We start from the raw sequence: 64,034 nt of genomic DNA, 5'->3' as shown, positions 1-64,034 counted from the left end.
TGCCACATCAATGTTACACTGAATTAGTTAGTTATTGTTATTAAATGTTATATTCCAATGTTATTTAATGTTATTGGTTATATTCCATTCCAATGTTATATTCCAATTAATATTTTTCATGAATTAAAAACAACAATTGAAAACCTTGTGGTCCTGAATGGCCTTTTTTAAGACTGCTGAGATTTAGTGCAATTGTACATAATGGATTGTATGGAAAAGGAACAACACAGAAAGAACACAGAAAATGAATGTGCACGTGAGTTAAAAAGAGGGACTTTACATGAAATCTCCCCATAGTGCGGATATTAATGGTGGCATGTGCAACACCATTTATCCCCCATATTTAATTTAAATAATTCAAATAAGACAACTAGATTTAGCTGTTAGGTATTACTTACTAAATCATTTCTAAATAAAAACGGATTAAATGGATTTTAACACACTTGTGTGAAACCCGATGCCATAATCTTCTGTCGTAGTACCGGGGTAACTGGCACCCCCCATGAAATAACAAAAACATTTATTTCCCTTTGTAGTTTATTCGCCTAAGCATGATCTTCATCCACATTTTTTCCCCTCCAAAATGTGCTTTTTTTGTGTCAGCAATTATACATTGTTCTTAGGGGGGCTAGTTAGCCCCTAGTACCCTAAATTGCTGCCAAAGGCAAGCCATGAAAAAAATTATAAAAGTGTACTGCAGTTGAACTGCAGTTATTCTCTACAGGATGCATGAGGTTGTAGGTAACAAGAACATTTCCCAGTACATAGACATATCTGTTAGGTGCAGAAAGCTTAAGTGATTGGTAATCTAACTACACTGTTCAATTTATAATAGCTATTACAGTGAAATAATACCATGCTATTGTTTGAGGAGAGTGCACAGTTATGAACTTGAAAATGTATCAATAAACCAATTAGGCACATTTGGGCAGACTTGACACAACATTTTGAACAGATCTAATCTAATGGTTCATTGGATCAGTCTAAAACTTTGCAAATACACTGCTGCCATCTAGTGACCAAAATTGAAATCGCGCCTAACCTGAAATAATGCATTGTGACGTTTCTCTTGCATTTCAAAGATAATGGAACAACAAAAAGAAAACGCATATTTTTTTCTTTGTATTATCTTTTACCAGATCTAATGTGTTATATTCTCCTACATGAATTTCACATTTCTGCAAACTTCAACGTGTTTCCTTTCAAATGGTATCAATAATATGCATATCCTTGCTTCAGGGCCCGAGTTACAGACAGTTATATTTTGGTATGTCATTTTAGGCGAAAATTGAAAAAAGTTACACTGCAAAATTACTGTAGTAAAAAAAACGGTTATTTTGGACGTGGTGTTTTCTGCAGTTATACTACACTAGTCAGACTGCAATATTTTTTCTTAAGGGTACAATACAGGTACTTGTGCAACCTTCACAACCACTAATACCTCACCACACCTTCCGCGTCATTAATCCGCGCAGAGGGAGTGTTGTTAGAAATACAATATTGGCAGCATATCGGAGAAACAGTAGATAAATGTACCTAAAATAGAGAAAGCACGTCCTCTGTTGGTAATAGAACTACAGCACTGCCAGCTTGTCAGCTGTTTTGTCCCTCAAACTCTTCCGTCAGTTGCGTTGTCAAGGGGATCAAAACACAGGCGATGTCCACGGTACAACAAAATGAGATGACCGTTCTCCTAGAAGCGGGATATCATGCTGGCAGCACAATGGTGCATTCCTTTTCAAAATAAGAGTCGCGTTTGGAACCACCTTCGGAAAAATAAATGGCTAATTTTATGTACTTTTATTTTTTATATTGTATTATTTATACCAGCATTTCTTTAGGAGGGTTACACACCAATACTGGTATGTTAAAATCTATTGTGTAGGCTATATTTAAAGAAATACAATTTTAATAAAATGAATACCCATTATGTACAAAAGTATGTGGACACCCATTCAAATGAGTGGATTTGGCTATTTCAACCACACTTGTTGCTGACAGGTGTATAAAATCGAGCACACCGCCATGAAATCTCCATAGACAAACATTGTCAGTAGAACAGCCTTACTGAAGAGCTCCGTGTCTTTCAATGTGGCACAGTCATAGGATGCCACCTTTCCCTTCTAGAGCTGCCCCGGTCAACTGTAAATGCTGTTATTACATCTAGGAGCAATAAAGGCTCGTCCACGAAGTGATAGGCCACACAAGCTCACAGAACCGGACCGCAGTGTGCTGAAATGGGTAACGCGTAAAAATCGCCTGTCCTCGGTTGCAGCACTCACTACCGAGTTCCAAACTGCCCCTGGAAGCAATGTCAGCACAATAACTGTTAATCTGGAGCTTCATGAAATGGGCTTCCATGGCTGAGCAGCCGCAAACAAACCTAAGATCACCATGCGCAATGCCAAGCGTCGGCTGGAGTGGGGTAAAACTCGCTGCCATTGGACTCTGGAGCAGTGGAAACAGTAGTCTGACGGACAAATCTGGGTTTGGCAGAAGCCAGGAGAATGCTACCTGCCCGGATGCATAGTGCCAAATGCAAAGTTTGGTGAAGGAGGAATAATGGTCTAGGGTTGTTTTTCATGGTTGGGGCTAGGCCGCTTACTTCCAGTGAAGGGAAACCTTAACGTTACAGCATGCAATGCCATTATAAACGATTATGTGCTTCCAGCTTTGTGGCAACAGTTTGGGGAAGGCCCTTCCCCATTTCAGCATGACAATGCCCCCATGCACAAAGCTAGGTCCATGCAGCAATGGCTCGTCGAAATCGATTCTATGTGTAAAAAGTAAAAGTGAGGTTGGAAATATTCAGTCGGGTCTGTCGAATCTATATATGCTGTTTTTTTGTTGGGGGACTGAGGTCTAATTACCCAGCAGAACTTTCTACTCCACCCAGTCCATTCACTGCAATGCAAGACACTATAGGCCTGTTAATTACATATTGGCTTATAGAGAAACTATTCTATGTGCCGAGGCAAAATTGGGGTTGGGAATACTCAGTCGGGTCTGTATCATCTATATATTGTGCTATTTCATGGGGGATTGAGGTCTGGAAACCCAGCAGCACTTTCTACTCCACCCACACTCCATTCACTTGCGATGCAATAAGCCTACACTAGACTCGGTGCTATGTAGAAACTAAAATGGTTCTTCGGCTGTCCCCATAGGAGAAACCTTTTGAAGAACCATCTTTGGTTCCAGGTAGAACCCTTTTGGTTGCAGGTAGAACCCATTCTACAGAGGGTTCTACTTGGAAGCCAAAATAGTTTGACCTGGAACCAAAAAGGGTTATCTTATGGGGATCACCGTAGAACCCCTTTGGAACCCTTTAACATATTGGCTTATAGAGAAAAAACGATTCTACATGCCGAGGTAAAAGTGCAATTGGGAATACTCAGTAGGGTCTGTGGAATCTAAATATGGTGTTATTTGTTGTGGGAGTGCTGTGTAAATACCCAGCAGCACTTCCTACTATGCAATTTATAGGCCTATAGTGTATTACAGTAGTGGATGCAGTATAAAGTGCAGCTGGGTATTTATACCACAGTCCCCCAAGAAATAACACCTTATACAGTACCAGTCAACGTTTGGACACAGCTACTCATTCACATTTTTTTTGTGTGACTATTTTCTACAGTGTAGAATAATAGTGAAACATCAAACCTATGAAATAACACATATGGAATCATGTAGTAACCAAAAAAGTGTTAAACAAATCCAAATGTATTTGAGATTTGAGATTCTTCAAAGAAGCCACCCTTTGCCTTGATGACAGCTTTGCACACTCTTGCAATTCTCTCAACCAGCTTCATGAGAACTGCTTTTCCAACAGTCTTGAAGGAGTTCCCACACATGCTGAGCCCTTATTGGCTGCTTTTCCTTCACTCTGCAGTCCAACTCATCCCAAACCATCTCAATTGGGTTGTCTCAGAGGGGAACAAGGGGGGAGTGACACCTAATAGGGTTTTTATAAATAAGCATCAACCAGTGGGTCTTGCGACGGGTATACAGAGATGACCAGTTTATAGAGGAGTATAGAGTAATCTCTCATATTAAATACATTTTAATTTGTTTAACACTTTTTTGGTTTCTACATGACTCCATATGTGTTATTTCATAGTATGTATTCACTATTATTATTCTATTTTCTTCTGTAGAAAATAGTAAAAATATAGAAAAACCCTTGAATGAGTAGATGTGTCCAAACTTTAGCCTGGTACTGTATATATTCTACAGACCCTAATGATTAATCCCAACGCCACGTTTACTTCGACACATGGAGTATTTGTTTCTCTATAAGCAAATATGTCATGTATGTGCCTATAATATATGCCTATAGTATGCCTATATTGCAGTGAATGTAGTCAGTGGAATAGAAAGTGCTGCTGGGTATTCTACAGGCCCTACTGAGTGTACCCAACCCAACTATTCCTCTGCACATACAATTGTTTTTTCTCTACAGCCCAATATTGTGAACAGTCTAAACATTGTATTGTTCGATAGTGGTGTTCATTTTTTGTAAGGGAAGCATAATTGTTTCCATCAATTCCTTATCCTTATACGCACAATAAAAATGGAAATTAGTTCAAATGTAATATCTTTTCATTGAGTTATTCACATTTGCAATGTTTTGAAATGCGGGCTTTTATTTTGAAGGTTTCAACCTTTCCATGCGAAGTGACGTCATCATTTGTGCTGCTGGCCTTGCGCAATTGTTGCCAAAATGACTCTTCCGCCGACCCAGGCACAGTGACAGCCAGGCAGGGGCACATCTGCCGCACGACAGTCTTGTCCCGATGATCGGACGATATTCACTTGCTATCAATGCATTTGAAAGGTAACTCGATACAATCTGTAGATTAAATGGCGAAATTCGATTCTGTGGATGACACAAAAGACAACTGATGTGTTACTGTTCGCTAGGTGCAAGCTAGCGGTGTGAGGCAGTCAAGCCAGCAATGTCCACTGGTGTTAGCTAGCCTGCTAGCCCTGCAATTTACTCTACTCAGTGATTGAATAATGATAGCCAGCTATCGCAACCTAAGCAAATATTTGCTTTCCGGGGATGAAACAAAGTGTCTAGCTAGCTAACGTTAGCTATATCTCGTGGGAAGATTTTGCCCAAACCTCACATACAATAGCCTAGTTTAAAGCCTTACTTGGCTAGCTACTAGGCAACTTAACGATGACAGCTGACATGGGCTCTGTCCATGGGCGGTTTCACTGAATCATCTGTAGTCTAGCTGAACTGTCGGCACCGTTGCAACGTTAGGCAAGCTGGTCCACGAGTGGTTACACTGTAGCTAGCGTGTGCCTGGACAGCTATGCAAATTTCTGTTTGTCACTGGCTCACACATTATTTTCGGGCTGTGCGTTATTGCCGAGCCCTGCCTTGTGGTATTGATTCGTATAATGAGTGATCATTATGTAAAAGTGAAGGTTCAACTCGAACAAATGAAATCATCCGGCGAGGGTGTGGAGAAGGAGGAGGCAGATATGATCGAGGATGAGGTGCTGGTGGCATCCCCGCCCGCATCTGTCTCCCCAATCCCGGCTAGTTGTACCCCCGCAGCCCAGAGGGAACCACCCAAGACCACTGTCACTTGCAGGAATCAGAGTAAAAGTAGGAGCAAACTAGGCAAAGATGAGAAGAACACGGGCACCAAGCAGGATTCAGTCCCTGCACTGCAAGGGACAATAGTAGCTTCCAATGCCAATTCTGGGAAACCTGTGAATCGAAAAGACAATGAGCAGCAGACGCTTCAAATCAAAGGGACTGGGAAGATGCTGCAGGGGAAGACGGAAACAAATGGGAACGCTGTTCCCATCCACCTGCCAGAAGACATCAAAGTAGGCCCACACAACAAAGAGGACGCCAACAAAGTTGCGAAGAGGAGGAAGCCAGTCACCGTGGACACGTTCAAAGCCAAAACCTCTTTGGAGGCACTGAAGCTCAGCATCAGGCAGCTCAAATGGAAAGAGGTAAGTCCTTGTTTCATTGATTCATATTTATTGACAAAATGTAGGCCATAGATAGTCAACATGGCCTCTGTGCTTAAGTTAGGGAGTTCAGAAGGCTATGGGCCGGTCCTTGCCATTCCGCCGCCCTCGTTGAGACCAAAAAATGTGGCCCCTGCAAAACTAGTATAGTCCCAGTGAGCTAAATGACATTGAAAACAAGTCTAAAATACGTATTTTTCAGATGTTGAAGTTGCGTTCAATTTAGGTTCTGAATGAAAGGTGAAAAGACGTATTTTCAGTACGTTTAGTACATATTTTCCAGGACGTTGAGAAGGCATCTTCCGGAAGTTGAATAATACTTATTTTCCGGAAGTTGAAACTAGGTCATTTTTAGGTTCTGAATGAAAGTTGAAAAGATGTCATTTATAGACGTCTATGTTTTGGGCCAAATCAAGGCTGGTCCAGACCTGACCAAATCTGAACCAAATATAGACATCTATAATTGGTTCAGATTTGGTCCGGACCAAAAACCAATATCTGTGGGTGTGGAAATCAAGGCTGGTCCGGACTGCACCAAAAAAAGCATCCAGTCGGCGTCGGCCTGTGCTTACTGAGGTGTAGCCTACAGTGTTAGCTGAAATTGAATTTGATGAATGCCCATCTACGTGGTAAGCCTACCGTTTGTAATACACCAAAAAGGACATCTGGACAAGACCAACAAAAAAACAAACATCCAAAAGACATTGTCTCGTGTTTACTGGGGTGTAGTTTACCATGTCAGCCCTCAATGGAATTGTATGAATGACCATCACAGGAGGTTGGTGGCACCTTTTTAATTGGGGAGGACGGGCTTGTGGTAATGGCTGGAGCGGAATGAGTGGAATGGTATCAAGGGGATTTTGACACCTTTCTATCCATATTTAGGCTCCTTTTGGAGGATGGATTGTTGACATACAGTAGCAGTCAAATCCAACCGCACCCTGGAGAGGCACGCTGGGAATGGACACGCAACATATTTTGACTAAGTGGCCACTGCTTATCACAGGGCGACATCAACACTCAACCTAAAAAAAAAAACGTTATGCCACTGGATGAAGCAAATTGTCCTTGTTTTGGGGGCAGAATTATGTGAGGTTTTATGTGTTGTTGTTGGGCAGTCATATACCCTGACGAAGACAGCTTGGCTGTCGAAATGTTTTGCATCTGAGCTCCTAGAGTGTGTGGCTCTCCTTTTATTTTCAGGTTGTTGGGCAGTTTACCTCAGAAAAGGCCGCCCGCGTCAATCTGCCGCCGTAGACGGCCGCCTAATCCTGCCTAATGAGCGGGCCGGCCGTGAGTGGCCTACATCTATCAGGGGTGCACGACTCCAGTTTCCTGTAGGACTGACGCTTATTCCGCTTGCGTAATAATACAAAACAGCATAAATTACTACAACAACTATATAAAGGAACAACAATGTTATAACCGGTATAGCAGCTACCACTATACAACCCATTAATCTTTGTTGCATCAACAGTTTTAATCTGTTCGTAGTCTTTTGTCCCTCAAGGGCTTGATAAAGAATAGCATAGAAGGCCTTCAATGTTAGTGTTGATTGACAGTGTCCTACAACACATTGATGAGGTCACACGGCCTCTGTTAACCCTTTCACACCGGCCTGACCGCTCCAAGTCCCGTATACGGTTACACAGCCTGCACCTGGGTATGTGCCGTCTGAAAGTTGTGCTTAATGGCAAGCAATGTCTTTTAATACATTTATGAGATGGCTAATTGATACGGGTCTCCTCACGTCGCCAGGCGAGCTCCATCTGTTCGGCCCTACAGGCATCGAATGTGACGCAATTAATACCCGCCTTCAGCCATTATCAACGGTGTGGTTCATTATACATGAGACCCAGAGGAGTTTGTGAGAGGTAAACAACTCTCTTTACTCTCACCACGAATGACCGTCATGCGTAGAAACGTAATCCTTTCCAAGTCCGCCTCAGCGCATCTGATCTGGTTTCAAAACTTTTGTAGACGGAGGCCCTATACATTACCCTTTGTTCTGACAGATACACCTTTAACATAGTCAAGGGCGTAACTGATCCCCTGTCAGTCTGAAAAGAGGTTGGAGGCATGCAGTGCTGAGGTGTAGTGAGTGATTTCTCACAAATAGAACAGAACAATATCATTTTATTCATATTTAGGGTCCTTTCGGAGGAAGGATTGTTGACATACAGGACCAGTCAAATGTTTAGACACCTACTCATTCAAGGGTTTTTCTCTTTTTTTTATTACTATTTTCTACGTTGTAGAATAATAGTGAAGACATCAAACCTATGGAATAACACATATGGAATCATGTAGTAACCAAAAATGTGTTACACAAATCAAAATATACTTTATATTTGAGATTCTTCAAAGTAGCCACCCTTTGCCTTTGACAGCTTTGCACTCTCTTGGCATTCTCTCAACCAGCTTCAATGCTTTTCCAACAGTCTTGAAGGAGTTCCCACATACGCTGAGCACTTGTTGGCTGCTTTTCCTTCACTCTGCTGTCCAACTCATCCCAAACCATCTCAATTGGGTTGAGGTCGAATGATTGTGGAGGCCAGGTCATCTGATGCAGCACTCCATCACTCTCCTTCTTGGTCAAATATCCCTTACACAGCCTGGAGGTGTCCTGTCATTGTCCTGTTGAAAAACAAATGATAGTCCCACTAAGTGCAAAACCAGATAGGATGGCGTATTGCTGCAGAATGCTGTGGTAGCTATGCTGGTTAACTGTCCCTTGAATTCTAAATAAATCACAGACAGTGTCACTAGTAAAGCACCATCACACCTGCTCCTCCATGCTTCACGGTGGGAACCACACATGCAGAGATCATCCGTTCACCTACTCTCTGCGTCTCACAAAGACATGGCGGTTGGGACCAAAAATCTCAAATTTGAACTCATCAGACCAAAGGACAGATTTGTACCGGTCTAATGTCCATTGCTTATAGTTCTTGGCCCAAGCAAGTCTCTTATTATTGATGTCCTTTAGTAGTGGTTTCTTTGCAGCAATTCAACCACGAATTCCTGATTCACGTAGTCTCCTCTGAACAGTTGATGTTGAGATGTGTCTGGTACTTTAACTCTGAAGCATTTATTTTGGTTGCAATTTCTAAGGCTGGTGACTAATGAACGTATCCTCTGCAGCAGAGGTAACTCTGGGGTTTCCTTTCCTGTGGCGGTCCTCATGAGAGCCAGTTTCATCATAGCACTTGATTGTTTTTGCGACTGCACTTGAAGAAACGTTCAAAGTTCTTGACCTTCATGTCTTTTAAAGTAATGGTGGACTGTTTCTCTTTGCTTGTTTGAGTTGTTCGTGCCATAAGATGGACTTGGTCTTTTACCAAAAAAGTATATCTTCTGTATACCACCCCTACCTTGTCACAACACAACTGATTGGCTCAAACCATTTAAGAAGGATATAAATTCCACATATTAACTTTTAACAAGGCACACCTGTTAATTGAAATGCATTCCAGGTGACTACCTCATGAAGCTGGTTGAGAGAATGCCAAGAGTGTTCAAAGCTGTCTTCAAGGCAAAGTTGTGGCTACTTTGAAGAATCTCAAGTATAAAATATATTTTGATTTGTTTAACACTTTTTTTGTTGTTGGTTACTACATGATTCCATATGTGTACAAATAAAGAAAATCCTTGAATGAGTAGGTGTGTCCAAACTTTCGACTGGTACTGTATATGTGATATTTGTATCTTTTAAGCATAATTTACATAATTCATTTTAAATTTGGAATATTTGTGACATGGCCTTTGGCCTTACCCAGGCCTCCTTTGAAACTCTCTTTCATCTGTCGTTGCTTAAGTTGGTGTCATATGAAACTTGCTCTGTAATATGATTTGGTATTTTCAATAACAATTTTCTTACATTCATTTATGAATATTGAAAAATATAAATTATACACTGCTCAAAAAAATAAAGGGAACACTTAAACAACCAATGTAACTCCCAAGTCAATCACACTTCTGTGAAATCAAACTGTCCACTTAGGAAGCAACACTGTCACTTTTGAATGCTGGCGGTGCTTTCACTCTAGTGGTAGCATGAGACGGAGTCTACAACCCACACAAGTGGCTCAGGTAGTGCAGCTCATCCAGGATGGCACATCAATGCGAGCTGTGGCAAGAAGGTTTGCTGTGTCTGTCAGCGTAGTGTCCAGGGCATGTAGGCGCTACCAGGAGACAGGCCAGTACATCAGGAGACGTGGAGGAGGCCGTAGGAGGGCAACAACCCAGCAGCAGGACCGCTACCTCCGCCTTTGTGCAAGGAGGAGCACTGCCAGAGCCCTGCAAAATGACCTCCAGCAGGCCACAAATGTGCATGTGTCTGCTCAAACGGTCAGAAGCAGACTCTGTGAGGGTGGTATGAGGGCCCGACGTCCACAGGTGGGGGTTGTGCTTACAGCCCAACACCGTGCAGGACGTTTGGCATTTGCCAGAGAACACCAAGATTGGCAAATTCGCCACTGGCGCCCTGTGCTCTTCACAGATGAAAGCAGGTTCACACTGAGCACACGTGACAGAGTCTGCAGACGCCGTGGAGAATGTTCTGCTGCCTGCAACATCCTCCAGCATGACCGGTTTGGCGGTGGGTCAGTCATGGTGTGTGGTGGCATTTCTTTGGGGGGCCGCACAGCCCTCCATTTGCTCGCCAGAGGTAGCCTGACTGCCATTAGGTACCGAGATGAGATCCTCAGACCCTTGTGAGACCATATGCTGGTGCGGTTGGCCCTGGGTTCCTCCTAATGCAAGACAATGCTAGACCTCATGTGGCTGGAGTGTGTCAGCAGTTCCTGCAAGAGGAAGGCATTGATGCTATGGACTGGCCCGCCCGTTCCCCAGACCTGAATCCAATTGAGCACATCTGGGACATCATGTCTCGCTCCATCCACCAACGCCACGTTGAACCACAGACTGTCCAGGAGTTGCGGATGCTTTAGTCCAGGTCTGGGAGGAGATCCCTCAGGAGACCATCCACCACCTCATCAGGAGCATGCCCAGGCGTTGTAGGGAGGTCATACAGGCACGTGGAGGCCACACACACTACTGAGCCTCATTTTGACTTGTTTTAAGGACATTACATCAAAGTTGGATCAGCCTGTAGTGTGGTTTTCCACTTTAATTTTGAGTGTGACTCCAAATCCAGACCTCCATGGGTTGATAAATTTGATTTCCATTGATAATTTTTGTGTGATTTTGTTGTCAGCACATTCAACTATAAAGAAAAAAGTATTTAATAAGAATATTTCATTAATTCAGATCTAGGATGTGTTATTTTAGTGTTCCCTTGATTTTTTTGAGCAGTGTATATATATTTTCATGATAGAGGCTTTGGTAAGGCCAACATGTCATAAATTTATTTCTCAATTATGTTTTAAGATATGTGTCAATAATCCTCCCTCCAAAAGACCGTTCTATGGATTACATTTTGTGAAAATCCCCCAAATCATGGTATATTTTTTTTATTTTAGTTTCGTAAGGAATCACACTAGTTTAGGTAGGAAAGTATATTAAGGCCCACCTACCTTTCAGTGGCAGGAGAATATTCAGCTTAACATGTTTTGAGTGACACTTTGACCTTTTAGTAGACTAAAGCCAGGTGAATGGAGAGGAGGAACTTGGAACGATTTGATTATCTAATGTCATTTATTATCTGAGTAGGTCTTTGAAGATTTTGACCCATATGTGAACTCGAAGAGCGGTTCCTCCCTCCATATTCAATTACAATAATTACATTACAATAATGACATCTAATTCCCCCATTCCTTCCTACGGCAGGAAGCCGGTCTAGTTAGTTGATTCCAGAGCCATTTACTGTATGGCTCTGGTTCTCAACTCCGCTTTTCACTGATAACCAGTAAGGGACATGCGGTTTTGAGTTTTGCCAGTAGCCTAACATGACATTGGATATGCTTGCGGTGCATTGCCTCGACGTATACTGAAACGATGTGGGCTAGGCCCAAAAGACGAGATGCACAGTGGGAGAATCGCACAGTCTTCCCGCTAAGCCTAACTGTATTGATTGACGGCAGAGAGAAAGTGACCCATCTCTCCTCTCATTTCCTACACTACTCCCGCACTCTACGGTTGTTATTGATCCATGCTCCACTGCAGATGATCCACCCTTACTGTCATCTGTCGTTAGACATTACCCTCAGTCGTTAGACATTACCCTCAGTCGCTCACTACACCCACTCGCTGCTATCCATTTCCTGAGTTAAAAAAAAACAACAAAAATTATTTTTAGGATGAGGACCGACACTAGTGTTATTCCCCAGGCGTAGGCTAGTCTTGTGTAGAGTAGCTTCAGCCTGCATGAGAGAAACTGTCCAAAGCCTGGCTCTGCTATGGAGGAACAAGCCCTCTGTATCATTGACGGTCACCAAGGGCATTTTGTTTGTTAGATTATAGCACTATAATAGGCCCTGGGCAGGGTCCTAATCATGGTTTGCTCACTGAGTTAGTGTAGCCTATAAGGCTTGGCCATAATGTGTCAGTGAACTAGGCCTAACATTCTGGCTGCTGTCTAACCGGGTGGTTTTGTTGGCACAGCACTTTTGAAGCCCCAGAGGCATCTCTGCCTGCTGACTTTTCAGCATATGGCCTTCTCTTAACGGTAGGAAATGATTAGAGAGTAATCTCTGATAATCCAATATGATTATATTCCCCTCAGGGAGCTGCACAGGAAAGAGTCAGATTGAGAGGGAGAAAGAGAGAGAGTCAAACGTCACTTGAAATAGGGAGGATAATGTCTGTTTTAATTTGGATCTGACAGATTATCTTTCTGTTTTCTACTACTTGCCAAGTGAGGTTGAGAATTTTTTTTTTTAAAGACAGTAGGCTGTCCTACTTTTCTGGATTAAAATATTTTTTGTTGTTGCCTAATCTACTGTCTTTCTGTGGAACCAAAAAGGGTTGTCCAGGAACCAAAAAAGGGTTGTCCAGGAACCAAAAAAGGGTTGTCCAGGAACCAAAAAAGGGTTGTCCAGGAACCAAAAAAGGGTTGTCCAGGAACCAAAAAAGGGTTGTCCAGGAACCAAAAAAGGGTTGTCCAGGAACCAAAAAAGGGTTGTCCTGGAACCAAAAAAGGGTTGTCCAGGAACCAAAAAAGGGTTGTCCTGGAACCAAAAAAGGGTTGTCCTGGAACCAAAAAAGGGTTGTCCTGGAACCAAAAAAGGGTTGTCCTGGAACCAAAAAAGGGTTGTCCTGGAACCAAAAAAGGGTTGTCCTGGAACCAAAAAAGAGTTGTCCTGGAACCAAAAAAGGGTTGTCCTGGAACCAAAAAAGGGTTGTCCAGGAACCAAAAAAGGGTTGTCTGATGGAGACTTTCCCCTCTAAGAGTGTAGGCAGGTCTTCAGGTCTTGGGCAAGGTTACCAATCACCTGAACGTGGTTCACCAAATCACCTCTGTTAAACCTGTCTGTCTCTCACTTGCCCTCTACCAACAACACCATACATGGCCACATGTGCCAAGTGCTGACTTAACCGCTTGGCATATTCGGCCACGTGTAGCGTTGTTGACATGGATAGCTCGCCTAACAACTCCAACTTTAGTATGATGTCAAAGAATAGGCAGGCGACGGGTTGACAGGCAGAGTACAGATCTTGTTATAAAACTGTTACGTGCCCACTGCCAGGCAACCTTACCAGGCTGGATCGGGAGGAATGATCAGGCTTGCCAAGACAAGTCTGCTAATTCATGCCAATGTCTCTCAGCCAATTATGATTGAATGTTAAGGAGATGAGCTCATGTCCTCTTCTGAACTGTGGGACGGTGCCAGAAGAACTAGAATTGTTCATTATTCACTCAAATCACGCAATGTCCACAAGTGACCCTTTGTGTGTGTTAGTGTGTGAGATGAAGTTCTGGAATGCACTCACAGATGGGGCTATTCCCGTCTTTCTTCCCCCTCCTCCACTAGATACTGCCCAAATGAATGTGACCCAATTGGCTGATAAGATTAAGGGGTGGTTAAACATTGAAATCTATGAGATCGTATTTATAGCAGGCTTTGACTGTCATGCATGTTTTTGTCTCGCACTCTTTCTTTCTTTATTCAGTTTCGCACCACGGGATGGTCTGACACCTCCCCTGGCATGTAGCTCCCCATATAGAAAAAACTAAAGGACTTCACGTGTGGAAAATCACGATTTTCATGTTTCACATGTTGTTTCGTGTTATCACGTTGCTTTGCGTGTTACCACGTTGTGTTCACATCTGAAATCCAAGTCGTTTTTCTTCAAGGGCCACCTTGGGCCTGTTCACTTGAGGTGGCAATGAGGATATTTCAGAACATCGCAGATAGAAATACGATGTGTGGAGTTGTGAGATTCCCTAACTTAAACCGTCATAAAGGTAGATTCCAGACAATAACCCACATTTTCTGTCTGATGTGACGAGACAGTATGTTGCCACCGCTGGTGACACCATGGGTTTCTCTGTCTGTGTGTGTGTGTGTGTGTGTGTGTGAGAAGGGTTAGCAGGAAGGTTTCAGTGGTCCAGGGCAGGCCCCAGCAGGGGGTTGTTGAAATCATGTCATCCCCCCTGCCAGGGCTCCTCCTCAACAGAGACTTACAGTATATGATTAGCTAACACCGGATTGCAAGTCTCATTCACTTTACCCACTGGGAGGATAAGCTCTGTCTCCTAGTGTCACTGGAAGGGCCACCCCTACGCCTTGGCCTGAAATGATTTCTCTTATTCATAACAATCAAATAACCTCATCAAAACCCCCCTCCTCTAACATGGCTCTTCTTCCTTTTACAGTTCCCTGTGGGTAGACGGTCTGCCTGTGACATCTACTGGCATGGAGTCTCTTTCCATGACAATGACAACATCATCTCTGGACAGGTCAACAAGTTCCCAGGTAGACTGATCCCCTCTATTTAAAGAACCTATGGGAGACGCCGGGCACCATTTTGTATGTTGTCACAGTGTTTCCCACAGATGATTTTCCAGTTTCCCAATTCAACATCCAGAGCCTCTTTTAACTAAAAATGTATTGGTCAGTCCTACCCCCTATATAATGTTATAGTGGGAAACACTGTTGTCAGGCAGGTTTTTGGCATGCATCCTGTTATGTGAGCCTTGCTAAGCCCAGCTTTGTTAATGCCTTGTCATGCCAAGGTAATAACCAAGTATTACTGATTTATTGTAATGTCTGTAGAACCCTTGTGGGTTCAGTGTAGAACCCTTTCGACAAAGGGTTCTACCTGGAACTTAAAAGGGTTGTCCTATGGAGACAGCCACCCTTTTGGAACCTTTTTTGTTGTAAGATCTTAGCCAAGTCTTCAGGTCTTGGGCAAGATTGCTTATCACCTATCTGTTTCTCTCTTGTCTTCTACCTCTCAATATACACTATATATATATATATATATAAAAGTATGTGGACACCCCTTCAAGTTAGTGGTTTCGGGCTATTTCAGCTACACCTGTTGCTGACAGGTGTATAAAATCAAGCACACAGCAATGCAATCTCCATAGACAAACATTGGCAGTAGAATGGCCTTACTGAAGAGCTCAGTGACATTCAACGTGGCACTGTCATAGGATGCCACTTTTCCAACAAGTTAGTTTGTCAAATTTCGGCCCTGCTAGAGCTGCCCCGGTCAACTGTAAGTGCTGTTATTATAAAGTGGAAACGTCTAGGAGCAACAATGGCTCTGCTGCAAAGTGGTAGGCCACACAAGCTCACAGAACAGGACCACCGAGTGCCGAAGCAACAGATTGGGAAAGGCCCTTTCCTGTTTCTGCATGAAAATGCCCCTGTGCACAAAGCGAGGTCCATACATAAATGATTTTCCGAGATCGGTGTGGAAGAACTTGACTGGTTTGTACATAGCCCTGACCTCAACCCCGTCAAACACATTTGGGATGAATTGGAATGCCGATTGAGCCTAATTGCCCAAAATAAGTGCCTGACCTCACTAATGCTATTGTGGCTGAATGGAAGCAAGTCCCTGCAGAAATGTTCCAGCATCTAGTGGAAAGCCTTCCCAGAAGAGTGGAGGCTGTTATAGCAGCAAAGGGAGGACCGACTCCATATGAATGCCCATGATTTTGGAATGAGATGTTCGACGAGCAGGTGTCCACAGACTTTTGGTCATGTAGTGTACCTTTTAACTTGGCCTCTGTCTATCTGACCGTCTGTGAATTGTTCTGTAGGTATGATTGAGATGCTGAGGAAGATCAACCTGACCCGAGCTGTAAGGACCATGCAGGAGCTGTTCCCTGAGGAGTACAACTTCTACCCCCGCTCCTGGATCCTGCCCGAGGAGTACCAGCTCTTCTCCACACAGGTACAGGACAATAATTGGGCAAGAGATTAGAATTGAGCTGCCTCCTCACCTCTGTTTTCAGCTGCGTTCAGCGTTTCCCGGTGGCAAAGTTGGTGTGGGTTTTAGAGGCCCTCGGTTTTAAAGCAAATTTCTTGCAATTCTACACATTTTGCCATGTTGCTTATGCCTTGTTCTTATATCTAAGTGACAAATAAATAAAATCAACGGGGGCCCCATGCCATGACACTGAGAATGTTTGATTCTCTCTGTGATTATTAGTTCTCAAAGATGATCTTATTAAAAAAAATATATATAGCATTATCATTTCTGCATACTTTATATCTGGTTTTAGTAGTTTAAGTTAAAAAACATACAGTATATACACTCCGTGGACTGTTTATTAGGTACACCACCCCATTCACGAAAATAGTTTGCTCCCACAGACAGTGGCTGTGGCTTGTTATATAAAGCAGGCATCGAGGCATTCAGTTACTGTTCGATTGAACGTTTGAACGGGCAAAACGAGTGACCTAAGAGACGTTGAGCATGGTATGATCGTCTGTGCCAGGCGTGCTGGTTCCAGCATCAGTCAATGTTTTCCTGGCATACGTTAGGTCCCTTTATACCAATTAAGCAAAGTTTCCATGCCCCGAAGAATTCAGGCTGTTCCAGAGGCAAAGGGTGGGTCTGACCCGGTACTAGATTGGTGTACCTAATAAACTGAGTATATATTCTTATCATTAATCTTTTTTTGTGGCGGCAACGATTTAGCACTGGCGCCCCGCCCCTGCTAAATTAAAATAGGGGAAACACTGGCACTGTAAGACTACTTCCCTCCAGAGACTGTCCTCCCATAGTGGACCAGGGACATTCACTCCCCAGGGCATCCAGTCACAAGGCTGATCTCTTGACCTTAATTGGATGTTGTAAAATAGTGTAAGTGCTCGCTGGCATCTCTGAGTCAATGATGAGGTTTTACTATTCTTAGTTAACTTTCTTTGGCACAGTTTGGCAATGTACCGCTAACCCATCTGTCGAAAATGGCAATCCAGACAGTGTCTTAACTCCTATGGCACAGTTTTGCGTCCAATGATTTCATGCAAACTAGTGGTGCACAGGCCCTTGTGTATTCCACACACACACGTGTACACACACACACACGTACACTAACACACACACTTCTGGGGTAATTGGCAGGGACAGTGGATCTGTTCTGAGCGTGCTCAGTGCGAACAGGGCATGGCTAAGCAGTTTAGCACAGAGAGAGCCAGCAGCAGCTGCTAATAGTGAATGACACGCTCTCTAACAGGCTGTGACACACCTTGGTCCCTACCATATCACAGCATACCACACATACTGTACCACAGCTCCAGCTGTGTTAAACACACACACACATACTCTAATGCTCGCATGTACTCGCACATATATAAACACACACACACCTCACATACACAGTCCTCCTGTCCCCATATTGAAGCCTCAGCATTGGCACCAATGTCTGTATATACGGTCAGGCCCATAAGTATTCGGACAGTGACACAATGTGCCTCATTTTGGCTCCGTTCTCCACCACAATGGATTTGAAAGGAACCAATCGAGATGCGTGGTGAAAGTGTCGACTTTGATCTTTAATATCTATATATAATATATATAATATAATATATATAATATAATATATATAATATAATATAGGGTTTTGTCAAAATTATTGCATGAACGGTGCAGGAATTACGACCATTGTTATACATGGCCCCCAATTGTAGGGTCTTAAAAGGTAATTGGACGAACCAAGCGAATCACGAGTTAATTCTTGGTTGCAAATCCTTTGTAGTCAATGACTGTCTGAAGTCTGGAACCCATAGACATAACCAGATGCTGTGTTTCAGCCCTGGTGATGCTCTGCCAGGGCCTTTACCTCTGCTGTCGTCAGTTCCTGCTTGTTCTTGGGGAGTTTTGCCTTCAGCAAGTGAAATGCATGCTCAATTGGATTCAGGTCAGGTGATTGACTTGGTCATTGCAGAACATTCCACTTCTTTGCCTTAAAGTATTGGGTTGCTTTCGCAGTGTGCTTGGGGGTCATTGGGGCGGCAGGTAGCCTAGTGGTTAGAGCGTTGGACTTGTAACCGAAAGGTTGCAAGATCGAATCCCCGAGCTAACAAGGTAAAAATCTTGTCGTTCTGTCCCTGAACAGGCAGTTAACCCACTAGGCCGAACTGAACATAATAATTTGTTCTTAACTGACTTGCCTAGTTAAATAAAAGTAAAAATGTTTAAAAAAAATGTTACATCTGCACTGTGCCGTCCAATGAGTTTTGATGCATTTGGCTGAATCTGAGCAGATAGTATAGCCCTAAACCCTTCAGAATTCATACTGCTGCTTTTGTCAGCAGTCACATCAATAAATACAAGGGAACCAGCTCCATCGGCAGCCATACATGCCCACTCCATAACACTACCTCCACCGTGATTCACAGGTGAGGTGGAATGCTTCAGATCATGAGCAGTTCCTTCCCTTCTCCATACTCTTCTCTTCCCATCATTCTGGTACAAGTTGATCTTTGTCTCATCTGTCCATAGGATGTTGTTCCAGAACTGTACAGGCTTTTATTTTTTTAATTTTTTGGCAAACTCTAATCTGGTCTTCCTGTTTGAGGCTTACCAATGGTTTACGTCTTGTGCTAAACCCTCTATATTTACTCTCGTGAAGTCTTCTCTTGATTGTCGACTTTGACACAGATACGCCTGCCTCCTGGAGGGCGTTCTTGATCTGGACAACTGTTGTGAAGGGGTTTTTCTTCACCAGGGAAACAATTCTTCTGTCCACCACAGTTGTTTTCCGTGGTCTTTCTGTTTTTTTTGGTTTCCTGAGCTCACCAGTGCGTTCTTTCTTTTTACGATTTCTCAGCCTGATGATGGCTTGCTTCTCTGGCAGTGACAGCTCTTTGGACTTCATATTGAGGGTTAACGGCAACTGATTCCAAATGCAAATGCCACACATGAAATCGACCCTAGACCTTTTGTCTGCTTACTTGTAAATTAACTAATGAGGGAATAACACACACCTGGCCATGGAACAGCTGAGCAGCCAATTGTCCAATTACTTTTGGTCCCTTAAAAAGGGGTGGACCACATATATAAAGGACTGTTATTCCTACACCGTTCACCCGATTTTGGATGTAAATACCCGCAAATGAATATTCCTTATTTAATATGCTGTGGTAGACAGGTCAAATAATAATAACTTGGTCAATATCCAAATATTTATGTACCTGACTGTATGAATGGATAAAGCCTTTGATTACGTGACACCATATATGTCTAATAACGTTTTGAAGCCAAATGAAGTCGGTTACGATGGCCTCTCATGGAGACATAACATGCGCAGTTTGAGCTACTCCAGGAAGTGATGTTGCAGGCTAGCTCAGTGCTGCCCCCTCTCATTGAGTAACTCACGTCGATGGCCGACCGGTGTACTGCAGGCGCCCATTAGCAACTCGATTATCTTTATATCTTATTTTGTGTGTGATTTTTAAAATGATTGTTTCAAGGACATACATCGGGTGTATTAGAAGCAATTATTGGCACCGTGATTGTCTTTGAAACATTTTATTATGTACAAGAAGATTGAACTATTCATTCTAATGGGACATCCTGTTTTCTGCTAACAATGCCTGCCGTACAGAAGTTGGCCTTGAACTATTGTGGCTTTGATGAGAGGGGGCAGTCGTTCTCCCCTGGTTGGCACGCAGGATTATTTAGAGCTAGAAAATGTAATGGTGTTTGACCATCGGAGGTCACTGTGACTTTGAGAGGGTGTGTCCTCGGACAGACTCCCTGCCTAGCATAGGGATGAATGGTGGATGGGTCTTTCAACTGGCTTTGTGAATGAACTGACATTGAAAGGGCACAGTGTAAAAAAAAAAAACACAGCTCAGCTAGTCCAACAGAGGGGGGCACTACAGTCCCTTTTTTAAAAGGCTCTGCATCTCTACCACAGATGATCTACAGCAGGGCTCTCCTATTCCGGTTCCTGGAGAGCTACCGTCGTGTAGGTTTACACTCCGACCCTAACCATGCGCACCTGATTTTAATAATTAGCTGGTCGGTAAGATGAATCAGGTTAGTTACAACTGGGGTTGAATTGAAAACGGTAGCTCTCCAGGAACAGGGCTGGAGAGCCCTGGACTAGACATAGACTAACCTCGATGGGGCTGTGCCATAAGGATCCTATCAGACCTGAGGGCGTTAAGTATTAACATCAGGCTGAATTACTTCATTCTTCAATCACGGTAGGTTACGATAAGGAATGAGACTGTGTATGTAGTTTAATATGAATGAATCCCAATGTAGGAAATTGCTCTAGATAAATATAAGCCCCCCCCCCCCCCGAGCTCAATATCTGGCCTTGGGATGTGGTGTCTGACTGGTGCAAAAATACTAAGGAGAGAGTGAATATTGAAAAATGTCCATACAGACATTAGCAGTCATGTTTTTCCAGAGAGACACGGACAGGATAATGTCCTGCGCTAAAGATGCAGTCAAGCATAGGCAAAGCCAATGGCTACACGATTAGACTTGATATCGCTCTCCTTATATCACTCTGCATGAGCTTAAGTCACGTTTACGGGGGATGACAGGAAGTGCGCTATCATCTTTCAGCACTAAATGTACTGGGATTTGACTCCGAGGGGGCTCCTTTACAATCCAGCTGATTTGGCCTCTTTGCCGTTGGTGAGAATTGGTTTGAAAGTTAAAGCGCAAAAATATTTGGCATTTTCCCCTAAACATCAAATCAGATGACCCTTGCTTGATTGACCTTTAACATCTTCTCCCATTTAGGCCTCTGGCTGGTCAAATGTTTTATTTCTGAGTGTTGCTGTCTATCTCAGATCAGTCTGGCCAAGGACGGTGACGTGTCCCAGAAGCCCACCTTCATCATCAAGCCGGACGGAGGGTCCCAGGGGGATGGCATCTACCTCATCCGTGACCCCGGCGACCTCAGGGTCATAGCGGGGTCACATACCAAGCAGTCCGTGGTCCAGGAGTACATCCACAAGCCCCTGCTCATCGACAAGCTCAAGTTTGACATCCGTCTCTACGTGCTGGTCAAGTCCCTGGAGCCGCTGGAGATCTATATCGCGAAAGAGGGTCTGTCGCGTTTCTGCACCGAGCCATACCAGGTAGGAACACTTTAACTGAAGAGCACCTACGCATGGCCTTCATGACGCATACATACCGCATTCATAAGCAGTACATAAGATATCTTCCATTTGGCCTAAAAGCATACGACTAGCATTTCAAACATTGCCTTTCTTTATGTTTTAAACAGTGGATATAGTATTCTGAAATGTGTTTCTCCCTGCCACCCTAGGAGCCCAGTCAGAAGAACCTGAGCCACGTGTTCATGCACCTGACCAACTACTCTCTCAATGTCCAGAGTGGGAACTTTGTCCACTCCGACAGCCTATCGTCGGGCAGCAAGCGCACCTTCTCCAGCGTGCTCTACCGCCTGGCCTCTAAAGGAGTGGACATTAAGAAGGTGTGGTCAGACATCATCTCTCTGGTCATCAAGACGATCATCGCCCTGGTTCCTGAGCTCAAGGTTTACTACCAGGCCGACATACCGCCCGGCAAACCAGGACCCACTTGTTTCCAGGTACAGAGTACGGAGAGGAGAGTGTGGAGTGTGTGACTCAGTTAGTTGTCATGTGAATGTCATGGGAAAGAGGTTTTACAGTCTAATACAACTGTTGTCGTTGAATATTCTAATCAAGTGAGAGAGACTTTTGTCATTTCTTCAAACAATCATCTTTATTCAATATTGATTAATTATTGCAATAATGAGGCTGGTCGAGTAACCTAACCATTACACAAATGCAGAGTCCAAATATAGCTGACACTAAAAATGCATCATAAGCCACTCTGGGTTCATCCAGTCATTTTAGTTTAGTTTCCCAGACACAAGGATGATTTTGAGACAGTGAGGGATCGTTCTACTCCTAAGCTATCCCTAGTAAAACACATGCTTGTTTCTGTAATGCAGTCTAACTCATTTGTCAGCTCAAGCCTTCTCTGGTGACCATACGCCCAGATTAGCTGCAGGGAACTAGAGTGGAGACTATTAAAAACACAGACACTAGTAGGACAGAAATGTCTTACTCTTAGTTAAATATTAATTGTTAACCATTTAATATGAAATAAATCAGGTAAAAATGTAATTTTCCTCTCACACTATCTTCGGTTGTGTCAAGGTTTGAGCGCAGACGGAGTTATGGAAAACTACACCTAATATATATGATATGTGTTCTTTGGTACTAGATGTATTTCAGGGATAATGTGACTGAGTTTTAGATGTGGTGTTTTGCAATACATAACGCCCATCTCTACCGTGTGTGTGTGTGTTAGATCTTGGGATTTGACATCCTCCTGATGAAGAACCTAAAGCCAGTTTTACTGGAGGTCAACGCCAACCCCAGTATGAGAATAGAACACGAGCAGGAAGTGAGTAGGACGATCATCATCATCATCACCACCACTGCCATGCTCTGAAGTGCTAATGGTGTGTCTGTTTCAGGTGTCCCCGGGGGTGTTTGAGTACGTCCCCAGCCCAGTAGATGAGGAGGTGAAGGTGGGAGTCATTAGGGACACACTTCGTCTCATGGACCCTGCTCAGAAGAAATCACTAACGTGAGTCACACGCACGCACGCACGCACGCACGCACGCACACACACACGTGACCATGAAGCTATGGTTAAGGCAGGGGTTTGGATTGACCTGGAATGTGGACATGAAGTTAGGGTTCAGGGCCCTACGACATCACAGCTTTAGGTGTTCACAATCCATTTCTAGGAAACAGGTTTGTGATTTTGACGTGCGCAGAAAGGAGTCCTCGTGAGTGCGTGTGTCGCGGCTAATTCTCTTCACAATATACAAGCACAGGCTCATTCTGTTCAGAACAACCCAGGGTAGCCTAGAGGTTAAGAGCATTGGGCCAGTAACCGAAAGGTCGATGGTTCGAATCCCTGAGCTGACTCGGTGAAAAATCTGTTGATGTGCCCTTGTGCAAAAGCACTTAACCTTAATTGGTCCTGTAAGTCGCTCAAGATAAGAGCTTCTGCTAAATGACTACAATGTAACTTTACATCAAGCGTGGTGATCGTAAATTTATATTTATTATAATCCTCAATGTCTTATCGTTCAAAATACAGAGAGTCCTCTTAATTTATAGCATTTCCCTCACTCCGACAACAAAAACATTTGAAATATTTGCCCAATTAGCGCGTCTTGTCACGTGAGGTAATCAAGTTCAGAACGGCTGTCAGTCAAAACCCCATCCAGCGCGGAGCCAGGGCTCTTTTATTTATTTTTATTTTACCTTTATTTAACCAGGTAGGCAAGTTGAGAACAAGTTCTCATTTACAATTGCGACCTGGCCAAGATAAAGCAAAGCAGTTCGACAGATACAACAACACAGAGTTACACATGGAGTAAAACAAACATACAGTCAATAATAAAGTATAAACAAGTCTATATACAATGTGAGCAAATGAGGTGAGAAGGGAGGTAAAGGCAAAAAAAGGCCTTGGTGGCAAGGTAAATACAATATAGCAATTAAAACACTGGAATGGTAGTTTTGCAATGGAAGAATGTGCAAAGTAGAAATAAAAATAATGGGGTGCAAAGGAGCAAAATAAATAAATAAATTAAATACAGTTGGGAAAGAGGTAGTTGATAGGGCTAAATTATATGTGGGCTATGTACAGGTGCAGTAATCTGTGAGCTGCTCTGACAGTTGGTGCTTAAAGCTAGTGAGGGAGATAAGTGTTTCCAGTTTCAGAGATTTTTGTAGTTCGTTCCAGTCATTGGCAGCAGAGAACTGGAAAGAGAGGCGGCCAAAGAAAGAATTGGTTTTGGGGGTGACTAGAGAGATATACCTGCTGGAGCGTGTGCTACAGGTGGGAGATGCTATGGTGACCAGCGAGCTGAGATAAGGGGGGACTTTACCTAGCAGGGTCTTGTAGATGACATGGAGCCAGTGGGTTTGGCGACGAGTATGAAGCGAGGGCCAGCCAACGAGAGCGTACAGGTCGCAATGGTGGGTAGTGTATGGGGCTTTGGTGACAAAACGGATTGCACTGTGATAGACTGCATCCAGTTTGTTGAGTAGGGTATTGGAGGCTATTTTGTAAATTACATCGCCAAAGTCGAGGATTGGTAGGATGGTCAGTTTTACAAGGGTATGTTTGGCAGCATGAGTGAAGGATGCTTTGTTGCGAAATAGGAAGCCAATTCTAGATTTAACTTTGGATTGGAGATGTTTGATATGGGTCTGGAAGGAGAGTTTACAGTCTAACCAGACACCTAAGTATTTGTAGTTGTCCACGTATTCTAAGTCAGAGCCGTCCAGAGTAGTGATGTTGGACAGGCGGGTAGGTGCAGGTAGTGATCGGTTGAAGAGCATGCATTTAGTTTTACTTGTATTTAAGAGCAGTTGGAGGCCACGGAAGGAGAGTTGTATGGCATTGAAGCTTGCCTGGAGGGTTGTTAACACAGTGTCCAAAGAAGGGCCGGAAGTATACAGAATGGTGTCGTCTGCGTAGAGGTGGATCAGAGACTCACCAGCAGCAAGAGCGACCTCATTGATGTATACAGAGAAGAGAGTCGGTCCAAGAATTGAACCCTGTGGCACCCCCATAGAGACTGCCAGAGGTCCGGACAACAGACCCTCAGATTTGACACACTGAACTCTATCAGAGAAGTAGTTGGTGAACCAGGTGAGGCAATCATTTGAGAAACCAAGGCTGTTGAGTCTGCCGATGAGGATGTGGTGATTGACAGAGTCGAAAGCCTTGGCCAGATCAATGAATACGGCTGCACAGTAATGTTTCTTATCGATGGCGGTTAAGATATCGTTTAGGACCTTGAGCGTGGCTGAGGTGCACCCATGACCAGCTCTGAAACCAGATTGCATAGCAGAGAAGGTATGGTGAGATTCAAAATGGTCGGTAATCTGTTTGTTGACTTGGCTTTCGAAGACCTTAGAAAGGCATGGTAGGATAGATATAGGTCTGTAGCAGTTTGGGTCAAGAGTGTCCCCCCCTTTGAAGAGGGGGATGACCGCAGCTGCTTTCCAATCTTTGGGAATCTCAGACGACACGAAAGAGAGGTTGAACAGGCTAGTAATAGGGGTGGCAACAATTTCGGCAGATAATTTTAGAAAGAAAGGGTCCAGATTGTCTAGCCCGGCTGATTTGTAGGGGTCCAGATTTTGCAGCTCTTTCAGAACATCAGCTGAATGGATTTGGGAGAAGGAGAAATGGGGAAGGCTTGGGCGAGTTGCTGTTGGGGGTGCAGTGCTGTTGACAGGGGTAGGAGTAGCCAGGTGGAAAGCATGGCCAGCAGTAGAAAAATGCTTATTGAAATTTTCAATTATGGTGGATTTATCAGTGGTGACAGTGTTTCCTATCTTCAGTGCAGTGGGCAGCTGGGAGGAGGTGTTCTTATTCTCCATGGACTTTACAGTGTCCCAGAACTTTTTTGAGTTAGTGTTGCAAGAAGCAAATTTCTGCTTGAAAAAGCTAGCCTTGGCTTTTCTAACTGCCTGTGTATAATGGTTTCTAGCTTCCCTGAACAGCTGCATATCACGGGGGCTGTTCGATGCTAATGCAGAACGCCATAGGACGTTTTTGTGTTGATTAAGGGCAGTCAGGTCTGGGGAGAACCAAGGGCTATATCTGTTCCTGGTTCTAAATTTCTTGAATGGGGCATGTTTATTTAAGATGGTTAGGAAGGCATTTTTAAAAAATATCCAGGCATCCTCTACTGACGGGATGAGGTCAATATCCTTCCAGGATACCCCGGCCAGGTCGATTAGAAAGGCCTGCTCGCTGAAGTGTTTCAGGGAGCGTTTTACAGTGATGAGAGGAGGTCGTTTGACCGCTGACCCATTACGGATGCAGGCAATGAGGCAGTGATCGCTGAGATCTTGGTTGAAGACAGCAGAGGTGTATTTAGAGGGGAAGTTGGTTAGGATGATATCTATGAGGGTGCCCGTGTTTAAGGCTTTGGGGAGGTACCTGGTAGGTTCATTGATAATTTGTGTGAGATTGAGGGCATCAAGTTTAGATTGTAGGATGGCTGGGGTGTTAAGCATGTTCCAGTTTAGGTCGCCTAGCAGCACGAGCTCTGAAGATAGATGGGGGGCAATCAGTTCACATATGGTGTCCAGAGCACAGCTGGGGGCAGAGGGTGGTCTATAGCAGGCGGCAACGGTGAGAGACTTGTTTTTAGAAAGGTGGATTTTTAAAAGTAGAAGTTCAAATTGTTTGGGTACAGACCTGGATAGTAGGACAGAACTCTGCAGGCTATCTTTGCAGTAAATTGCAACACCGCCCCCTTTGGCAGTTCTATCTTGTCTGAAAATGTTGTAGTTTGGAATTAAAATGTCTGAATTTTTGGTGGTCTTCCTAAGCCAGGATTCAGACACAGCTAGAACATCCGGGTTGGCAGAGTGTGCTAAAGCAGTGAATAGAACAAACTTAGGGAGGAGGCTTCTAATGTTAACATGCATGAAACCAAGGCTATTACGGTTACAGAAGTCGTCAAAAGAGAGCGCCTGGGGAATAGGAGTGGAGCTAGGCACTGCAGGGCCTGGATTCACCTCTACATCGCCAGAGGAACATAGGAGGAGTAGAATAAGGGTACGACTAAAAGCAATAAGAATTGGTCGTCTAGAACGTCTGGAACAGAGAGTAAAAGGAGGTTTCTGGGGGCGATAAAATAGCATCAAGGTATAATGTACAGACAAAGGTAAGGTAGGATGTGAATACAGTGGAGGTAAACCTAGGTATTGAGTGATGAAGAGAGAGATATTGTCTCTAGAAACATCATTGAAACCAGGAGATGTCATTGCATGTGTGGGTGGTGGAACTATTAGGTTGGATAAGGTATAGTGAGCAGGACTAGAGGCTCTACAGTGAAATAAGCCAATAAACACTAACCAGAACAGCAATGGACAAGACATATTGACATTAAGGAGAGGCATGCTTAGTCGAGTGATCAAAAGGGTCCAGTGAGTGGAGAGGTTGGTTTAGGGTCACGGCGATTTAGACAGCTAGCCAAGCCAACCGGTAGCAAGCTAGCATAGGATGGAGTCTGTTGTTAGCCACCTCTTGCGTTCGGTCAGTAGATTAGTGGGGTTCCGTGTGGTAGAGGGGATTAATCCAAATCACACAACAACAAAAATAAGAACAATAGATATAGTTATAGAGGCCCGAGAAGAAAACATAATAATTCAAATAAATAAATTGTCCGATTGTCTATTCAGATAGCAGCCGGAAAGACAGCTAACGGTTAGCGGGCCGCAGATGGGCGTTCCGGTAACGTCGCGACAGAGGAGCCAGCCGGATCTCCTTCAGGTAGATAACGTCGGCAGTCCGGTTGTGAAGGCCCGGTGGGGCTCCGCGTAGGCAGTGAAACGGGTCCGGATAGGTGACTGCAGCCCAGGAGTGAATGATGGAACTCAGGCGTGATTGACGGAGCTGGCTAGCACCGGAACAATCGATGTTTGCTCCGGAATCGACGAAAGCCGACTGTCACACGGATAGCAGCTAGCTAGCTGTGAGATCCGGGTATGAATGTCCAGAGAGCAGTTGAAATCCAGGGACATGGAGAGAAAAAAACGTCTCTGACGTCTTGTATCGCGTGTCACTGTACAGCCACTGTGTTCCAATTTTAGGCGTTTATCGGTGACCAAATATGCAAAGCAGTGTAAAAGGCTACAAAGCTTTATGACATATCTGAACAATGTAAGACATTACTCTATTCTTTAGGATTGCATTGCGTTTATTTGTTTCCAAAGTAGGCCTGTCTTTTTTAAGATTGACGACAGTAAGGCTAGCCAAGACAAATGATAGGTGTCTTTTTAAGATTGACGACAGTAAGGCTAGCCAAGACAAATGATAGGTGTCTTTTTAAGATTGACGACAGTAAGGCTAGCCAAGACAAATGATAGGTGTCTTTTTAAGATTGACGACAGTAAGGCTAGCCAAGACAAATGATAGGTGTCTTTTTAAGATTGACGACAGTAAGGCTAGCCAAGACAAATGATAGGTGTCTTTTTAAGATTGACGACAGTAAGGCTAGCCAAGACAAATGCTAGGTGTCTTTTTAAGATTGACGACAGTAGGCTAGCCAAGACAAATGATAGGTGTCTTTTTAAAGATTGACGACAGTAAGGCTAGCCAAGACAAATGATAGGTGTCTTTTTAAGATTGACGACAGTAAGGCTAGCCAAGACAAATGCCAGGTGTCTTTTTAAGATTGACGACAGTAAGGCTGGCCAAGACAAATGCCAGGTGTCTTTTTAAGATTGACGACAGTAGGCTAGCCAAGACAAATGCTAGGTGTCTTTTTAAGATTGACGACAGTAAGGCTAGCCAAGACAAATGCTAGGTGTCTTTTTAAGATTGACGACAGTAAGGCTAGCCAAGACAAATGCTAGGTGTCTTTTTAAGATTGACGACAGTAGGCTAGCCAAGACAAATGCTAGGTGTCTTTTTAAGATTGACGACAGTAGGCTAGCCAAGACAAATGCTAGGTGTCTTTTCAATAAGATTGACGACAGTAAGGCTAGCCAAGACAAATGCTAGGTGTCTTTTTAAGATTGACTACAGTAAGGCTAGCCAAGACAAATGCCAGGTGTCTTTTTAAGATTGACGACAGTAGGCTAGCCAAGACAAATGCTAGGTGTCTTTTTAAGATTGACGACAGTAGGCTAGCCAAGACAAATGCTAGGTGTCTTTTCAATAAGATTGACGACAGTAAGGCTAGCCAAGACAAATGCTAGGTGTCTTTTTAAGATTGACGACAGTAAGGCTAGCCAAGACAAATGCCAGGTGTCTTTTTAAGATTGACGACAGTAGGCTAGCCAAGACAAATGCTAGGTGTCTTTTTAAGATTGACGACAGTAAGGCTAGCCAAGACAAATGCTAGGTGTCTTTTTAAGATTGACGATAGTAGGCTAGCCAAGACAAATGCTAGGTGTCTTTCAATAAGATTGACGACAGTAGGCTAGCCAAGACAAATGCTAGGTGTCTTTTTAAGATTGACGACAGTAGGCTAGCCAAGACAAATGCTAGGTGTCTTTTTGTACCAATAGACACCTTTTTTTTCTTCTTCTCCCAGTGACAAGTAAGATAGGCTACCATCTAGGTTATGATTAAAAAAACTATAAGCTATTTTAATCTGACATATCCAGGGAATGCGTGATGGATATTTTGACGTGCAACCTATCGAATTATCAGATTTTTGTATTATTTTTTAGGTTTTTGTGCATATTGGCCTGGGCTATATTATTCACCACCTGAGGAAGTGGGAACTCCAAAACACTTATATTGCTAACTTTAAATATGACAATGTTGCAAGATAGCCATGTAGGCTAATTGTGTCATCTGTCAATAAATGTAATGTCCTACAGCAACTTTCCAGCGCTAGGCCTATGCAGGCTACTTTAGGTAGGCCTAGTCACCACATGTGGCGTGCTCCGCTCCGCGGGCGCATCAAAACCATATACTTCATACCACTAATAAAACTAGTAGTATAGTATGTACGGGATACACATGGTTTCTTGCAGGTTCCTTCTTGACGATGCAACAATACGAAATAATAAGAATACGAACATAAAGTAAACGGCTCAGTAGAATATATATATATTTATTTATTTATATATATATATTTATTTTTATTTATTTATTTATAGCAGAAGTATAATACAGGAAGGCACAATTTTATAGTACAATATTTACACGTGTTTTGGCGAAGGGGTGATTGGGGGACAAGTGTTTTTTTTTCATAATAAGAGTCTGGTAGCGGCGTGTGTGCGCTAACGTGTGTAGAATCAGTGCAGGTGGTCAGTCCAATTCAAGTCTTCGACAATCTGATGGCTTGTAGATACCAACAGGCTCTGAGACACTTTCTATCAGACCTCATGCTTCCGATACTGTCTGCCCGACGGTAAGGCACAGCTCTTGGCTGGGGTATGTGGAGAGCTAGAGGAGGATGCCGCCTGAGGAAGTAGAGACGCTGTTGCGCCCTCTTGACAAGAGTACAGCCTGGGACAGGGACAGGTTGCAGATGTCCAAGAAGAAGCCTACTCTGATTGTAAAGTGACGCTATGAACTCCATATCAAGAGGTGAGAAATAAATGATGTACGACCAGAAAGCCGTGACTCTCCTCTATATAACGAGAACAACAGTAGTTACTTTGAAGACGGTTTATTTTGAGGCTAGGGTTAGTGTTCTACTGAGATGTGGATGAAGCTGCATCATTCCCCCATTACCATAGCTGGTGTCTGCGACCCAAGTCTCTCCTTCCCTACCTCCCTCCATCTCGACTAAGTTCACCCTGTGTGTGTGGTGATATTAGCCAATCAGTGTGACGTGTGGGCTCTAGGCTGGACCTGGGGATTGCTGATAGGGGAAAGTCTATCTCTCTCTCGCCCTCTGGTCTCTCTGGCCAGCCAGCTTTAGAAACGCCCCAGTGAGCAGCTCTCCATAAGCCTGTTAAAGGGAAACATTCAATTCCAGCCCAGCCATGATGAAATTTCACACATGACTGCCGTGTGTGTCTATACCGGGTATGTTTGTGTGTGTGTGTGTGTGTGTGTGTGTGTGTGTGTGTCTAGCAGGCAGATCGATGCTCTGCGGCCCATGGGGTGGCCATCACTAACCTCCCCTTACCACTCTTCCGTTGAGACTTACTGTAACGGTATCGCTCTCTCTCTTTCTCTCTCTGCCTCTCTCTCTCTCTGCCTCTCTCTCTGCTTTCTCTGCCCTTTTCTATCATTTCCTATCATTTTCATCCTCTCGCTTTCTGTCTTGATCTATCCCTGTTCTCTCTCGCTCTCCCTTCCTTGGTTATCAAGACACGGCTTTCACAGTCAGAATGGTCTCTCTCTCTCCGCATCTCTTTCTCTATGTACGATTATCTTCCATATGTGACTCGTTTCAGGAAACTAGGCACATGTTGCACGTCACGACTTCGCAGGAGCGCCATTTGAACGTAAACTTCTGAAACATGTGATCTTTCATGTGCCTTAATAACAAACTCGTATGCCATCTGTAAATACGAATAAAAATGGTTAAATTACGAGTCTAGTTGGTTTAGCCACGGAAAAAGTCAGCAACCTTCCCGCTAGCCATGACTGGCTAAAATAACGAGTTGGCTGGACATGCCGAGAGAGTTCAGATTGGTCTGCCATGTAGCATGCTTCTATTCTAATAATGAGCTGGTCAGAATGTGTAGGTAATCCTTTCTAACGTGAAAAAAAGAAAGAAAGAGAAATCACGTCGTAGAGCTGCATAAGTGTTGTTCTCCACTTTCTGGAGGACTGAGTTTTGAAATCAGTGGAGTATGATAGCTAAGGAGAGAGAGAGAATTCTGCCGGTTGATTGCAAATATACAGACAGTCGAAAAGAGAACACACAGAATGCTGTTGTATAAAACACCTGTCTCCGGATTACATCTTCAAACAAAGGGAAACCATGGTATCTGTGACAGAGGGAGAAGCGTCCATCCATGTATAAGAGAGTCTAGTTACATTTTCAGATACTACATGTTTCTAATTTTGTCAAAGTAATTTTATATTTCAAGTACTGTTAGCTAACTAGCTCATGTTGCGTGTATGATCTGTGTAGTAATATTATTCATATCTCAGAGCCATTTGCATTGCTAAACGTCCCTTTTTCAGGACCCTGTCTTCCAAAGATAATTTGGAAAAATCCAACTTCACAGATCTTTATTGTAAAGGGTTTAAACACTGTTTCCAATGCTTGTTCAATGAACCATAAACAATTAACGAACATGCACCTGTGGAACGGTCGTTAAGACACTAACAGCTTACAGACTGTAGGCATTTAAGGTCACAGTTATGAACTTAGGACACTAAAGAGGCCTTTCTACTGACTCTGGAAAAACACCAAAAGAAAGATGCCCAGGGTCCCTGCTCATCTGCGGAAATGTGCCTTAGGCATGCTGCAAGGAGGCATGAGGACTGCAGATGTGGCCAGGGCAATAAATTGCGATGTCCGTACTGTGAGACGCCTAAGACAGCGCTACAGGGAGACAGGACGGACAGTGGCAGACCACGTCCTCGCAGTGGTAGACCACCTGTAACAACACCGGCAACAATGTCGCCTATGGGCACAAACCCGCCGTCGCTCGACCAGACAGGACGGGCAAAAAGTGCTCTTCACTGACAAGTTGCAGTTTTGTCTCACCAGGGGTGATGGTCGGATTTGCGTTCATCGTCGAAGGAAGGAGCGTTACACCGAGGCCTGTACTCTGGAGCGGGTTCGATTTGAAGGTGGAGGGTCCGCGGTCTGGGGCGGTGTGTCACAGCATCATCGAACTGAGCTTGTTGTCATTGCAGGCAATCTCAACGCTGTGCGTTACAGGGAAGACATCCTCATGTGTTACTCTTCCTGCAGGCTCATCCTGACAGGACCCTCCAGCATGACAATGCCACCAGCCATACTGCTCGTTCTATGCGTGATTTCCTGCAAGACAGGAATGCTGGTGGCCAGACCAGATACTGACTGATACTTTTGATTTTGACCTTTGTTCAGGGACACATCATTCCATTTCTGTTAGTCACATGTCTGTGGAACTTGTTCAGTTTATGTCTCAGTTGTTGAATCGTGTTATGTTCATACAAATATTTACAAGTTAAGTTTGCTGAAAATAAACACAGTTGACAGTGAGAGGACGTTTCTTTTTTTGCTGAGTTTAGTTATAGCCTAATGTTAGCTAGCTGACATTGAACCCTGTTGGTTTACGACCTGCAGATTCATGCTAAATGTCTAAAAATAAGACTCCACAATGCAAGTAACTATTTCAATAGAATGTTTACGATGTCACTGCGACAACTGTCAATCGACGCAGCTGGTAAATTCACTCTGGCTATCTACTCTATTTCAGAGCACTCTTGTCTGAGTGTGCCAGAGCGCAGAATAACTGACAAATTTACGAAACACTCAACACCTGTTGAATATAGCCGGTGTCAGTGAACATTGGATTCACCAACGCTCTGGATAACATAAAAACAGCTTAACCCAGCTCTCTTGCGGTGAGTTAAATGGTCAGTGAGCTGTTCTCTTATTTGTGTCTGGAGGTAGCTAGCCAACGTTAGCCAGTTAGCTTGGGTGCTTGACTGCTGCTGTTAGGACAGAGCGCTCGAATCAACCCTACACCTCAGCCAGAGCATCCAGTGTGCGCTTTGAACGCTCCGAGAGTGAAACACACTGAATTTACGAACAGATCTGAGTTTCTGCAAACTCAGAGCGCCTTCGGACACTCCAGATTTCATTTAGGAACACACCTGGAGTATAAACCAGCCGTTAGTCTTGAAATCTTAGGTTGTGTAGTAGAGTGGTCACCAACTGGTCGATCGTGATCGACTTGTCAATTTCCAAGGCATTTCTAGTCGATCGCCAAACATTGATAAAGCCTTGTGTTGATAGTAGGTGCAGCCAATTCAGCTGCCCTGCGCGCCGGTTAGGCAAACGGTTGCCATTTCATGTGTCTGAAGGTACGAACTCTGCCTTCCCTGTGGGCCTGGAGAGGAAATCAAGTGCACTATGTCTCTGCTGGCCAATCAGATTGCTCAGATGACCTGCAGTAACATAGCAGCCATAAAATAAAGCTACGGCAAAGTTGATACTGTGAGATTTCAAAACGTTTAAGACCATGACTAGAGAGAGACTCAACGAACCCAGCAAAGAGCTGCTGTTTTTATGAGTGAGTTCATGTTTAAGTTCTTACTAAGCTCTGTCAACACTTTGTATTCAACACTTTTATAAGCCATATAATGTGTATTCTTCCTATTTCCACTCAGCTCAACAACAAGCAGTGCAGCAGTAATGAATGAGTAGGAAAGTGTATCTATTGGCTTGGGTTATTGTTGTTATTATTAGTGGCTTTGGTCTTTTTTAATATCTAGGAATATTTCCCTTTCTCTGTTCATAGGAGTAACAGGAGTTTGTGCATGAGGCAGAAATAATGCGGTGCGACTCGAGTTTCGCCATCAGCTGGAAGAAGGTGTCCCTTTTTTGGTCAGTGTCAGTGGAGGAAAGGGAGAGCGGAGGGATGTAGAGAGAAGACCCTCAGTCGACCCTCTGCTCTCTCCCTCCGCTGAGACTGACCATCAGATGCAGGCACCATAAGCCCAGTAAAATAAAAATACAATTATTTTAATGTATGCTCACTCAGCAGTGCCTCACATGTAATACAACAATGGATCTATTTCCGGTGTGATCGTATAGCCTACCTCAAATTTTTGAAATAGAATTAAAAAAAATGTCCCGAACAACAACGCATTGGCAGGTAAATTCAAGCAAAGCCAGTATGCGGTGATAATGTATTGGACCTATCGCTTACTGCACAAACCTCACTGCCACAGTACTGTTTTTAATTGGTTAATGTTGCATAGGCTTAAATTTTTTCAAGTCATGTTAATAAATGGCCTCACATTTGAATCCTTAAACAGATGGGTGGGGCTAAAGCTTAAGAGGGTGTGAATGATGCTGAATGGGTGGAAACAACAGAGAACTCTCCAGTAGGTACCATACATTCAAGGGCCATTTTCTCAAATGTGAGGTTACAAGTTTATTAACTTTCAAAGCAGAATTACTTTCCCATTGTTCCTCAACTGTAGTGTATGATATACCATTTTCTAGGTCTCTATTTTTATCCAATGTAATAAAAAAAAACACAATTTAAATAAGACCGAATCAAGCCGGTCGGTCACATATCTTCTATGATCAGTCAGTTTTTCCTATGTGAGAGGAATATCTGCTGGGGGATAATGCCCTTTCAGCTATTACCATATTCATGATCAGGACCTTATTGGTATAATCCTGTATAAAATCTATAATCCTAGATCATCCTCACTGCATATCTCTCGCTCTTTATACAACCGGTGTGGGGCTAAACCTGGATGCTGATTGGTTAAAACCGCATTCCAGCCGGTGTCTATTCCACAAGTTACCACCGGCTAAATCTTCCGTTGAAATGCCTATTTACTCTGTTCCTTCTGACTGTTCAATCCACTGTCTTTTCAGCTCAGCCAGGCAATTTATATACTAGATCTACACCGTAAAAAGCATCTAGACATTATGTTCCATTTTTCTTTTCGTGTAGCATTAGGTTTTCAACAGCAGAAATTTGTAATGACCTTGCCGTCTGTCTTTCAATGTTGAAGTTCGGTCTCCGAACGTGTCGGGACAAGAAACAGGCTGGCAGCTTTTCTTAGCTAGTCGAAATCATGAATTGGCATCATTTTTTTATGGATGTACATGAAGAAATATCAATCGAAAAACGCAAAATGCAGGTAGTTTGATTTCATTTCAGCTTAATTTTGAAGTGATCGTGTTAGCTGTGTAGTCGGCTGTGTATCTCGTCTGAACAGTGGCCTGGCGAGAGAGCAAGTGTTCTAGCAAGCAAGAGATTAGAACATTGCCAGCCATCATGGCAACCAAACCGATAGAACGAACGACCAGCTGGCTTGGGTAGCAACCCTAGATTTGTGTCGGGACTATATCTCGTAGAGGGATGAAATAGAAGGAATAAATTCATCAAAATAATGAAAATATGTCTAATTATTTGAATATGCTGGTCACCCGTTGTATCGCGTACATCGCAGCTGAATAGGGCAGTATTTTCATATTTTATGAGGGATTCATACTTTCTGTGAGGTCGTTAGTGGAAAATACACTGAACAGTAAAGTGATTTTTGGATTCTTTTCCTCAAGGTGTAATGCCATAGTTACAGTACTGCCGTAGATATCATGTATGACACCAATGACAACCAATGACATTGGTTCCTACTACCAGGAGAGCTATGCCCTTCTGAAGACTTGACTCAGTTGTCATGGTGTTTGGCATTGGTGTTCCCTTGTCGTCATTTCTGCCTTAGCCCACTTGTGTTCTATATCAGATGACGGGAGTATTGAGTTGCTTTTTAAGCCGTTAACAGTTTCTGATTTGTCTTCTAGCCCACAATTCTGTTTGATTCAGTGTTTCAGTCTGCTGAAATCTGCTGAAAACTACAAAGTAGTGGAAAATGACACAACAAATCCGATTTGTTTTGCTTTGGTTCCCTTTATGTATTCTGCTAAGACACACACACACACAGTATACACTCCCCCTGCTTTTTCTACCAGGCGGGAACAAAAATGTGAGTGATCGTGTCAGGCAGGTGAGGCGGTGATTGCGTGGAGATGTGTTGTCAGCTGTGCAGATGGAGTGTGACAGAGTCCGATGGCTGCCTGTAGTGGAAAACGCTAATTAGCCCCGGCTAGCTAGTGCTAATGCTTATTAATTTAGCCATTTAGATTTGATGTGTTGCTAAAACATGCAATCAGTGCAGCGCCGAGCGATACAGTGAGCAAAATGAGAAGACGTTAATCATGTCTTCTTTTTTTTTTGAGTTACTGTGTGTGTGTGTGTGTGTGTGTCCTGAGCTGTGTTTATCAACTCTATGCCTATCGAACAAAAACCCATCGTTAAGAAACTACGTGACGCAGCTATGGCAACAGCCAGCCAAAACTTGCTGCTGGTGGCTTCATCTGATGCATCCTAAACTAGCCGCACTGACAAGCTCTTTCCTCCCCCTCCATACCTTCCACAGCAGCCAAACGCGCCTGATTTCCAGTAATGATCTGCAAAATTCAAATAAAACAAAGTGTAAAAATGGATGGGAGACTTTTTGATCCGGGAATCGTCACGGGAACAGATGAACAAAGTAATGACCGGGTGGCCAAGGGAGGTCACATCCGTGTGTCAAACCCACCGCGAAGGTGGTTCTAAGGCCAGGGCCCGTATCCACAAAGCGTCTCAGATTGCTGATCCGGGATTTGTCCGTATAATATTATAATCTGAAATGCTTAACTGCTCTGAGATCAGCACTCCTTCTCTGAGATGCTTTGTGAATACAGGCCACCCATCCATAGCTGCTGGTACTGTTCATCTTTCGACTTCTCTCTCGCTCTCCCAGGGGGATGTCGTGGGCTCAAAACAGAACAGGCAATAACAATGTTAGCAGGAAAGCAATAACAACTCGAACAACTCTGCGGTTTTCCCTGTTTTCACTGGAACTGGATGGGATACACTTCTGTTTTCCTCGTCCTCGCTCTGGCTGGCTATTAATGAGTTAATAACGGCTCACTCTCTCAGCATACCTCTCATTAACCGACGTTTACTGTTCCGGAATGCGTAAAAAAAAAACGCTGATCAGGGACTCCTCTCTTCAACTCTAGGAAAACAATGTGTGTTTCCAGCGTCATTTGGGGGAACTAAGGTGTTGCTTACTCAGCAGATGGTGCAGGTACATCCGCAACCAAACGTACCAGAGTGGATTATAACCGCAGGCAGCTTTAGATGCTGTAGAGAGGTAGGATGTAGAATGTGGAAAAGATGGCACATCGGAAGGTAGGACACAAAGGTAGGCTGTAGACTAGAGACATACTTTTGTATATATAGTGTATGTGGACACCCCTTCAAATGAGTGGATTCGGCTATTTCAGCTACACCCGTTGCTGACCGGTGTATAAAATTGAGCACACACCCATGCAAGCTCCATAGACAAACATTGGCAGTAGAATGGCCTTACTGAACAGCTCTCTCTGTCATAGGATGCCACCTTTCCAACAAGTCAGTTCGTCAACTTTCTGCCCTTCTAGAGCTGCCCCGATCAACTGTAAGTGCTGTTATTGTGAAGTGGAAATGTCTAGGAGCAACAACGACTCTGTTTGCATTGTAGTAGGCCACACAAGCTCACAGAATGGGACCGCCGAGTGCTGAAGCTTGTAAAAATCATCTGTCCTCTAATGCAACACTCACTTCCAAACTGCCTCTGGAAGCAGCGTCAACAGAATAACTGTTCATCGGGAGCTTCGTGAAATGGGTTTCCATGGCCGAGCAGCCTTAGATCAACATGTGCAATGCCAACCGTCGACTGGAGTGGTGTAAACCTCGCCCTTGCCATCATTGGACTCTGGAGCAGTGGAAACACGTTCTCTGGAGTGATGATTCACGATTCACTATCTGGCAGTCCGACGGACAAATCTGGGATTGGCGGATGCCAGGAGAACGCTATTTTCCCCATGCATATTGCCAACTGTAAAGTTTGGTGGAGGAATAATGGTCTGGGGCTGTTTCTCATGGTTTGGGCTAGGCCCCTTAGTTCCAGTAAACTGAAATCTAAACGCTACAGCATACAATGACATTCTAGACTATTCTGTGCTTCCACTTTGTGGCAACAGTTTGGGGAAGGCCCTTTCCTGTTTCAGCATGTCAATGCCCCTGTGCACAAAGTGAGCTCCATACAGAAATAGTTTGTTGAGATCGGTGTGGAAGACCTTGACTGGCCTGCACAGAGCCCTGACCTCAACCCCATCGAACACCCGTGGTGTAAAGTACTTAAGTAAAAAAATACATGAAAGTACTACTTAAGTAGTTTTTGGGGGTATCTGTACTTTACTATGTATATTTGACTACTTTTACTTCCCTACATTCTTAAAGAAAAGTATGTACTTTTTACTCCATACATTTTCCCTGATACCCAAATGTACTCATTTACATTTTGAATGCTTAGCAGGACAGGAAAATTGTCTAATTCACATACTTATCAAGAGAACATCCCTACTGCCCATCCCTATCTGGCGCTCACTAAACACATGCTTTGTTTGTAAATTATGTCTGAGTGTTGGAGTGGGCCCCTGGCTATCTGTAAAAAAAATACATGTATAAATGCATATATTCTGGGTAGCCATTTGATTAGCTGTTCAGGAGTCTTATGGCTTGGGGGTAGAAGCTGTTAAGAAGCTTTTTGGACCTAGACTTGGTGTTCCGGTACTGCTTGCCGTGTGGTAACAGAGAGAACAGTCTATGACTAGGGTGGCTGGAGTCTTTGGCAATTTTTAGGGCCTTCAACTGACACCGCCTGGTATAGAGGTCCTGGATGGCAGAAAGCTTGGCCCCGGTGATGTACTGGGCCGTACCACTACCCTCTGTAGTGCCTTGTGGTCGGAGGCTGAGCAGTTACTATACCAGGCAGTGATGCAACCCGTCAGGATGCCCTCGATGGTGCAGCTGTAGAACCTTTTGAGTATCTGAGGACCCATGCCAAATCTTTTCAGTCTCCTGAGGGGGAATATGGGTTGTCGTGCCCTCTTCACGACTGTCTTGGTGTGTTTAGACCATGATAGTTTGTTGGTGTTGTGGACACCAAGGAACTTGAATCTCTCAACCTGCTCCACTGCAGCCCCGTCGATGAGAATTAAGGCGTGCTCGGCCCTCCTTTTCCTGTAGTCCACAATTGTCTCCTTTTGTCTTGATCACGTTGAGCGAGAGGTTGTTATCCTGGCACCACACAGCCAGGTCTCTGACCTCCTCCCTGTCATTGTCGGTGATCAGGCCTACCACTGTTGTGTCATCAGCAAACTTAATGATGGTGTTGGAGTCAAATATAGAGGTAAAAAAAAAAATAGAGAGCGTGGAAAGACATTGGTGAGGTTAGACAGGAGGGAGTGAGAGAGCTAGACAGGCAGGATGAATAATTACGGTTCGACCGGCACCCAGAGAGAGGTAGAATGGAGAGGTTTGATGGTATCACTGACACACTCAGACATGCAGCGCACTCACCTAGCACATTAATCTTTCAGCACAGACTCTGTGTTACGGTGTTACGCTGAGCTATGGTGAGCTGAGGTGTGTGTCGCGGTGAGCTACGACGTGTGTCCTGTGCCGTCGGCGAGGACGATTTATGAGTTGGAATGAGGTGTGTGTGTGTGTGTGTGTGTGTGTGTGTGTGTGTGTGTGTGTGTGTGTGTGTGTCATTACTTCACACTCACATCCCAACCTACAGGAAGCTTTACCTGACTGAAACCCACTTCACTTACCCTGGGGTGCCCCCAATAGCACGGGGCGACCAGGGCTTGGTGAGTTCCCCTATCCTCTTCACACTGTATACAACAACAACAACTGCGTCATCAGGCACCCCAACAACTACGTGGTTAAGCTCTCGGACCGCTGTCCTCGGGCTCCAGATTGGTCCGTCGGACTGTCAGATGGTAAAGCGATATTCATCACTCCAGAGAACGCGTTTCCACTGCTCCAGAGTCCAACGGCAGAGCGTTTTACACCACTCTGGTTGACACCAACGGCCACAGGACAGAGCTCAAAGTATTTGTCAGATGGTGTGATGAACATCACCTACAAGTGAATGTGACAAAAAAAAACAGGAGATTATCCTCAACCCTAAAAGTCAGTTGGGCACCACGGCCCCATAGGGGTGCACAGAGGGAACGTTGAGATTGGGCTGTGTTGGCGCACCGCTGTGGAGAGCTCGTCAACGCCGGGTCTATGGCGTCAACACTACAGCATTGCTACATGGTTTGGTAACCTGACCGTGTAGCCCGATGCCCAAATCTTGAGATTAACCAAGACCGCAGGGAAGATTTATAGGCATGACACTTCCCTCCTCTCTCCAAGACACCATCATCAGACAGGCCAGAAAGGTCACATGGGACCCCATACATGCACTGAAAACAGAGTTCCAGCCATCGAGGAGACGTTATAGGGTGCCTATATGCAGTCGGAACAGATAGAAACATTAGTTTGTACCCCTGTCAATAAAACATCTTAACAACAGGGGAGACATACAGTAGAGATGAGGGAGTTGGCAATGACTGACTGGAGCCTGGCCCGTAGTTCTTCATCATGTGGAACTGCCACCTTGTCACGGCCTGGCCTGACATTAACTTTTTGTGTGGTTGGTTGGGTGGGGTGTGTGTGTGTGTGTGAGATTGAGTGTTATTCTCAATTGATTATATTTATTTGTGTATTATGTGGGAGCAGCAGCATTCTCTATTGTCCAAGGGGACAATAAAGTATATTTATATGAAATGAGAGGACCATTTGTAGCATTTCCTGTGTATTTGCTCTGGTTCTGTTTTGGATCTGCTTTTCTTGTTGCCGGGCTGATTTGAGCCCATTAAAGGCAGAAATACCACCTTTTGTGGAGCCGGGCCACAGGAGCCTTTTCTCTAGTTCTAAAACTGCTGGAAAAGGTGAAGGGCTGAGCCAACTGGCAGAAGACGCATAGTAAGGAAGACTGTCTTTCCTTCAAGCCAAACCTAGATTACACTGACTGCCTGGTGACAAATTCACACTATCCTGCGCCATTGCTCTTTTTCCCCCCCAACACTCCTATTCAACTTCAATGGGATGCTTCAGCCTGAATCTGCGTTTCCCCTTTACATCTGTCTTTTCCCACCCAGTGAAGGCTCTGATTCAGACAAGTAGAAAATTAGTCAGCTGCACACTTTGGTCAACAACAACCGGGCTGTTTTATCGTTGATCAATGCTACTTTCTCGTTTCCGTGGTCACGTTGGTTACTGGAGGGTGACGATTCACAAAGTTGCCGTGAGAAAACAGAAAGTGGAATATAGATTGTTTTAGCTCCTCCTTTAGCTGGCTACGGTTGGCTTGGCAGGGAGTGTTTTGGAAACGCTAGCTGCTGGTTAAACCCCCTCTGCAGTGTGACAGCAGGTTTAAGAGTTATGTGGCCACTCTGCTACCACCACAGCAATTTGAGTGGAGAGGGAGAGATGTGGGAGGGAGAGATGGATGTTGATGACAGGAGAGTGGACGGATAAAGGGTGGGAATGAGGTTGTTTCTTCTGTCATTGATTAGCTGTAGCTCAGCTCTGTGGTTACCCTTTCCAATGGACAGTCTCTCTCTCACTCTCGGTCTCTCGGTCTCGCTCTCTCGGTCTCTCTCTCTCTCGGTGTCTCTCTCTCTCTCGGTGTCTCTCTCTCTCTCGGTGTCTCTCTCTCTCTCTGTGTCTCTCTCTCTCTCTCGGTGTGTCTCTCTCTCTCTCGGTGTGTCTCTCTCTCGGTGTCTCTCTCTCTCTCTCTCGGTCTCTCTCTCTCTCGGTCTCTCTCTCTCGGTGGCTCTCTCTCTCTCTCGGTCTCTCTCTCTCTCCTACTATGCACCAACAGTAGACCCTAATCGCTCCTCTGCACTCTATCCATTCTCCTATTTCTTCATATATTTTATTTTTTTAGCTTCTGTCCTTTTCTCTCTCCCTCTCTTGCTCAACCTATTGTTGACTCTTTCTCTTGCCTCCACCCTGTTACCATCGCCCACACATAATCGTCCAGGGTAAGTCTACTCTCCAGTTTGGAGAAACAAAGTCGGACAACACTTTCTTTGGACAATAAATGTCGTCATTTCTCTCCTTAGATGAGCCGTATTCAAAGGGGAAAACCCACAAAAATGTTGCATCATCGTGATGATGCGGCCGGTGACACGTTTGCTTCTTGAAAGTCCGATATCTTGAAGACTTGACTGATGACACGCACAACACTTTGGGACTGTATTAACAGTCAGCTAATGAAAAAAATGTTGTTGAGTGGATAATTGATTTGTGTTTTGAGAGCGGTTGTAGAGGGCAGATCGGTCTTTGTTGTTTTCTGGGCCTGTCGGATAGTATAGTTGTATAATTATCAGTAAAGCTGTCTCTGCTTTTCACATCTGCAGCATTCGTAAGCTCACAGGGACAGAATATAGAGTACCAGTCAAAAGTTTGGACACACCTACTCATTCCAGGATTTTTCTTTATTTGTACTATTTTCTACATTGTAGAATAATAGTGAAGACATCAAAACTATGAAATAACACATGGTAACCAAAAAAGTGTTAAACAAATCCAAATATATTTTATATTTGAGATTCTTCATAGTAGCCACCCTTTGCCTTGATGACAGCTTTTCACACTCTTGGCATTCTCTCAACCAGCTTCATGAGTTAGTCACTGGGAATGCATTTCAATTAACATGTGTGCCTTGTTAAAAGGTCATTTGTGGAATTCCTTGCCTTTAATGCTTTTGAGCCAATCAGTTGTGTTGTGACAAGGTAGGGGGGGTGTACAGAAGGTGGCCCCGTTTGGTGAAACACCACGTCCATATTATGGCAACAACAGCTCAAATAGGCAAAGAGAAATGACGGTCCATCCCTTAAGACATGAAGGTCAGTCAAAGTTTCTTCAAGTGCCGTCGCAAAAACCATCAAGCGCTATGATGAAACTGGCTCTCATGAAGACCGCCACAGGAAATGAAGAACCAGAGTTACCTCTCCTGCAGAGGAAAAGTTCATTAGAGTTACCAGCCTCAGATTGCAGCCCAAATAAATTCTTCAGAGTTCAAGTAACAGACACATCTCAACATCAACTGTTCAGAGGAGACTGAATCAGTCCTTCATGGTCGAATTGCTGCGAAGAAGCCACTACTAAAGGACACCAATAAGAAGAAGAAGAGACTTGGGCCAAGAAACACGAGCAATGGACATTAGGCCGGTGGAAATCTGTCCTTTGGTCTGATTCCAAATTTGAGATTTTTGGTTCCAACTGCCTGCTGTGTCTTTGTGAGATGCAGAGTAGGTGAACAGATGATATCTGTGTGGTTCACACCGTGAAGCATGGAGGAGGAGGTGTGATGGTGCTTTGCTGATGACACCGTTTGTGATTTATTTAGAATTCAAGGCACACTTAACCAGTATGGCTACTACAGCATTCTGCAGCAAAACGCCATCCCATCTGGTTTGTGCTTTGTTTTTCAACAGGACAATGACCCAACACACCTTCAGGCTGTGTAAAGGCTATTTGACCAAGAAAGAGAGTGATGGCGTGCTGCATCAGATGACCTGGCCTCCACAATCAGTTGGACCGCAGAGTGACGAAAAACCAGCCAACATATGCTCAGCATATGTGGGAACTCCTTCAGGACTGTTGGAAAATAATTCCAGGTGAAGCTGCTTGAGAGAATGCCAAGAGTGTGCAAAGCTGTCATCAAGGCAAATGGTGGCTACTTTGAAGAATCTGAAATAGAAAATATATTTTGATTTGTTTAACACTTTTTTGGCAGGGTTAGTACATGATTCCGTATGTTATTTCATAGTTTGGATGTCTTCACTATTATTCTACAATGTAGAAAATAGTACAAATAAAGACAAACCCTTGAAATGAGCAGGTGCGTCCAAACTTTCGACTGGTACCGTATGTTTTTCACCTCTGTCTCATTCTCTGCTTTATTCTGCCGTCATTCATCAAAGCGTGGCACTCTGCATAAAGGTCAAATCGAATAGGTAACGTCAAATACAAAGATATTCCGAGAGAACTGTCTTGAGAGAGAATGGGTTCAAACTGAGTCTGACATAGAAACATGACAGTTAATCTGAGTTGGTCTGTGCGAAAGTCGAGCGCTATCTGTTCTCCCGAGCAGCAGTATGCCACTCAGAACTAAACACTAATTGTTTTGCCGCTACAGCTTTGCTCAACACTGCCGAATATCCTCCACAGCCAACGCCGAGTGTTTATGAATTGCTCACACAGGGGAGCTTGAGGGATTCATCTGTGTGTCCTGTCTCCTTCCAGCATGTGTGAATGTATGTTAACCTGCTCTTAGGTCTTCAACCAGGGCAGCCCAAAACTCCTAATTACCTAGCAGAGCTAGCACTGAACCACCTACCTCCTGAAAGAACGACGTTAAGAAAGACTAAAGTTCTTACACAGCTTCTGAAAGGGCGAGTTGTGTTCGTCTCCTCTGGTAGAACACGTGTGAGTGATTTTGTTCCACGTCAACTAAAGGAGCAGAACAGCAAAATGTTTTTTTTTAACAGCATGACAGTTTTTTTCCCCCCAATGTGCTGCTGATTTGTACGATTCAGTGTCCTGTAAAAGATGAAGGTGAGGTATTATGCAGGGAAAGTGAGGATTGGAGATTTGCATTGTAAGCTCAATTGTTTTGTTCTCAGGAAGTGGTACTCTGCTCCCCTGTTTTCACTTGTGTTTGTGACTGGTTTTCCGGGTTGGCTTTAAATTTCTGTTGACGTTGTCCTTTGTTCATCAAACACGAGCGGTACTTCAGCATATTCAGCTGTTGTATCGGAGAGGAATACAGATATAACATACAGCAAGTTAAACCAGAGTGCTGAGAGTGCTACCTCATTTGTCTTCTGTGCGTGTGCGTGCGTGCGGGTTCCTTTACCTGTGTGGGTGATGCGGGCCGTGGGTGCATTATCCTAATGATTCGCCACAGTGGGCCAATGGTGGTAGACCCCTGGTCCCTCTTTGAGTACATGGGAGCACCGCTAGAAGAAATGGTGGGATGAACTCCTGCACCCTGTCCTCTCTGGCCCCCTCTCTCCTCCCTTCGGCCCCCTCTTCCTCCCCTGCCTCAAGGACTAATTGAAAGTAAGGCGTGTGGCCTGCATCACATTAACATAATTCAGAAATAATTGCTTTTGTTTCTCCTTGAACCGTAAGAATGTTATGTTGTTCTCCCCTTTTCTCTCTCCTCCTCTCCCGCTCGGTCTCTCTCTCTCCTCCTCTCCCTTGGTCCGCTAAGACGGACCTAGACGTCCAGGAACAGACAGGAGAGCTTAGCATCTTCCGCTCTTCACCACTTAGTTTGTCTTGTTTGTAGTCCATCTGGTAGCCGGCCTTTTAGGTGACATTTGCGACGTGTGTGTGTGTGTGTGTGTGTGTGTGTGTGTGTGTATGGGCCAGGCATGAGTGTGTTATCTGCTCCAGTGAAGAGCCACAGCACAGTGCTTTTATAGACAGATGATTTAATCTCCCGGCCGAGCGCAGTGAAACCTTCCATCCACATATCCTTACCTTCCATCCTCCTTTTCCTCCGGCTCGCCTGTCCATCTCCTCTCTCTCTCTTTCTTTCTCCTCCTCTCCAGTATACCAGCTGACTCATTAGGCTGGCCTTGTGCTCCTATGTCCAGAAGGACTATAGAGGCCATTACTCAGCCCTGCTGCCTGGGTACATAGGGTCAGATGCCGCATCAGTGTTACATCACTATAGGCGTCTACACAAGATGGAGACCGCTCTTATTCACTCATAGATCACCTCCTATCAACACACAATTCCCCTAAATAACCTCTCTCTCTTTCTCTCAATCTATCTCTGTCTTCTCTCTCACACACTCACACACACACACACACACACCTGACCTCCGTAGAATAGGTGAATCTAGGTGGATACACCCACTTCCCATCAATGACCCCCCCCTCTCCTCCCCCAGGTCCTACCCAGAGCACCAGCAGGAGGAGCTGTTGGGGTCACCAGTGAGGGGGGCTGGGGAGGAGGGGCGTGTCCTGCCCTCTATGTGTCTGAAGCAGGTGTTCCCTAAGTACACTAAGCAGTTCAGCTACCTGCGGACCGTGGAGCGCATCACTGCCCTCTTCCTGCGCTTCCTGGGCGTCAAGGGCAACATGCGCCTGGGGCCCACTGGCTTCAGAACTTTCATCAGGTACTAGTTCCTCTTCCTCACCCCTTACACACACACACAGAGTCAGAGAGCTTACGTTGGTGTGCGCGTGGACTTATTGTCAAGCAGTGCCTTAGCATGGTTCTTTTTTGATAAGTAACCTAATTTGTCAGTTGTTTCAAGCGATTCCACTTCTTGGCTGCCGATGGTGCGTTTTGTTCTTTTTCAGGTCAATGAAACCCATAGGCCACATAAAACCATGCTATCTCTGTCTGTGTGTAGGAACTGTAAACTGAGCAACAGTCACTTCTCCATGGCGACTGTGGATATCCTCTACATCGACGTCACACGACGCTGGGCCAGCATGCTGCCTGGCTCCAGAGAAGCGGGTAACCCTCCGGCCAATCACAAGTCACCTCTCACACAGCCCGCCAATCACCAGTCACGAATCACTCTGCCCACCAATAACAACAAACCGTAGTTGTGTTAGCCCGCTGAACTAAGCACTAGGTATTCGTTGGGGGAGCTAATGCACGTCTTCAGGTCTCCGGCAGAACTAGCTGTGACCTTTTTTTAGAATTGGCCAGGTTTTGTTTTTGGATCTAACTGTCCACGGAATCCCCTCTCACATCATTGAAATGAGCTCACAGCGTAGTGACATCCATTTGTGAGAGCATCCACTATGAATAATTCACCAGCTTCCACCTGAAAATATGCAGAGGGGGCAGGATGATGAGGAAGAGAGGGGTACAGCGGTACGATTGATTGCTGTTCGGGTTTCCTCTTGCTGGGCTCGGTTGGCATGGGGGGACAGTTTTTAGCAGGACGCAACGCGAGGAGTTGTGAGCTGAATATTTGGTTCCAGACCAAAATCAAGGGGTGAGAATTTGGTCATTACCCCTACGGGTAATAGGAAAACAGAGCCAATCTCTCTCTGATGATTGGGTCGCAGTGTTGGGGAGGGAAGGATTGTGGAGTGTATGTAGGGGTAGGGATTCGGCAAGTATTTATTATTAATAATAAAGTTTTGTGTTTTGGGAAGAGGGAAGCGCTGACTCAGGACTTTAGCTGAATGCTAAAAGCCCCTTATCACCTCAGAAGAAAGTCACTCTCTCTGGCTTTCTCCCCCCCCCCCACGAGACTTTATAGGAAAATAACTCTCGCCCTCACTTTAATCCTTGTTTTTGACTTTCTTTGTGTGTTTCACCCACTCATCCTAATGTTTTATTGAGGGCCACAGCACAGTTTGATGGAACGTGTGGTAAATAGTAAAAGCTAGAATAAATGGCGTGCAATGTGCAAGTACTGTATATGAAAGGGATGTAGTGTACCTACCTGGATGGTGTGTCTCTGGGTGTGTTCTGGTTGGACGGTCAGAGCTTCTGTGTGTCGTAGGTAGGTTGATTTATTAGTTTGACTTCATCTTGATGTGGATACCTACAGGTGTGGCATGTCAAGAAGCTGGTTAAACTGGGGACAATAAAAGGCCACTCTCTAAAATGAGCGGTTTTGACCAGGAATGTCCACCAGAGCTGTTGCCAGAGAATTGAATGTTAATTTCTCTACCATGAGCCACCTCCAAAGTTTTAGAGAATTTGGCAGTATGTTCAACTGGCCTCAAAACCGCAGACTACGTGGCGTCTTGTGGGCGAGCAGGTTTGCTGATGTCAACAGAGTGCCCCATGGTGGGGTTATGGTATGGGCAGGCATAAGTTACGGCCAACAAGAGGAATGTGGGAGAGCTAGTGGACAGCTACAGTCACAATTGCATTGTATTGATGGCAATTTGAATGCACATAGATACCGTGACGAGACCCTGAGGCCCATTGTCGTCCCATTCATCTGACCCCATCACCTCATGTTTCAGCATGATAATGCACGGCCCCATGTTGTAAGGATCTGTACACAATTCCAGGAAGCTGAAGATGGCCCAGTTCTTCCACGGCCTGCATACTCACCAGACATGTCACCCATTGAGCATGTTTGGGATGCTCTGGATCGACGTGTATGACAGCATGATCCAGTTCCCTCCCATATCTAGCAACACACAGCCATTGAAGAGGAGTGGGACCACATTCCACAGGCCACAATCAGCCTGATCAACTTAATGTGAAAGAGATGGGTTGTACTGCATGAGGCAAATGGTGTCATGCAGTACAACACATCTCTTTCACTGGTTTTCTCATCCACTCCCCTACTCTTTAAAAAAAAAAAAAAAAGTTATCTGTGACCAACCGATGCATATCTCTATTCCCAATCATGTGAAATCCATAGATTAGGGCCAAATGATTTCCTATATGGCATGTTGTGTTTTATATTTTTGTTCAGTATAGTTACTCATTATAGGAGTGGCTCAAGGATCAGGGAGAATCAGTTTGATACACGGCAAATACTCTCTCTCTCTTCCACCTCCCTGTTATCCTTTCCCCCCCCCCGCTCTCCTCTCACCCTTCTCCCCCTCTACCACATCTCTTCTATTTGTCTCCTCCTCTCAGGGATGGGTCTGCAGGCATTCGTAGAGGCCTTCTTCTACCTGGCCCAGCGCCGGTTCAAGTCCCTCCCCCTGAGGGAGCAGGTGGTGTCCCTGCTGGAGGTGTGTGAGGCTCAGCTGGAGAACCAGGGAAGAGGGGATCCTGGAGGAGCTCTACCCGAGGACAGCACCTCCTCCACCAGGCGCTCTGTAAGCTGCGGCAGGACCCAGCCAGGCAGGACTGTACACCCCCACCATATGTCAACCTCCACCCCAGGCCAGGCTCTGTCGGCCCCCCAGCTCTGCTCCCCGTCCACCCCGCGCAGGGCCTCGTCCCAAGACTACAGGCTGCATCAGAGACTACGTCCCACACACAAGGGCAATGTAGAGAACTGACCCGACTGGGGCCTAAGGAGCTATACACACACACACACACACACACACACACACACACACACACTCCTAACAGAGGAACACAAAGACTGGCTCAAATTCCCCGAGTGGGTCCTGTTAAGAGAAGAGACACAGATTGTTGGGAGCTGACCTCAGAGGCTCAGCACCATGAGGCCTTTTCTGGAATTCATTACTTTCCTTAAAAAGGAGAGGAGGAAGTCCACAGGGTGGTTGAAAAAGTGGGAGAACAAGGTATGAAGTGTGTGTGTGTGTGTGCGTGTCAAGAAAGGTCACTCAGGTCCAGAGGGGGAGATGGTTGGTTGTAAGGCCCTGCTTGAGATGCAATTATTGATTAATAACTTCAGGGTAGGCTGTGTCTCGCTTCAGCCCTGTTGAGCAACCCACTGAGCAATCACACACACACGCTCTCTCTTCAGGGAAATCGACGCACGTACTGCAGTTTTACACACAGTGTATGTTGCGGGTATGGATCTGAGCAATTCCACGATAGCTTTAGAACCTACAACATTTGCACAGATGTGTGTGTGTTTAGTGTATTTGAGATAACGGCCATAAACTGTAATGGCCAGCGGTTCTGCCATTCGGCTGTTCCTGCTCACAGAACCAATCAGTGATGAGTCTCATCATTGTACCAAAGGGAAAAGGACATCCTCCCAGACCGTTCCACCCAATCACAAATGGTCCCTTAGCCCAACAGTACCCCCCATGCACTGAAGACCACCTGAGAAGATTGGATGGTATATAAGTAATATGGGAAGAAACAGCCTATCTGAAGACAAAGTCAAGTAATTCATGATTTGCCAATACCTATCATATACTCTCAGATCTCCAGTGTGTAGGTCATATGGGCTATGGTTTGATTTGGGACTGGGCATTTCCTCTCCTTTCATAACAGCAGCTACTCCAATAACATAGCAGCCTTAGACAAACAGCAGTGATCGAGACAGATGGTTACTCAAAATGGCCGCCACAGACCCAAATAGGAGCGCGTCTCCTTTGCTTTGACGCCCTTCATGGGGAATAGGAAACTTCCTACGAGACCGAACCAGGACTGTAATCAGGAGAATGCTGTCATTCAACACTGCTTGTTTGCGAATACTGTGTCATCCGTATCCATAGGAATGTTTTGAATTGTATTTGATTTTGTTCGTTTTTCCTCCACATCATTTATTCCCGCCAGTCAGTGTCACCTATAAACAGTTGCCGCTTGCCGGAGAATGAAACTAAACACTAAAGCTATCATCTTGGTTCCTTCAGTACCACATGGGCTGCTGCTTGTTCACAAGCCCATCATTAAGAACACTACACTACTAAGACTATAGACGTTTGGGCCATCTACTACTGTACTCCACCACAGCATCTGAGAAAATAGATACTCAACCATAACCTCCATTGGGATGTACTGTGCGTCTGTTCATAGCAATGCAATGCAGAATAAAGGACTGTATTTAAACCAGTTGAAAGGGTTTTTCTTGGTCTCGAAATGAATGCTGACAGATTGTAAAAACAAAATCTCCTAACTCCCAATATGTTTTGAATGTGCAGTGCATATTCATATTTTCCTGCGCCAGTGTGGATGAAGGGGTATGGGGGGTCAATTTTAAAGCCATATGTATTCAATTCAAAATAAAATTAATCGTGAACATGAAGAATAAAGTTAAGAATGTAGGCAGCAGGTAGCCTAGTGGTTAGAGCGTTGGACTAGTAACTGAAAGGTTGCGAGATCGAATCCCCAGTGCTGACAAGGTAAAAATCTGTCGTTCTGCCCCTGAACAAGGCAGTTAACCCACTGTTCCTAGTTCCTAGGCCGTCATTGAAAATAAGAATTTGTTTGCCTAGTTAAATATAAAATTGTAAACATTTGAGGACGGGTGAAATAATGAATGTTGAAATCAAAAACCAAACGATTGAAAGCAAAATGTATAGAATTGTAAACAAAAATAAGGTGTCAAAAGCAAAATCCCAACTTGTAAGCAGATCATTTTAAAGCGAGAGCTGAACTCTGACAAATTATTTAAAAATATATATTTTTGAAAAAAAAATGTTTTCGGTTCAACTTTCCCAGCAACCAATCCTAGTGAATAGATTTTGCCAACACTCTTCCCTGCATGTACTACCTTTTGGTTACGCTACTCGTATCTTTGCTTTCAATGTCTGTTTCTTTGCTTTTACTGCCAGTCTTTTCGATTGCGAGTTTTGGCATTATTTTTCCGAGAAAGGCGGGGTTTAGAGGGAGGCGGAGACAATGAGTCTCCATTGGTCCGCTAGTTTTGGAGTGACGGTTCGTCTTAACCCAATCAATGAACATGATAGACAGGCTTTTTTTTCCTATTGCCTACTTAAGTAGACGGTCTGACGTCACCTGGTTTTAGGGTTTTAAGCTAACGTACTTAAACATTTGGAGACCTAAGATATAGGCTTCAGTAGCCATGCGCAAATTAATAACAGTATAGCGCCAAACCTACTGAGTTGATTTATAAAATGTTTTAATTCTATTCTACGACTTTTCACTGCATTTTTTAAAACAATTTGTATCGTGTTAAATGTTAGAATGTTACTTTCCTTACGTTTAGCATCGTTCCATTACAATGTTATTTTAGCATTCTTTCCTCTGTCACATTCATGTGGTTGTTCCTGAGGATCTCTAGCAATAGTGGATCATATTAGACTAACGTATTACAAGTTGTGCAATAATGTAGCCTGTTTGAATTATTTTTATGGAACGCTCGTTTAAACCTGGAGCCTGGCACGGTTCATGAAGGTTCACGACTACTGGAACATTGTCATCACAGTTCCATGATTAGTGATAATTATTAAGAGTAAATTTATAGGACCAGCTGTATATTTTTATATTATATGTTTATACAATATACACTGCTCAAAAAAATAAAGGGAACATATAAACAACACAATGTAACTCCAAGTCAATCACACTTCTGTGAAATCAAACTGTCCACTTATAGGAAGCAACACTGATTGACAAATTTCACATGCTGTTGTGCAAATGGAATAGACAACAGGTGGAAATTATAGGCAATTAGCAAGACACCCCCAATAAAGGAGTGGTTATGCAGGTGATAACCACAGACCACTTCTTAGTTCCTATGCTTCCTGGCTGATGTTTTGGTCACTTTTGAATGCTGGCGGTGCTTTCACTCTAGTGGTAGCATGAGAGTCTACAACCCACACAAGTGGCTGAGGTAGTGCAGCTCATCCAGGATGGCACATCAATGCGAGCTGTGGCAAGAAGGTTTGCTGTGTCTGTCACCGTGTCCAGAGCATGGAGGTGCTACCAGGAGACAGGCCAGTACATCAGGAGACGTGGAAGAGGGCAACAACCCAGTAGCAGGACCGCTACCTCCGCCTTTGTGCAAGGAGGAGCAGGAGGAGCACTGCCAGAGCCCTGCAAAATGACCTCCAGCAGGCCACAAATGTGTATGTGTCTGCTCAAACGGTCAGAAACAGACTCCATGAGGGTGGTATGAGGGCCTGACGTCCACAGGTGGGGGTTGTGCTTACAGCCCAACACCGTGCAGGACGTTTGGCATTTGCCAGAGAACACCAAGATTGGCAAATTCGCCACTGGCGCCCTGTGCTCTTCACAGATGAAAGCAGGTTCACACAGAGCACATGTGACAGACGTGACAGTCTGGAGAACGTTCTGCTGCCTGCAACATCCTCCAGCATGACCGGTTTGGCGGTGGGTCAGTCATGGTGTGGGGAGGCATTTCTTTGGGGGGCCCTCCATGTGCTCGCCAGAGGTAGCCTGACTGCCATTAGGTACCGAGATGAGATCCTCAGACCCCTTGTGAGACCATATGCTGGTGCGGTTGGCCCTGGGTTCCTCCTAATGCAAGACAATGCTAGACCTCATGTGGCTGGAGTGTGTCAGCAGTTCCTGCAAGAGGAAGGCATTGATGCTATGGACTGGCCCGCCGTTCCCCAGACCTGAATCCAATTGAGCACATCTGGGACATCATGTCTCGCTCCATCCACCAACGCCACGTTGAACCACAGACTGTCCAGGAGTTGCGGATGCTTTAGTCCAGGTCTGGGAGGAGATCCCTCTGGAGACCATCCGCCACCTCATCAGGAGCATGCCCAGGCGTTGTAGGGAGGTCATACAGGCACGTGGAGGCCCCACACACTACTGAGCCTCCTTTTGACTTGCTTTAAGGACATTACATCAAAGTTGGATCAGCCTGTAGTGTAGTTTTCAAAATCCAGACCCCCATGGGTTGATAAATTTGATTTTCATTGATAATTTTTGTGTGATTTTGTTGTCAGCACATTCAACTACGTAAAGAAAAAAGTATTTAATAAGAATATTTAATTCATTCAGATCTAGGATGTTATTTTAGTGTTCCCTTTATTTTTCTGAGCAGTGTATTTTGTGCATCAATTTTAAAAAAACTATTTATAAATGTTTTCCTCACCCTAAATAATATACAAGATCCGAGTATTTTAAATCTGCTGAAAAGGAGACTAATATGCATGTATATAAATGGATTTCTTTCATTGACCTCGAATATTCTGAACTGTTCTCTGTTGAGAAAACTCTAATTAAAGGCACACCAAATGTTAAGGACTTGCTTTAGATAAATGTACCGAAAGCCCTATTGAATGAAAACTCCACAAGAAAATCTGTTGACCAGCAAGTTTTTTTAGCGGTTTAATTTAATGTATTCAGCACGCTCAAGGGAATCACGCCTGCAACGCCCGTTAACTTACGTCGGAGTTCCAACTACGGAGAAGTGAGTAGGAAAGGCATGTGCAGGAAAGACGTACATTTCCTAAGTCTGAATCAGGCCTTAAGTGAGCCTCAAGGGAGCAATTAAAGGCATCTCTGTGAAATAAGCATGAGGAGGCATTATGAATGAGGTCCGTTCCCTACCCACCGTCTTCTCCCTCCCCACTAGCTCTCTGCTCCTAGGCCTGAGTCAATGGAAATGCATTCAAGAATTCAATCAATTCAGCCTCTGAAGTGTATGTGGAAAGACGAGGCGTTATGCTATAGGATGATGGTAATGCTCTGCTTTGCATCATTCTGGGCTGCCTGTGTCTAATCTTAGATTTGTTAGATTTTACATAATGTACATTTTCTACACCGTCTAATATGTGGTCTACAGCACGTGTGGTGAAGCATGTGTGGTGTGGTGAGGTCCGTGGCTGGGTAGGCACTGGCTATGATCAAATCCAGATTTAAGGGTCTATTCAATCTGTATCGCTGAAGTGTTACAGATTGCACAATAGAAATGTAAAGGTAAGTTAACGATTGAGCCGACATACTGTGCCTTGTCAAATAAATAGACCTATAGGCTTCAAACAGAGAATATTGCGCCGCTCATTAGTCCAGCAGCATGTTGCGATATGGCAATACGCTTCCGTGGCTCAAATTCGACCCACCCACGTAATCAATTAAGCAATGCCGGCCTACCATAAACCCGGTTCCAATATGTACAGTTCCATTTACAACCAGGAAAAGCAATAGGCTACCAAGAAAACATAGAAATAGAATGTAACCCATCCATTTCTATGATCAAACATACCGATATACCCTGGGTCATTGGAATTATATTGAATACTGCTTATATGAATACTTATGTAAATGTTATTTCCTTTTTATATAAATATTCTTGCTAAAATGGATAAACAGTTTTTCCTTTGTCATTGTGGGTTATTGTGTGTAGATTGATGAGAAAAAAAACTATTTAATCTGTTTTAGAATAAGGCTGTAACTTAACAAAATGTGGAAAAAGGTCTGAATGCTTTCTGAATTAAATGAGTAAAACAGTATCAAACATTATTAAAGTGACCAGTGTTCCATTATCAAAGTGACCAGTGATTCCATGTCTATGGACATAGGGCAGCAGCCTCTATGGGGTAGGGTTAAGTATCCGGGTGGTAGCCGTAACAATGACTAAGTTCAGGGCAGGGCACTGGGTGGAGGCCGGCTAGTGATGGCTATTTAACATTATAATGGCCTTGAGATAGAAGCACCTGTACTGGCCTCACCTTCTGGATGTTAGCGGGGTGAACAGGTAGTGGCTTGGGTGGTTGATGTCCTTGATGATATTTTTGGCCTTTCTGTGACATCGGTTGCTGTTGGTGTCCTGGAGGTCAGGCAGTGTGCCCCCGGTGATGCGTTAGACAGACCGGACCACCATCTGGAGAGCCCTGTGGTTGCGGGCGGTGAAGTTGCCGTGCCAGGTGGTGATACAGCCCGACAGAATGCCCTCAATGGTGTATCTGTAAAAGTGTGTGAAGGTCTTAGGGACAAGCCAAATTTCTTCAGCCTCTTGCGGTTGAACAGGTGCTGCTACGCCTTCTTCGCCACATTGTCTGTGTGTGTGGACCATTTCAGATTGCCAGTGATGTGTACAGAGGTAACCCGAAACATATCCCAGTCCGCGTGATCCACAGGAGGTTGGTGGGACCTTAATTGGGGAGCACAGGCTTGTGGTAATGGCTGGAGTGGAATCAGTGGAATGGTATTAAATACCTCATAGTTTCCTGAGGGGAGGACGACTCATAATAATGTCTGGAAGGGAGTAAATGGAATGGCATCTGTGAGAGAGAATCACGTATTTACCTGATCTCTTCCAAGTTCACTCCCCGCTGCTGGTCTAGGCATGTAGTCAAGGACATGGGATGGAGATAATTTTGAGGAACAGATAGACCTGTATTGTTTTCAATCATCTTTGTTTCTGAGTAACCTGGTCACACAGCATCAGACAAAGAGCCTCTGAGAGTGACCACAGTTCTACAGTCCCTCCTGTTCTTTTACTATCTTCCAAGGGCACAGTTGTGGGGAGGTGGAAGAGAATGGAGACTAGCTTGGTAGAGAAAGGAGTAAATGGAACAGCCGTTATCACTTGTTTCTGCACTATGACCTCACACAACCAATACACCTGGCCACAAGAAGAAAACAAGGTAGCTTATGATGGAACCAACCATGACTAAGCAGTTCTTGGGTTTCCATGTGAACCCCTTGCGTCTCTGTATTATTCGAGAACTCAGTCGATTCACCTTGTATGTTGCATTGACCTGCACCCTCATCGATGCATTTTTAATAAAGTTAATATCCTTTTTGGTGATTGACCTTCTCTCCTCATGATTGAATAGAATTACCATGACACATCAACCACATGGAAACCATGTGTTTGAGGTATACATGTATCATTCCAATGATTCCGCTCCAGCCATTACCACTGGCGTGATCAAAACAATCTTTAAGCATGGATTGGTCAGGCCAGCGTAAATAGAACTCAGCACGGGGACTTCCTGTTTGTGTTTCTGGCTATAGGTCATGATATGATTTGCCAAAGGGAGGGCGGCGGGAGGCCTAGTAGCCATCCCGGAAGGGAGAGTAACAGTGCTCAAGTTTTTGAAGCGCGAGTACTACAGGTAATGTGTTGATAGAACTTCGGTAGTGTTTTCCTCAAATTTACTTTGTTAAAGTCCCCAGCTACAATAAATACGGCCTCAGGATATGAGGTTTCCAGTTTCCACTAAGTCCAGTGTAATTCCTTGAGGGCTGTTGAGCTATTGGCTTGAGGGGGAATATACACAGGTGTGACTATAACCGAAGAGAATTCTCTTGAGGTAATACGGTTGGAATTTGATTGTGAGGTATTCTAGGTTGGGTGAACAAAAGGACTTGAGTTCCTGTACATTATCACAATCACACCATGAGTTGTTAATCATGAAACATACACCTCAGCCTTTCTTCCCGGAGAGTTCTTTACAGTGCCTTGCGAAAGTATTCGGCCCCCTTGAACTTTGCGACCTTTTGCCACATTTCAGGCTTCAAACTTAAATATATAAAACTGTATTTTTTTGTGAAGAATCAACAACAAGTGGGACACAATCATGAAGTGGAACGACATTTATTGGATATTTCAAACTTTTTTTAACAAATCAAAAACTGAAAAATTGGGCGTGCAAAATTATTCAGCCCCTTTACTTTCAGTGCAGCAAACTCTCTCCAGAAGTTCAGTGAGGATCTCTGAATGAACCAATGTTGACCTAAATGACTAATGATGATAAATACAATCCACCTGTGTGTAATCAAGTCACTGTATAAATGCACCTGCACTGTGATAGTCTCAGAGGTCCGTTAAAAGCGCAGAGAGCATCATGAAGAACAAGGAACACACCAGGCAGGTCCGAGATACTGTTGTGAAGAAGTTTAAAGCCAGATTTGGATACAAAAACATTTCCCAAGCTTTAAACATCCCAAGGAGCACTGTGCAAGCGATAATATTGAAATGGAAGGAGTATCAGACCACTGCAAATCTACCAAGACCTGGCCGTCCCTCTAAACTTTCAGCTCATACAAGGAGAAGACTGATCAGAGATGCAGCCAAGAGGCCCATGATCACTCTGGATGAACTGCAGAGATCTACAGCTGAGGTGGGAGACTCTGTCCATAGGACAACAATCAGTCGTATATTGCACAAATCTGGCCTTTATGGAAGAGTGGCAAGAAGAAAGACATTTCTTAAAGATATCCATAAAAAGTGTTGTTTAAAGTTTGCCACAAGCCACCTGGGAGACACACCAAACATGTGGAAGAAGGTGCTCTGGTCTGATGAAACCAAAATTGAACTTTTTTGCAACAATGCAAGACGTTATGTTTGGCGTAAAAGCAACACAGCTCATCACCTTGAACACACCATCCCCACTGTCAAACATGGTGTTGGCAACATCATGGTTTGGGCCTGCTTTTCTTCAGCAGGGACAGGGAAGATGGTTAAAATTGATGCGAAGATGGATGGAGCCAAATACAGGACCATTCTGGAAGACAACCTGATGGAGTCTGCAAAAGACCTGAGACTGGGACAGAGATTTGTCTTCCAACAAGACAATGATCCAAAACATAAAGCAAAATCTACAATGGAATGGTTCAAAAATAAACATATCCAGGTGTTAGAATGGCCAAGTCAAAGTCCAGACCTGAATCCAATCGAGAATCTGTGGAAAGAACTGAAAACTGCTGTTCACAAATGCTCTCCATCCAACCTCACTGAGCTCGAGCTGTTTTGCAAGGAGGAATGGGAAAAAATGTCAGTCTCTCAATGTGCAAAACTGATAGAGACATACCCCAAGCGACTTACAGCTGTAATCGCAGCAAAAGGTGGCGCTACAAAGTATTAACTTAAGGGGGCTGAATAATTTTGCACGCCCAATTTTTCAGTTTTTGATTTGTTAAAAAAGTTTGAAATATCCAATAAATGTCGTTCCACTTCATGATTGTGTCCCACTTGTTGTTGATTCTTCACAAAAAAATACAGTTTTATATCTTTATGTTTGAAGCCTGAAATGTGGCACAAGGTCGCAAAGTTCAAGGGGGCCGAATACTTTCGCAAGGTACTGTATTCCTGTCTGTGCGATGTACTGAGAACCCAGCTGGCTGTATGGATGGGGACAGTATATCCGGAGAGTATGTTACAGTTCCTGATGTCTCTCTGGAAGGCTGAGCTCGTCTACTGTATTGTCCAGGGACTGAGTATTTGCGAGTATTATAGTCAGATGCGATGGATGGTGTGCACGCCTCCTGAGTTGGACTAGAAGTCCACTCAGAATACCTCTTCTCCACCGGTGGTGTCTTGGAGCAGCCTCTGGGATAAATTCAATTGCCTTGGGGGATCTGATTCGGGAGTGGTATTTCTGGTAGGAATGCTAGTGAGTTACTGCCGTTCTGATACTCAGAAGTTCTTTCAAAAAAACGTTCTGGGCTAATAATGAAAAATTACAAAAAAATATAAAAATACTGTAAAGTTACTTCGGTGCTAGAATCAGAACTGCCATGTACAGTGGGGCAAAAACATATTTAGTCAGCCACCAATTGTGCAAGTTCTCCCACTTAAAAAGATGAGAGAGGCCGGTAACTTTCATCATAGGTACACTTCAACTATGACGGACAAAATGAGAAGAAAAAAATCCAGAAAATCACTTTGTAGGATTTTTAATGAATTTATTTGCAAATTATGGTGGAAAATAAGTATTTGGTCAATAACAAAAGTTTATCTCAATACTTTGTTATATACCCTTTGTTGGCAATGAAAGAGGTCAAACGTTTTCTGTAAGTCTTCACAAGGTTTTCACATACTGTTGCTGGTATTTTGGCCCATTCCTCCATGCAGATCTCCTCTAGAGCAGTGATGTTTTGGGGCTGTTGCTGGGCAACACGGACTTTCAACTCCCTCCAAAGATTTTCTATGGGGTTGAGATCTGGAGACTGGCTAGGCCACTCCAGGACCTTGAAATGCTTCTTACGAAGCCACTCCTTCGTTGCCCGGGCGGTGTGTTTGGGATCATTGTCATGCTGAAAGACCCAGCCACATTTCATCTTCAATGCCCTTGCTGATGGAAGGAGGTTTTCACTCAAAATCTCACGATACATGGCCCCATTCATTCCTTCCTTTACACGGATCAGTCGTCCTGGTCATTTTGCAGAAAAACAGCCCCAAAGCATGATGTTTCCACCCCCATGCTTCACAGTAGGTATGGTGTTCTTTGTATGCAACTCAGCATTCTTTGTCCTCCAAACACGACGAGTTTAGTTTTTACCAAAAAGTTTGATTTTGGTTTGATATGACCATTCTCCCAATCTTTTTCTGGATCATCCAAATGCTCTCTAGCAAACTTCAGACGGGCCTGGACATGTACTGGCTTAAGCAGGGGGACACGTCTGGCACTGCAGGATTTAGGATTGAGTCCCTGGCGGCGTAGTGTGTTACTGATGGTAGGCTTTGTTACTTTGGTCCCAGCTCTCTGCAGGTCATTTACTAGGTCCCCCCGTGTGGTTCTAGGATTTTTGCTCACCGTTCTTGTGATCATTTTGACCCCACGGGGTGAGATCTTGCGTGGAGCCCCAGATCGAGGGAGATTATCAGTGGTCTTGTATGTCTTCCATTTCCTAATAATTGCTCCCACAGTTGATTTCTTCAAACCAAGCTGCTTACCTATTGCAGATTCAGTCTTCCCAGCCTGGTGCAGGTCTACAATTTGGTTTCTGGTGTCCTTTGACAGATCTTTGGTCTTGGCCATAGTGGAGTTTGGAGTGTGACTTTTTGAGGTTGTGGACAGGTGTCTTTTATACTGATAACAAGTTCAAACAGGTGCCATCAATACAGGTAACGAGTGGAGGACAGAGGAGCCTCTTAAAGAAGAAGTTACAGGTCTGTGAGAGCCAGAAATCTTGCTTGTTTGTAGGAGACTAAATACTTATTTTCCACCATAATTTGCAAATAAATTCATTAAAAATCCTACAATGTGATTTTCTGATTTTTTTTTTTTTCTCATTTTGTCTGTCATAGTTGAAGTGTACCTATGATGAAAATTACAGGCCTCTCTCATCTTTTTAAGTGGGAGAACTTGCACAATTGGTGGCTGACTAAATACTTTTTTGCCCCACTGTATATTGGTGCCATCTTATAGTCTTTTCACAGAGTTAGCACTGCCTACCTTGCCTACCCTTACTGCACATCACTGCCTGTTACTGGCCCACAGGGCAATAATTCTACACTGGTGTTAAGCCATTTTATTTGAAGTGTAGCATATAGCACACTTTCACATACTGTAATCAGGGTTGGAGAGTAACTGATTACACGCAATCGGATTACAAAAAAAACCTAACTACAATCAGTTATGTTACCAGCAAAAATATTGTAATTAGATTACAGATACCTTCAAAAAACTTAGATGATTACTACGGTTGTGTTTACACAGGCAGCCAAATTCTGATATTTGTTTCATTAATTGGTGTTTTGACTAATCCGATCTGATGTGATTGGTCAAAAGACCAATTCGCAGAAAAGAGTTCAGAATTGGTCTGCCTGTGTAAACACAGCACTCTTGGATTACTTTTAAACAATGTTAGTGGAAAAAAAACACATGGACACCTTTCTGTTTTGTCAATGACATTCAGTGCAGCACTGGAAAAAGGCATAAGTTTACGTTTGTTCCACCTGAGCGAGTTTTACCACAAGTCAGAGACCACTATGATGACAAACCAAACACGTTTGATGGATTATTTTTGGCTTCTTCTAATGCCTCTTATGGGAAAGTGATCCAAAAGTAACTGAAAGTAATCAGATTATGTTACTGAGTTTGGATAATCCAAACGTTACATTACAGATTAAAATGTTGGACAGGTGACTAGTAACTGTAATGGATTACATTTAGAAAGTAACCTACCCAGCCCTGACTGTAATACATGGCAAGAAATAATGTCTACCTTGGGTAAGGTAGGATAGAGATTTTGAGCATTTCCAGCTCATGTGTTTTGGAGCATTCTCCCTCTTTCCCTCTTCTCTTCATCTTCTCTCCCAGCTACTGTGGGGAATAACAATCAGGCAGTATGTAGGTCAGCCGAGCTGAGGAGCATGCACCACTCACTACCCCTCTTTTACCTCTCTCCATCTTCCCCTCCTCTAAATGGTTCTCGCAATCATCATTCTATTACTAGACTGAGTATCTTAGAACATATGAAAATGTTCTCATCATAAGCCAAGTTGTATCTGATTTAATACCTGTCAATCATCTAAGACAGTGTTTACCAAATTATAGGTCTGAATCTACTGGTTTGCGTCTGAATTATAGGTTGTGGCTGGAAATATGTTAATGTTTTTTTGTCTGAGTCACATGAAAACCGCATAGCAATTTGAGACAATCGTTACGTGATTTGTTGCATTTACCAAAATCACATGGTATGGAAAATATAAAAGTATTGGAAAATATATTCACCACAGTGGCAAGAAACACACAAGGCAGAGGCTTAAAATAGGTAAATAAAACTTTAATAAGTCTAGTTGCAAATGTACATAAATTGCACAGCCACATTGTTTTTATATATATATCGTCAACACAAACAAATTCCTCTGTACATTATTGTTTTTGTCACTGTTGTCCAAAGGAAGCAGAATCCAGCCAATACTTTACTTTCAACATCATTACAAAAGCATTTTCTACAAGATATTAGAAAACATACATCTTTTACTTTATTTATAGATATATATTTAATTTATAGTATTTTTTTTCTCCACTGGCTGTAACTGCACTGTATGTACTATATAATTGTGTGTGTGTGTGTGGCTACATTGACATCATCATCACATTTCTCTCTCTGACTCTCATCTCCTACATTCTTTAACAACTTAACGAAGGTGGAACGGCGGAGGGACGTGACCAGAAACAGACAAGAGGGTTTAGAATTGATTGCCAAATGAAGGACATTGCATTGCCAATTTCTATGGAAGTGGCATTATGCTATGTGGCACTGGTAACACAAATTGATAATGACAGTTTATACCAGTATTAAACTAGCTGATTTGGGAGAGTTGGCATTTTCCATTTCCTGTTTCAGTTTAGAGGTACAGAGGACTAGAGAGAACACATCCCTAAAGACGGAAGTCTTGACCTCATCTAGTCCTCTCTACAACAGTCAGTAATGTCTTTTCCCCTCAAAATGCTGGACATAAAATACACAATTGAAGTAAATTGAGTGAGCAAATTTATATGAGTATTGCACTCAGTAGTACACTCCACGACATGGCTGATCAAGCCAGGAGTGCACACGTCTGCAGTCCAAAAGACAGGGGTGTGTTTATGGAACGTAGACTAGGGGCTGGAGTCAATCCGTGTCGCGGAAGATCCACGTTAAAATGTCTAGATCATTTCCAATTGCGCTGACATGTGCAGCGTTTACGGGTAAATGCAGTTTCCGCGAATGTGCCACGCTCCGCGTTACATTCGAGCAACCCCATTGACTGAAACTCATCCCTGTATGTTAACTTCGTGGACTATGAGAAAGCATTTGACAGCTTAGACAGAGACGCCCTATGGAGGCTCCTCAGACCAGGGAAGCTTGCCAGAATGATCTGCACTACCTATAATGGCATAACATGCAGGGTTGTGCATGCAGGCAAGCTTAACTCACCCTTCAGACTCCTGACTAGAGAAAAACAGGATGTCTCCTGTCACCCTTCCTTTTCCTGTTAGACATTGACTGGGTCATGAGGAAGACAACCGAGAACAGGTGACATGGCATACAATGGTCTCTATGGACACAGTTGGACGACCTCAACTTTGCGGAGGATCTAGCACTCCTGTCGCACAGTCAACAGCAAATGCAATATAAAACGTCAGACCTGGACACCACATCATCCCAGCCAAGACTCCATATCCACAGAAAACAAAACCAAGATAACGATCAACGACGAATCTAACAATCCAATCACCCTCAGAAGAAGAACCCCTGGAGGATGCCAGTTCCTTCACCGATCTGTGATGCGTCATCACCAAACAAGGCGAAACCGAGCAGGATGTAAAGGCAGAATTCAAAAAGCAAGAGTAGCCTTCATCTCCCAAAGAAACAAGAGTAGCCTTCATCTCCCATCTGGAGCTCCAGGAAAATGAAAACGCAAACCCTTTCAACACCAATGTTAAGTCAGTGATGGCTGTATGGCTCAGACAAATGGAGGACAATGTCTTCCATTTGTCCGTGCTTCT

The 64,034-nt window shown here is 44.1% G+C and overlaps 1 protein-coding gene across 2 annotated transcripts; it reads left to right on the top strand.

Moving 5' to 3' along the window:
• The first annotated feature begins 4,727 nt into the window (after nt 1-4,727).
• Nucleotides 4,728-50,973, top strand: ttll11 (tubulin tyrosine ligase-like family, member 11). Of its 2 annotated transcripts, none has more exons than XM_036967575.1 (10): nt 4,728-4,837; nt 14,780-14,879; nt 16,178-16,311; nt 21,180-21,470; nt 21,662-21,946; nt 22,696-22,791; nt 22,865-22,977; nt 46,448-46,675; nt 46,916-47,022; nt 49,129-50,973. In XM_036967575.1, the coding sequence occupies exons 3-10, from the start codon at nt 16,180-16,182 to the stop codon at nt 49,497-49,499; spliced, it is 1,623 nt and encodes a 540-aa protein (XP_036823470.1). In that variant the 5' UTR covers nt 4,728-4,837; nt 14,780-14,879; nt 16,178-16,179; the 3' UTR covers nt 49,500-50,973. The 2 variants fall into 2 exon arrangements, with proteins under 2 accessions (XP_036823470.1, XP_021446272.1); XM_021590597.2 differs by having other exon boundaries at nt 4,728-5,982.
• Nucleotides 50,974-64,034: the final 13,061 nt, after the last annotated feature.

This window comes from Oncorhynchus mykiss, chromosome Y, assembly GCF_013265735.2.
Source record: "Oncorhynchus mykiss isolate Arlee chromosome Y, USDA_OmykA_1.1, whole genome shotgun sequence".
Taxonomy (NCBI): Eukaryota; Metazoa; Chordata; class Actinopteri; order Salmoniformes; family Salmonidae; genus Oncorhynchus; species Oncorhynchus mykiss.
Note: the sequence above shows the minus strand (reverse complement) of the source record. Positions and strands in the feature narration are given on the sequence as shown.

Excerpts from the sequence above, each read along its gene's own strand:
- ttll11 (XM_021590597.2), top strand. The coding sequence starts at position 5,413 with ATGAGTGATCATTATGTAAAAGTGAAGGTTCAACTCGAACAAATGAAA. Across the intron at positions 14,880-16,177 it reads ACAGGTCAACAAGTTCCCAG|GTATGATTGAGATGCTGAGG; the intron begins GTAGACTGATCC and ends ATTGTTCTGTAG. Across the intron at positions 22,792-22,864 it reads GAATAGAACACGAGCAGGAA|GTGTCCCCGGGGGTGTTTGA; the intron begins GTGAGTAGGACG and ends TGTCTGTTTCAG.